This window comes from Adiantum capillus-veneris, chromosome 26 (assembly GCF_014529385.1).
Source record: "Adiantum capillus-veneris isolate H3 chromosome 26, ASM1452938v2, whole genome shotgun sequence".
Lineage (NCBI taxonomy): Eukaryota > Viridiplantae > Streptophyta > Polypodiopsida > Polypodiales > Pteridaceae > Adiantum > Adiantum capillus-veneris.
In genome coordinates this window covers 107,443,222-107,515,310 of record NC_140956.1, presented here as the reverse complement: position 1 = coordinate 107,515,310, position 72,089 = coordinate 107,443,222, and the positions used below count along the sequence as shown (strand labels likewise).

The following is a 72,089-nucleotide window of genomic DNA, read 5'->3' as shown; positions in this document are numbered from 1 at the left end:
TGTGTCCACTTTCAGATGTCCTACCCTCACTCTCTTCCCGAATGATACTGGGTATAGCTAACGGCATGTAGTTCTTGTGAGGTTAAACTTGTGTGGGAAACACTGTGTCCGACATCTGGATATGTTTGGGTTCAGGTTCTAATGTTCGTTGAGTTTCTTCCACCAAACCCCTCAGTTGTTGGACTCGTTCAATTTCCACTGTTGGGTTTGGATAGGTTCCAATCTTTCTCTTGCAATCCTCATTTTTTGTCTCTCGTGGCTTATCTTGGGGGTTCGCAACTGGGTGGTTTAACTTTGAATACTCTTTTGGTGTTCGTCGTCATTCCCTCTCGTGATCCTCCTCACTGGCTTTTTCCTTTGTAGTAACAGTTTTGGTCTCCGTGGTCTCTATCGAATCTGAGTCATCCTCAGGGTCATTCATATACACGGGATCCTCTCCTGTCCCTATGTTAGTCTTTGAACTAGGTTTTGAGCTAGAAGCATTAAGGGATTTCTTTCTTCGTGTTTTCTTCTTTCTCGCTCGGCCAATGGATGCAGCATCTCTCTCTTCGAGGATGTAATTTTGCTTTTGGAGCATCGACCGTGTGAGTGCATTCATTGGTGCTATGTTTATAGTTGGTGGTGTCCCATCAACAATCTCTATTAAGTTCAATGGTGTGATTTTCGGTGCGTTTGGATTGTTAGGACACTGTGCGATCAAATGATCTATGCCACAACGATTACAAATGAGTATTGGCATTGCCAATGCACTCCCTTGACTTGTTTGCATTAGTGCAGCATTCTTTTGCATTCTAATGGGGCACTCAGCTACTCGATGTGGTCCACCACATTCGTAGCACTGAAGAGGTGGTCTCCTGGCAAAACTATTAATGTTTTGGCCTCTTGCTGCTAGCGCAGTAGCTTGATATACCGGTTTGATTTGTCCCCAATGGTCTTCCATATAGTACATGGGACAGTCCTCAAGTATGTCGACTCCATAGGTGATACTAGAGTCTATGTCCTCTTCGCAATCTACATAAGTACTAGATGACTCGCAACCTATTTGGTTCATAGGTGTAACTCTTGGATGAGGGGGTTGCGGTCCTAGCACTAGAGGTGGCAACGGTGTGGTTTGGACCACATTTTGGGTTCTAGGGACCATGTGTTGTAATGGCAATTGTTGCTCCATGGGTGGGGTAGGCATCAATGCAGGAACTCGAGGTGAGTCTGCCCAAGCTATAGGCGGTCTATTTTCCATGATGCGTTTAAGCATTAGGCAATCCTTCGCTTGATGGCCATACCTACCACATGCGTTACAAGTCCCGTTAAACTTTACTCTGAAAGTAGGTCATTCACTCGTAGTATGTGGGCCCAAGCAAATTGAGCACCATTGTTGCTCCCTTCTTGGATACATATGAGTGTTTTGTGGAGCACGATTACCCCTAAGGCTTTCTTGGATGGCCTTGGTGAGATCTGCCAAAGTCATCTCAGATATCGTTTGCTCTTTCACGATTGGCTTTATCTTCATTGGCTCATGCCCTGACGCTTGCGAGCTACTAGACTTCGGCTCGGCGGACACTCTTTCTCCTGCAATCATTAAATTATCCTCCAATTGGATTGCGCTCATGGTGACTGCTTCCCAAGTAGTGATACCTCTAATGACCAGGCCATTATAGATACTTTCATGTCGTAGTCCCCTAATGAATCTATTGAGAAATTGGTTGTTGTTGAATCGCTCGTTTGGATTGCATCGAGAATTCAAATTCTGTAGGCGACTAATGAAGTCTCTCACGGATTCACCTTCTTCTCGTTGGGCTTTCTGGAGTTGAGAGGCTACACCCCAAAGTACTCCTTCTCGTATGTATTCTTTTAAGAACAGTCTCCTAAGAGTAGAGTAGATCGTTTTCTCTTCTACTCTTAAGGTTCTATACCAATATCCAACCTTTCCGCTTAGGGTCAAACTCAAAGCCTTACACTTATGTAGCTCATTGTGCTCTTCCAAGGAATCGCACACATATTCAAAGACTTCCATATGCTTTCTAGCATCTCCGTCTCCACTGAATTTCTGTGTGAGCTTAGCTACTTGAGCTGCCTTGCTCCTAGGCTCTCTATCAGGTGAACTACGCATGTTTTCCGCAATAGAGCGACCGATAGTTTGAGCAAATGTTGCCAAATCTCCTATTTGAGCAGGTATAATGGGTGTATGTGCTCCTGGAACCACATGTGAGATGGGAGTTGGCCTTGGCCTTGGCATATGCGCGGCTCTTGGGTCCCATATTTCGTATGGTGGTGTACCAGACGGTGGTCCAAAGTTTACAGGCGTAGCCCTAGGCATAGGGGGTGCCTGATATGGCATGTTATTATTAAATGGCATGGCTCCACTTGTATAAGAGCTTGGATAATGCCATTGTGGATTGTAAGCTCTTGGAATAATCGGAGGTGTAGGAGCTACATGAGGCTGAGGTACGACAAGTGCACACGATTGATACATACATGTAGGTATAGTTGGGGGCACTGTGCTACTAGGCATCGGCGCAGTGTTAACAAATGAACTCCATGGTGTACTTCTTGTCATGCTCACCACTGGGATATGCATGGTAGCCGTAGTGTCATTAAGAGAAAGATGAGCTAGATCTGGGAAGGTAAAGCTGCCACTTGTGGGCTCAGATTGTACTGAGGCTCCTGGTGAAACAACATATGGAGGATCAATGGGGCTCACTGAGGGAGTCTCCATTTGTGATAGGGTTGGTTGGTTGGCCTTTCCCGTATCCAAGAATCTCATTAGGCCTGTTGAAGGCATGTTGATCCCTTTGTTCTGTCTTTCTAACTCGACAATCCTATGGAGGACATCACAGACTTTCTGTTGTTTCTCATCTATGCTAGTAGCACCCGATGTGGATTGTAGAACATCTAACCAACCCACATGATAGGTGTGTCCTGTGTACTGATCAGTTAAAGCTTCTGCTTGTAGGTCATACTCCCAATTTTCGTTTAGGAATATCCCATCTAGGCCTGGCGTGCTGGAGGTTTCCCTCGAAGTGGAAGCATTATTGCTCCCCATCGCTTGCCCCTCCGTGACTGCTACCTTGGGAGCACTCGGTTGCTCGGCTGGCATGATTGTTGTCATAGGAGCCTTTGCTTTCAGGGCTCGACTTTGTTCTAGCCTTCATAGGTTCTCAATTTCCCTCTCCCTTGTTGCTTGCATATAGCGTTCGATCTCTTGTACTTCGGCAAGACTCCTACCATCGGGTAGTAAAACCTCAGAGGGAGATAGTCCTAAAGGATTAGGAGGTGCAGTGGATGGAACATTCACATGCACACTCTCAAGAAGCATAGGGTCTATTTTAGGCATGAATGAAGAATTTACTTCCCCACCCCCTTCATTTATTTCATTAACCGCATGTTCGGAGCGAGTAGCTCTACTAAGGGTCTCTTTTAAGCGGCTAAACACACTGGACCCGGGCCGTGGGCCCATGGCATGCATGTCTTGACTTGAACTATCAGGGTTTGGTGTAGGATACCCCTCCATGACTTCGTAGTTAGAGAAAGAATCACTAGACGTGATATGAGGATCTTGGGTCGCGCTACCTTGAGTCCCGGCCAAAGGACCAGAACCTAGGGTGGAGGAATAATGGGTGCCCGCGTAAATGGAAGCACTACCAATATGCTCGTGCTCTAACACTCGTCCAGAGTGTAGGTTCATATGACTTGGATCCCCTAGAAGTGTCAGTGAGTGCCCGTGAAGGCTGCTCACCTAGTATTTTTGGGTGTTTTGCAACCCAAGTCTTTTCTTAATTTTTTTTTATTTTTTGATTTTTTGGTCCTTTTTTTCTGACCCAGCTATAGAATAGAACGTATGATAGCTCAAAATGAGCGTCTCGATCAGAGGGACGTGCCGTGCTTTACAGCCCTCCGTTTGGTCACTTTATGTCCTCGGAATCCCTAAAACCGTCAATTTCTAGTAGGGAACTAGGCCCAAATTAAAAAGTCTAAGGGTGCAAGTGGGAAGAGAAGGGAGGAGAGTGGAGGACTTGCCCCACATGCTCTCATTCCCTCTTGAGGGGGTAGGGTTTATATATAAGAGTGAGTCTAGTGTATATCATAAGACTGAGGACTAAGGCTTGGGCCTGGGCTTGGGCTTGGGCTTGGGCTTGGGGAAATGATCCCAATCCCGATCAAAATTTTAGTGTAGCCCCCTAGTCACTCACGCTTAAATATTTTCGGGGCTTGGGCTTGGGGAAATGATCCCGATCCTGATCAAAATTTTAGTGTGGCCCCCCAGTCACTCACGCTTGAATATTTTCGGGTTTTTTTTTTTTAAGGCGACGACCACGCGCGGTTTAGGTGACCCTTTCTTGGCCACACACACTGTCAACACCTACCTAACCTCTCTGTCAACAGCTCACAGACAGCTCACTACCTTATCTACTTACTAACAGTGCTGCTAACCACTAACTAATCTACTAACTAATCTGTTAACCACTCTGCTAACTGCTTACTGACAGTGGGCTAACTGTCCACCTACTTCCTCTCTCACTACCTTACTGTGCAAAGACTGTGTGCAGGCAAACCTTAACAGAAAACTGTGTACAGACTGTGTGCAACAAAAAACACAACATTATGCAGAAATCACAGAACTTGCAGACAATACAGAAATTGACAACTTGCAGAAAAATAACTCATTCCTCTTCCTCTTCCTCTTCTTTCCTACTACAAACAACTCATAGGAGAAGCACAAAGTGCCTCTTGGGCTTAGTGCAGGGCGATTCCCCCGCAACGGCGCCAAAAATGTGCGCTCCTTGCCGCACTGTCGAAGCAAGGGACTTGCCTAACACTATGTGCGAGCCACAAACGGCTCCAAGCACACAACTAGCTTAACTAGTAAGCTCAAAAGAGGGCAATGGTGTGTCACTCACCGCTCTATGCTCCTGTCGTGGAGGATTCCTCGCCGCGAAGAAGAAGGAGATGCCGCTACGTCGCGCTCAACCGCTTTACCGCCGTCGTGCCGCCGCAATGCTCGATCGCACTCTCTCTCTCTCACACACACACACACATACACACACACACACAAGGAGGTGAAGAAGAAGAAGATGGAGATGGAGATGGAGCAAGAGCACTCTTCTATTGCACAAATGAGAGAATGAGTGAATTTTAGGTTTAGTTGGCTTTTATATGAGCTCACCCCATTCACACTTGGGCGCCCATGCTTAGCCAACTAATCCCTTGAATGTCCCAGTCAGAGTGCACCTCTCATTGGCGATCACTCTTACCCTTTTCGTATTGGTCCGACAAGCCCGATACCTGACTTTACCAAATACATAATACACGTCCGTCGTAGGTGATGGGGTGTCCGTGAGCCGTGAGGGTTAACAAGTGCTTTTGTTGATCTTTTGATGCATCACGTAGACAGACATTAGCTTGCCCATGGAGATTGGACGACCATGTAGACATGGTGTATCTCCAGACACAAGGAGCTTCCATGACATCGACCTCTTCATCGAGCCCATGCACATGTGTACTCCTTCCTATGCTATATGGTTTTGTACATTTATATTTGTTGATTGTGGCTTCTTCTTGGTTTGATTAAGTGCATTCAATTATGTTTTGTTATCTGCCATTAAAGATGTATAGACTTGTCCTTTCTTTAGTTAATTGACTTAGAGTTTAGTTTTATTGATGAGCCTTGAGGTTAGGAGGCAATGACTTTAGGTTAACTCATTTACTTGACTACTAGTCCTAGTTGGTAAAATTATTTGAGTGTTTGAAACCTTAGGAGTGTTTTAAGCATAGAGAGGCTTTCTCACCCAAACAACAAAGAAAACTAGTGAAAATACAAAGGAAATGGAAGAAAAACAAAAATGCCACAAGTGTAAAAGCTTAAGCTGAAAGAGAAATCCTGGCTTGATTTGGTACTTCACGCACATGTATTGCCTATGGTACTAGAGCCCTAGAGGTTCCCAGTGTGGGTGCTTTTCTTTGAGAAGCAAAAAGCCCCCCGGGTATACAAATAAGCACACACGTCAAATGATTTTGCAAAATGTGAAAAAATAACAAATGAAAAGCAAGAAAAATGAAATGAGAAAGACTTCCATTGAGCTTCAAGTTAAAAAAATTCAATCTTTTGTTTCGAGTTGGAAGAGTTAGTTAGCTAATCTATGACATACATAATTAGGGAATCTTGCATTGGGATAAATTTACTAACTTAGCTAGTACTAGAGTAAATGTTTTAACCCTTAGTCGTAGCTAACTAATTGATAGACTCATTCATAAGCCCAAAACTCTTAATTAATTAATTTTAGCAAGTGCAATTTATTTTTCCTTAATGGCAGTGTAACATTTCATAATTCTTTGCATTTACTCATTACTACATGTGCTTTGCCTTTTCCTTATGCCTTATCACAATATATTTGAGCTTGCTACCTCATCCACCTTTTTCTTTTTGCAGGCACATTCTTTCTCAAGATTCTACCACGACATGGCTTTGTCAGGGACGACAAAGCTTCGGAAGGGAGAGTGTTGACGGACGAGCGTCAACGACATGCATTATGCTTCCATTGGTGTGTACACATATGTGTATGCATATATTTTTTGTATTTACGGGCTCCACAGTGGGTTACAAGTTGTACATTGATGATTAGATGAGCATAGATACCTGCAGCATGTTATACATTTTTTGGCCGGCCGCCCATTTTTAAAAGCCCTTGTATATAAGTCAATTCACAAGATGTGAAAGGGCATTCTTAGAGAAGAGAGTGTGAGGGAGTGTGGAGAAGAAGAAGAGGAGTGGCTATGGAGCTTGGATCTTCCACATCATATGTAGTAGTCGTTGGGATTAATGGAAGCTAAGTTCTCTCTACTTTCTCTTGTCTTTCAAGCTTATGTGTGTTAATGGTGTATGATTAGTGTTAATCTTCTCTTCTCTCTCAAGTTTTCCCTCTTGTTTGAGCATTCTTGCTTCACATGTGTGCTAGATTAGAGTGTGTGTGCACGTGGGCTGCATACATTTCTCTCATTAGGCTTCTTTGTGTATGCTTAATGTGTGATTAGAGTGTGTGTGCTTGAGATTAGAGCAAAGGGATACACCATTGTCTGCATGATTAGAGAGTTATAGTGTAGATTGAGAGTGTGTGTGCATAGATCTTGCTTCATCGGCTTTCCCTCTTCTCCTTTCTTGCTTTACCCCACTTCCTAGAGTCCTCATTCCGTCACATTAGGTGTATCCATGCCTCCATGCACTAGCTGGGTTCCGATTCACCGGATTGACATTATGTCGATGGGTTGTGCGTTGTGCTATGACCACCAACACACCTGTGATAGTGATGGCCTTGTAGCTATTTATTCAAACACGCTAGTTTGTGCAAGTTTGAGTTTTGAGCATTTCATGGGGTAGGAAGTTCCTTGATCAAAGAATTCAAAGCAAGTGTAAAAAAGGGGCATGTCATGGCAATGGAACCTTTTGATTCTAAGGTTCCCATGTCAATAGAAGAGGTAGTGCTAATGTCATCTACTATATGTGCACCATGCTCGCTCCATGTCAATGGGGAGTCTATGGGACGCTTTTTAATAAAAATAGATGAACTACTACTTTTAGTTGGCATGAAGGCGGGCTATTAAAAGCAAGAAGCAAAAGATGCAATAGCGACAACAATCAAGAGAAGAAGTGAGAAGTGTCACGAGTCGCACATTCTCTGTGTCTAAAGAGCGACATAGTTTGATATCGACTATGACTCCCACCTCGATTCCCATGTCCCATGTCTTCTCTGGCTGGGCAACTTAAAAAAACAAGAAGGATTTAAGGTGGCTATGGCTATGGACATCATGGAGCTTAAAAACTTGCAAGCAAACATGAAGCGAGATGTTGCGATGGCAGAGGTTGTGGAGCTCAGGCTTGCCATGGATTCGATGGCGAAAAAGCTTGTAGATGTAAAGGGCCATAGTGAAAGCCTAAAATGAACAACGTAGGACCATGACAAAGAGGATGAATATAGAAGAGACCATAGCCACAAGGATAATGCTCGAGGGAATCACAAAGAGCATGTTGCTTGTTGGGATAAATACAATAATGAGGTTGCAAACAAGATGACGATGGAGGTGGTTGTAGACATGATTGATACGATGATGGAGATTGCGGTATACATGATCAATACAAGAGAAGGCATGAAATTTGAAGATACGATGACAAAAAAGGATGAATAAGTGATCGTAGCCATAGGGATAATGATCGGAGAAATCACAAAGAGCATGATGATTGTAGGGATAGATACAATGGATGTGCTAGCAGTGATGACATAAAAGAGATTGTATAGAGCTTTTTCGGATGATCATCATAGAGGAGGATGAAATGAGGAAAATGGTTCTTCTAGGTACCTGCCACACTTGTGGGTGCTTGTGGGATGTATCAATTTTCAATAGGATTATCATGACACCACTATCTCCCAAAACTCGAAGGTACTGAATTCCTCCCTATGCATTCTAATCCAAAGAAAAGGAGACCCTTCTATATTGGAGGAGAAGGAAATACGACCCTTCAACACTGGATGAGTAGCACATCGTAACCTTTCAACAGTGGAGGAGAAAACAAAGTATACGGGGGAAGGGCATATTCCCTACGATTTTATAATAACTAGTGTGAGGACGGTGCTACCTGTCCGCCATACTTATGTATGGTTTTAGTTTTTTGGACACAAGCATGCGAGCGCTTACTGCATTGATCATGATCTTCTTAAATCGCGGTTGTAAAATTTTATTGTTATAGACGTCTGTTGACTTATAATTTTCCATTCTTGCGTGATTTGGATGATTGAGAGCTTGTATACACGAGCTTTGGGATCAACTTTTAAAAAAGTACAAGTATAATCTTATCATTCCATTGGAGTATTTACTTGGTGAGCCAAAGGTTCTTTTACCTCTATTTGGTCGCACAAGCCACCACCTGGCAGGTTCTCATTAGCAGCTTTTCACGTAGCCAAAAGCTAAGTAAAACACCCGCTTAATAATAAAAACGTCGATAGCAACTTGGCATGTAGAACAGCGTTCGCAAACAGATCTCCACAAGCACCACAGGCAGCTCGCAGGTTCCCCACAAGCAGTTCGGACAGCCAGTTCTAGTTCGCAAGTTCCCTAGAAGCAGCAGGTTTGTATGAGAGGGTTGTGGAGTCCAGAATAGTTGTCCCTTGGGCTGCGCGGCATTCAACCGCTCCTAGTTGGAGATGGAGGAAAATTAAGAAGAGGAACATCGCACAAGCAGTAGCTGCAACGGCGCCTGCACGAGTAGAGGAGGAAGCCATGGCCACAAGACGATTAGGAGATAGTAGGTGCTGGGTGGACGCGTCTTCTGTTTCAGTAGCACTAGAACAGACCTCTGCCGTGGCTTGATCGCACGAAATATTGAACTTTGATAGTGCTCATCACGTCGGCAACCATCCGAAGTACCTTCGAGCTTGATGATATGCGAAATATAACTGGCAGCTCTTCCATGGCTTGATCGCACTAGAACAGACCTCTGCAATGGCTTAATGAAAGCTATTTAAAAGTAAAATCATTATGCACTGCTATATAAAAATTTCTCTGCACTATGCGCAATCGAAAGCAAGAGGCAGAATCAGTTCGAAATTCACTGTGCGCAATCGGAAGCCAGAGGCAGAAAGTTCACTGTGCACAATCGGAAGCCAGAGACAGAAACAATTCAAAATTCTCCAGGTTTGTCTTGTCTCTAGCTACTCTTTGAGAGAGAGAGAGAGAGAGAGAGAGAGAGAGAGAGAGAGAGAGAGAGAGAGAGATTCCATGCAGCAGGAAGAGGAAACCCGAGCATGGAATCTGTCAAAACAACCCACAAATGAAATGAATTAACCAGCTGGCATATCCAAAAACAACCCCAAACGAAGTAAAGCAACCAGCTGGCGTACTTATTGGTCTGGCTACATCAACTCGTTATCCTGTGAAGATCATAACTACCCATAATAGAGAGACCATAGCTCACTGCAGGCATTCATCACACTGCTAGGGAGGGCGAACTTGTGAAGAGCTGCTATCTTGCGTCTCCTAAAACTGCACGAAAAATACACAGCTCGTTGTCCCCTTCTTGGGTCACATGAAACAGCCCACGTAGGCACCAATGTAGACATCCACGAAGGGCGAATTGTACTCTGCATGTCTCCTTTCTTAGAAACAAAAACTTGTTTTTTCCTTCCTGAGCTAGACTCGTAGGTCCCCATATCACCATGTTTAATGACTCAAGGGGCCATGCCCATGCATTAAGTCCCCTACCATCACTACAAGAGGTTGTGTGCTCTTGTGACGCTGTTAGCGACGGAAATACACTGGGTTTTTATAACCCCCGGCGTCGCTAAAACCGTCTCTAATAGTGTCGCTATAACCGTCGCTATAGGCGTCGCTATATGCGTCGCTATATAGAGACGCTCATAGCGACGGTCATAGCGACGTTTACACAGAAGTCTATAGCGACGCCCATAGCGACGCTACATAGCCATAAATAGCGACGGTTATAGCGACGCCCGAGAGATTTTTTTTTGGTGACAGGGCATTGAATGCCCTGCCACCCATCAACCATATTGTACTTGATTCACTTTTTAAAAAAAGTGCAAGGGTAGATAATAGACCCAAAATAGTCACCCACAAGACGCATTGTTTGCAAAATTGACAAGCGTAAAATTGACAATTGTACACATCATAGGCAAAATGAATTGATTGGCAAATGTAATAATGACAATTGTACAACATCATAGGCATAAAGAATTGATTGGCAAAATGAACTGCGGTGACAAATGTAATAATATACATGGTTCAAAAAGACGTATAAAATCCGTCTCATGATACATAAGCTATGAGAAACCCTAAACTAATGCTATCTAGCTACGGCTAAACTGACGTCGTCTAGTCAGACGTCTCATCGCGTCCAAGCGGCGTATCTGTCGGATTCTGCAAAAAAAGACAATAAGACAGCTTTCAGTAAGTATAAACATATAACGACATTTATAAAACAATACAAAAAATAGAAAAGAGTAAACCCTAATACTAACCATGCCGCTGCGAGAACTGAGAATGTCCATCAGGGCGTTTAAGCCCTTCCTACCTGCGTACTCGCGCTCGTACGGTGTGGGATCACGTCCTGTCATCGACCACTGTCAAAACATACAAAGATTTCATTATGTTAGAATTAAAAAACTCATAAACCCTAAACTATCGAACATAAAGAGCAATGCGAAAACACTTACAAAATCGGCCTCAAATCATGCCCATCCACCGCTCCCCAAGTGGTGCGAGCTCCCTGCCTCTACTCGTGCTCTGGCTGCATCCTTTTGTTGCTTCCACTTGTCGGGATTCTCGCGCGCTGCTTTCTTCACATTCTTCCAATCTTCTTTGGCCAGCCAATCTGGCCTGTTCCACCCATGCTTGATTGCTTTTTGCACTTCGGAGCGCTTGTGTTTGCAGTATTCGCGCATTCGAATCTTCATCAGGTCTTCATTGAAGCGCTGATCCCGTGTTGGAACGGGAAACTCATCATGAAGTATGCTGATGACTCTGTTTTTTAAATCACTTGGTACTTCACTCCATTTGTTTAGTATGTAGTGTCTAAACAGCTGAGAGCAAAGACCACGCATGCGCGAGATCACCTTCTTGCCGTCATCATCCATGATGATGCCGCCGCTGAAGTCGACGGAGTAAGGCAAGCCCTCTGGCCGGTGACGCGTGAACCTGGGTGTCCCGGCTGGGGTCTCTAGCGGCGTGTCGATGGGGGTACGGATGTCAGGTGTCTCCACCGGCGTCTGGGCCCCGAAGCGAGGAGTGTCGAGTGGGGTGGCTCCTGGCGGAGTAGGTAGAGGTGTGTAGCTGCTAGGAACAGTCAGCCATGCAAAACCTGGCGTAGATGGCGATATTGTGGCTGGTGTGGGGGCGGGCAAAGAAGGGGAGGGTAAAGAGCCTCGTCGAACACGAGGCGGTGTGGAGGCATCGGTGGCGGAATCCCCACAACAACCGCCACCGCCACCACTAGAGCGCCGGTGTCTAGACGAGTGTGAAGCTCGTCTCGTTGACGCCGAAGCTTCGGAGCGCGCCGAATGCTCCGAAAGAGAGGGAGATGCGGATGGAGTAGGAACGCGCGATGATGCACTAGAGCGATGATGCTCCACGTACCACTGTCTCTGCTGCGGTGACAAAGAAGAAAGAAACTCCTCATCATCCATACCTGCATTAAACACACGAATATTTAAACTTAATATTGAATGAATATAGTAGACAATGACGCAAAGACCATTAAATACAATGACGTAATGACGCATATAAATACAATGACGCAATGAATTGAGTGCTAGAAGAGGCAAGTCGAAAACTCAGAATTTTCAATCAAAAGATGTGAGCGCGAGTAGAAAAGAGCGTTATACACCATGGAAGGTACTTAGAGAGCCAGGGCTTTTACAACACGGAGCAAAATTGTTCAAATACAATATTTGTGGCTTTAAGAGATCTCTCTCTCATCCTCGCATAACTCAGCATAACTTCCTATATCTATATAGAGCTCTCCGTTTAAACACATATCCTCTGTTTCATTTTGTAGCTCCTCTGCATGCACCCCATATAGAGTAGTAGCATCTTGATGCTCGTCTGGCACCACCGCAGCGGCTTCTGATTGAGCATCTTCTCTGATCTCCTCCATTGATGCCGTTGTGATTGGCACATGGTAGCCTTCATACGTCCTTGCACTACGAGGGGCTACCTCTATGACGTACCACCAGTTTGATGTAGACTTTGTAGGATGAAATATTACTTGCCAGAGCCACATAACTTACATGAGAGCTTTCAAGCACATAACTTGTAAAAGGGGGATGTTAACTATTTACATACTTACTTGTTCACAATGCTCGGGTAGTACGAAAGTGTCTCTTAGGTCAGTCCATTTCTTAGTAGAATCCATCCATAGCCAGGCCTAAGCGCAAATTTCGAGCTTCCCTGGCAAAATCCGACCATGTTCCATCTATATGTTTCCAGGCTGCGCAATCTGCAGGAATTCGTAGCACACCATCCGAAGATTTATTCTCCTCATGCCATGATGCTAGGGCGGCCATGGACTTACATTCGAAGAAATGCTTGATGCGAGGAAGCAGAGGAAAATGTCGCAAACCTTTTGTGGAATTTTTGTCCCGTGGAGATCTACTCGATATCTTTCGGAATCACATTTCGGACACTTCTCCATGTCTATGTATTCCCCTCTAAAAAGAATGCAGTCATTAGGACAAGCGTGGATAGAATTGTAATCCATCCCCAAGTTTCGCAAAATCTTTCTTGCTTCATCTCAGGAATCTGGCATCACATTGTCAGCTGGTAGTATGTGCTCTTTAAGCAATCTACACAACATAAAAATACGATACAGTCGTGTAAAAATCTATCAGATCATTATACATTTAGAGTTTTATTAAAGTAAACTAATTGTAATAGATCACCTGAAAAGCGCTGTGACGCTAGTGTCACTCCATCCAAACTTTGCCTGCATGTTGAGAAGAACCAGGAGTGCTTTCAATCTAGACATACGTGCTCCATTATACAATGGCATATCGGCTTCACTTTTCATATCATCATAGATAAGCCTTTCTGAATCCATGATCGTCTCGATCATTTCATCAATCTCGGGCTCAAACATTGCCTCGTTGGGAATGTGCTCTGCATGATCATCCCCCGAGCTGTCAGAGGCTACATCTTGTGGCCTCACATATGCTGCTTGACCAAAGCGCCTGCGAACACGTCTATTGGGTTGCAAGATTGCTGCTTGTTGGCCAGCGTCAGAGTCCGACGAGTTATAATTGGCAACAACTCGATCTATAATAGATGGATCGAACTCGCCAAATTCGCGAACGTGCTGCAAAGAAACACGTCTTGTCCGTCGCACAGCATGCTTGCATTGATTACAAGGACATAAGACCCTCGTTGAGAGATAGGTGTTTCGGTTGGACGGTCCCACATCCTTGTCACTACTCATAATGAGGATAAAAATCTTATAACCTGGACAACAAATTTAATATTCTATTGGCATTCTTCATCTTATCTCTCTCTCTCTCTCTCTCTCTCTCTCTCTCTCTCTCTCTCTCTCTCTTTACCTCACATTCTCTAGTCATGTCCAATCCCCGCACACCTCGGTCTAGAGGTGCACGGAGATCAGAACCATCGGGTTATAATCTCGTCTTTATTGGTCAATACCTATATTTGTGGGTACAAGAAATCTACAGACCCACGTCTACATGATACTGCATGTAGTGGACAAAACCCCTTTGCCTCTTCTCTAGCTGTAGCACTTCACAGCATCTTAACATCTTTTCACAGTAGATCTTTTCACTGTTCGTCTAACTCTAAACCCTAAACCGTAAGTAATTCTTGCGTGGACTCAATCTAACGTAAATAAGCGTAAATCTAAATAAACGTAAATCTAACTAAAAATAAACCTAAATCTAATTTAACGTAAGTCTACATCTAACCTAATCTTTAACGTCTTTTGGGATAGTTTCCTACGACGTTAAAACTCTCTTCTTCTTGTGTGTGTGTGTGTGTGTGTGTGGGTAAACCTAAATAAACCTAAATAAACCTAAGTCTAATCTAATATAACATAAATCTAAATCTAACGTAAATTATGTTATATTAAAAACAAAGAACTAAACTAATAGGGATTATAAGAACCTTAAAACTGATTTAACACATAATTTTTCACATAACTCGGCAAGAGTTGGCATTCTCATCACTAAAGATGTGAGAGTTAACTTCCGGCGGTGACTCTGCCTCATCTCCATCCACATCTGACCACAGCAATTGGCCCTTTAGACCGTTCTTGCTCTTGTTACTAACTTTGAAGTTGCTGTTGAACGACTAGAGGTTGTTGTCTAGATGGTCATTGTGTCGGGGATGTAGTGACTCTTGCCGCCCTGAAGATCCACCTTCTTCCCTATCTTCTGAAGACATTTCACCAGTACTTTTGGATCGACGGAGCCCACCATGAGTGAAGGCAGCAATACCCTATATTCCATTGAGGGCTTTCTTCACCCGCTTCATGCAGGCATCGCAGTCTATGAAGACCTAAATCTAATCTAATATAACGTAAATCTAAATCTAGCGTAAATAAACGTAAATCTATTTAAAAATAAACCTAAATCTAATCTAATTTAACTTAAATAAACCTAAATCTAATTTAATGTAAGTCTACATCTAACCTAATCTTTAACGTCTTTTAGGATAGTTTCCTACGACGTTATAACTCTCTTCTTCTTGTGTGTGTGCGCGTGTGTGCCAATAAAAAGAGATAAATGGTATAACCTTTCTATCACCCATGCCAAGTATGATAGATTGGTTATGCCATTTCCCTCTTGAATAATAGGTCTTGAGTTCAACTCCTCGTCGGCTAAATCTTTAGGTCTTTTAATTTTAATTAGTTTCCTACGGCGTTAATTAGTTTCTCTCTCTTTCTCTCTCAATGTGTGGTGCGTTTTTTTGTTTATGCATGTTTTCTCTCTCTTTTCCTCTCTCAATGTGTGCGTTTTTTGTTTATGCATGTTCTCTCTCTCTTTTCCTCTCTCAATGTGTGCGTTTTTTGTTTATGCATGCTCTCTCTCTCTTTTCCTCTCTCAATGTGTGTGTGCATTCTTTGTTTATGTATGTGTGTGTGCGTTTTTGTTTATGTTTGTACTCTCTCTCTCTCTCTCTCAAAAACACTATGTGTGTGTGTATGTGTGTGTGTGAGAGAGAGAGAGAGAGGGAGAGAGAAAGAGGGGAAGGGAACATGAGAGTGAGGAGAGGGAAGGAGCATACCTGGCTCTCCTTCCTCTCCTCGTGTGTGTGTGTGTGTGTGTGTGTGTGTGTGGAGAAGAAAGAGAGAGAGAGAGAGAGAGAGAGAGAGAGAGGGAGAGCGTTACCTGCTCCTTGCTTGAGGGCGCCGAAAAACTCAGATCTGAGATCTGAGTTTTTGGGCGCTCTCTGTTATTTTTTTGCCCAGTCGGCGTCGCTATGAGCGTCGCAAATTTACAAGTAAATTTGCGACGCTCATAGCGACGCTTATAGCGACTCCGGGAATTTTCTTTTTGAGCGTCGCTAATATGAATAGCCTCTTGTAGTGCATCCATCTCCTCAAAAGATGCCATTCCCATGATATTGGCTCCCTAGGGTTAGGAGACCTTAAGGCCCTAAAAAGTGATGTCAAATCACAGGGTCGGGTGGTAGTGAAGGGTCTCCCCCAAAAGAGCTCACCCCTCCCCCAAAAGAGCACATCGACGTCGATAAAGACCAAAGTGTCTCAACCTCCAAAAGAGCTATGCCTTGACAACTACCAACCTCATACACCTGCGTAGAATGGACCACAAACCCACTATAGCACACATCACAACAAGCGTACCGCTAATGAGTTGCCTCTCGACGATCGTATATCCAATGGTACCATTTGTCCCGACAACGACTAAGTGTTGAGTGCATCACCAATTCCACCCGCCACTCGCTCGAGAGCCTGGCTCTCAACTGGCCATTGCAATCAGGTGTATACAAAGAATCCCTCAGTGACAATCCAGCCAAAAGAGCATTGCAATCAGGCCCACATCGTACTATCATACAAGGAGAAAGCGCACCACAAACAGAAAGCTGGCTATACCATAAGATAGGATAAGAATTTGATGGCCGAGAAGAGGGAGATAGTGCAATTTTAGCAAGTAAAAATCTACAGAGAAGCACTCATAACTCATTATGTACCAGACCTTACATAAAACATGAAATTTGATATGTTTCTCTTTATGCTTAATCAATATGCTACATCTCATGTACTTATCATAATGCGTGTTTTGTGTCTAGAAGGGAGAACATATATTCACAACACTGAACGTTTCAATTGCAAAAGCGCAACTCCAGTTGCACTACAATGCAAGGCTCGTTATCCGAATCCAATTCTCCATGACTATACGTTTGCTTGGCGCAACACATAAACGCTACGGGGCAGGTGCCGGCTTCCGTTTCTTATAATTTTTGGAGAGACCACAGTGCCAGCTCTCCACCATACTTTTGTATGGCACTTCTGCATGACGTGCACTATATACTTTGCAATTTCAATCTGTGACATTTCATTGTATGACATAATGTTTAACTATTCACATTCGTTTCTTGTAGCTCGACTCAAATATCGGCTTGTAGAGTGGATAATTGAAAAGCACCAGTACAACATTGCAGGTCAGTAAAGAACATTTCATGTTGTAGTTGATCATTAATGCTTTATCTATTTTCTTGTTTTCTCACCAGTACATGCTCAATCTCGATCACCATATCTATGTATGAAATAGATACAAACTTCTCTTCTCATAGATACTTGATGTCAATCTAGATATGTTTTGTATGTTCTATAGTGAAGCCCACCAAGCAAGACTAGTTTCAATGGTGATTTATTTCATGAATGTGACTTGAATTGAACGCTTCCCTGCAAAGTAATCATGGCACACTAGTTGTCTTTTGGGCCTTTGGATTTAGTCGGAGGAACTAACGACCGTTCCAAAAAAGGATCTCAATGTGAAAGCCATCACAGTACTTGACTACAAAGCAGGCGTGAATGAAGGCGAGTTTGAGCTCTGTTGGGACAAAGTCGAACTGCGCTCTAGGCTTGAAATTGCAGGTTTGTTCTTGATCCAGATTGTACGGTTCGACGAGAAGTGGGCTCCTAAAATGGAGATTTTCGGTGTCTTTCTGTGATATTTTTGTAAAGCAAGGTTTCGAGAGCGCCTGGACTTAGGTTAGGTGGGTTCAAGTTTGTTAGTTTCTACCGTCTGACGGAGTGCCATAACCTTTCATGCAGGTGTTTGTACGATTATCCTGCCAAACATGGATGTGAAATTAGATGGTGGTGCAGATGAGACCGCTACTCTGGAAAAACCATTGTTGTCTTCACACGAGACAGAAATTGAAGACAAACAAGGGGGTCAAAAACGATCAGTTTTCGGTGATATTGGCCTTTTCCCGTCAAGTGTCAAATATCTTGTCTGGAATGAATTCTGTGAGCGATTCTCGTTTTATGGCATGAAGACTATTCTTGCTCTCTTTTTACTGGAGAGGGTGCGTTTAAGCGAAATCCAGGCCACAGAGGTTGTCCATCTTTTTATTGTTGCTTGCTATGCCACACCATTGTTGGGAGCTCTTCTCAGTGATTGTTACCTGGTAAGCCAATTTAACTATGTATGAAACACACTTTTTCTGATATTGAAATCGCAATCGCAAGCAAGTGATTAACTTGTGACTTGAAGTTTGTGCACTCATATTTGAAATGGATTTCCTGATAGGTGGTTTGTACGTTGTGTCAATTGCTGTGTTCCCACAGTTGAGGAATAGATGGTTGAGTGGACAAGTAAGCACAGAAGTCGTCTATGGAAAAACAAGGAGATTGCACATATATACATCTTTACATTCATATGTGCATATAGATATACACCTTGCGCATTCCCCCCCCCCCCCCCCCCCCCCCCCCCCCCCCCCCCCCCCCCCCCCTCCCCCACCCAACACACACACACACACACACACACACACTTGGTCATAGCATCTGACCATGATTGCTAGTTCTAGTTACACTAGCTCAACCTATTGGTAATACTACCCAAACTAGGTATATAACTGATACTTTACCCAACACACTACTGGCAGTTAACTAGTAGCCTATTCTTAGCATAAAGTTCTCCACCTTGAAGTTTGAAATTACTAAACTAAGAGTTGAATTCCTTGTTGCTGGCGTACTATGCTGTCTTGGTTTGCTTAGTGGAAGGAGTATCTTTAATTGCTCCTTCTGGCATAAATCGATACAAGGTTTTTTATTCAATGTTTGTTACCACACTTATAAATTACCTCACAAGGTGATTCCAATTGGGTCCTTGATACCAACTATTACTTACACTGCTATCTTGGTTTGTATGGTGTAGTGTGAACCAATTTTTTAACACAGGCTCAATGGGAGCAATCCCTAAAATTATTTAACCCTTAAAGGAAGCTAAAAACTAGGTCTTCTTCCCTTCTGGCATAAAGCGTATACACTTTGTCGCGACGGGACTCTTCCCCTTTCACTCATGGTGCTTCACGACTCGTCTCGATCTGAGAATCGAGCTTGATGGCAGGTGGCTTGGCACAGACTTCGTGACATCCACCGCTTGGTATAATCATCTAGCCCTCCTATAAAGAAGGTCCTGTGACTAGGAGCTTGAATGGTGTGGCAGTACCTGGCTTACCCTTTGGGTATCAACTGTTGATATGCTCCTTGTTGACATATACCCATGCTTTGCCCCTGTATCAAGGTGAGGGGCTCTTCTCCCTTCACTTAGACTTGGGTTTCTTTTTGTCTTTTGCTTTTTAGCATACAAGATAAGCAATTATGATTTGGGTTTTTTTTGCATTGGGTTTTATATTGTCCCTTGCAACATTACAAACAACTTGTTATTGTAGATTTAAATGTACTGGTTAAAAGAGGAAAGAGGGAATAAGTTGACATTGGAATTATACGTAGCTATACACTTTGGAGATTTTCCTACTGACTTTACTTTGAAAATCTGAGATGTTTTGCTTGCCTCATGAATAAAGATACCTAGCCTATGCTAAGTAAATCCGACAGTCCTACTCTTTGAAAGTGATATATGCCTATAATTAGACTGATGAAATGGATTCCTAGTATTAGTTGAACTCTGGCCCTGTTTTGTGAGAAAGGCCTTTTTCAAGGTAAGTTGTTAAATTGAAGCTTGGACACAATGTAGGAAGCATTTGATTTTTTTTGCTGGTCTTTTTGACTTGAAAATACTAAATAAACTGGTTTTTTTTGGGCTCCAGTCCTTCTCACTTTACTTGAGAATTTACTCTATGCATTCTTTGAAGTAGTAGCCTATCATGTGTTTTTCTTAAATATGCTACCTATGGTGGGTATGGTGTTGAAAGCCTGGTGGCAATGCTGGTTATGTTGCCATAGAAGATATATAAACATTTTGGCTTTTGTATCAATCTGGATTTGATACTGATCTGGTTTTGATACGTGAACATACACACACACACAAATGAAATGTTATATTAATGTCTTCAAAAGACTATAGTGACCTATGAACCCGAAGTTACAATGTGGTGGATCTGAGACAAAGTCTGAGTAACAAATTAAAAATAAAAATACTATGTAATCCCACGTTGCTAGATGTGAATTAAGCAACTAGCTGGGATTGTGTAGGATATGAGTGGGGTGTGAAGCGAATGGGGGGCTAATGCAACACAATGTGGGTGTATCCTCAGAAAGAGCTAAATCACAGGAGATCCAACATCGGTCGCTGGTGGGTCTCATCAATCTCCTCCATGTTCAGTAGTCTGACCGGGTGTCGTGCATGTTGGGCCAAAGTGATCCGAATCCTTTGATGCAGCCTTCGTCGATGCTCTGTAGTCCTCCGCAGTCGTGGGCGTTTGGATCTCCCCAGCTTGGTCGCTCGGTCGATCAACGAGAGAGAGAGAGAGAGAGAGAGAGAGAGAGAGAGAGAGAGAGAGAGAGAGAGAGAGAGAGAGAGAGAGAGATCCGTTCCTTGAATCTCTGAGCATAGGCCGAGGCCTCATTGCTCCTCCGTGATGGAGTACTTGCAAAAGCACAAACACGAAACAAGAACGCGAATTGCGAATTCACGATTAATACCTATTGCTTCGGGTACGCGAAAGCAATCTCCGTGTATTGGCGCCTCTTGATCACTTGCAGATTCTCCACTGGTAATTCTCCTTGCTACTAGCGCTGGGATCTCTGTGTAATTGAGAGAGCGAGTGGGATGCTTTTTATAGGCTCGTGCACCCGGCAAGAGTAGCCGGTGCCTAGCTGGTTGGAATAGGGCAACATGTAGCGCTAGAAGGAGGTGGAGGTTGCGGGCTGTTTTTGATGACGTTGGGGGGGAGAGAGATCGTACGATTGTAGCCAGCATTGGTTATTTTATTAGTTCATACTTTTTTTTAAAAAAGTGGGCTGCCCACTTATTTAGTGGGTGGTCGGTCACTTTTTTTAAAAAATGTGAACCTGGACAAACCTCCATAAAACTCATCGAGTTGAAAATTTATGCTATGCAATCACATTTCAGGCGTCCTCGGATGCAGTTTTTAGGCATAGATGCAATGCAACCACAGATTCCTCGCGGGAAAACGTTTGCTTTTCCCGGAAAACACTTAAAAATATTCTGCTTTTCAGAAAAAGCTTCTCAAAACTCATCTTTATTCTTGTGCTTACGTCTTTACGCGTATTCCTTTTTCCAATTTGGGTTTCTTGCCAGACCAACGGAATATTCCCTTTTCGATGCTTTCATCACCATCACGTGACGCGTCAGGAATATCCGTTTTCCCGGTGTCTCCTACCGAACTAACGGTACAACCCCTTCGTGATGCTTAATGTCACCCATCATATGACACATCAGAGTTGTCCGTTCCTGATGGCTTTTCATAATCCCCGTAGATCTACAGTTTCTAATCTTACGGTTCAACTGCGCACATTCAAATATTCTAATTTTAACAAAAAGAAATTATTAAAAAAAAAGGAAAAATAGTCCATTTAGCAACATCCCTCTGGCTTCTAAGTAGTTGTCCTCAAATATAGTGCTTGTACATATCTTTCCAGAATGTCGGGATAAGATGCTAAGTCTTGCTCGGTCATCCATTGAGCATTTAGAGTAGAATAATTCTTGAACTTTACCAAATACTTCCGTGTAATCTTCCCGGACTTGAGTAGCCGCTTCTGATGATGAACGATCTGCGCTGGTTGGAGTATTTCTTCCGTTTTCTCAACCTCAGGAGGTTCCTCAACAATAGGCCGACTTAGAGTCAGTCCCACATCGGAGTGAACTAACATGGAAAGCATTGTGGATCTTCCAATTAGATGGTAGACCTAATTGGAATGTCACGTCGTTCACTTGGTCAATTATCTTAAACGGCCCATAATAACGATTAGAAAGTTTTACCACTTTCCCTTTATGAGTTGCTTGTTTCTTTAGTTTTGCCTTCTCAAACTTGAGTAAGACTATTTGACCGACTGTTAAGTCCATATTCCTTCTGTGCTTGTCCACAGCTTTCTTATGTTTTTCCTGAGAGCTCAAAATTGCTCTCTTAACTTGTCCGTATGTCGTGTTCAAATCTCAAACAAACTCATTTGCTACAAAATCATATCCTTAGTGACAAGGATCGGTGGAAGCAAAGGCTTACCATAAAGAATCTCAAAAGGTGCCTTCCCCGTAGACGAGTGTACGGTATTGTTATATGCGTACTCAACAAGGGGCAAATACTTCTCCCGGTCAGACTGTCTTTTTGACACATAAGATTTCAGCATATCCAATACTGTGGAATTAGCGATCTCACTTTGCCAATCCGTTTGAGGATGATATGCAGAAGAAAAATTCAACTTCGTGCCAAGGTTATCAAACAAGGCACACAAAAAGTTTCCTGTCATGCGAGGATCTCTATCACTCACAATAGACTTGGGCATTCCATGATGCTTAAAGATCTGTGCTAGAAAAAGCCTAGCCATATGATCCGCTTTGATAATTTTCTTGACTGGAATAAAGTGAGCTGCTTGCTAAATCTGTCCACAATGGTCCAGGTGGCATCATTCCTAGTTTGAGTCTTTAGGAGATCCATAATAAAATCCATGGCAATACTCTCCCAAGGTTGATCAAGCACAAGGAGAGGTTGGAGTAACCCAGGCGTCTTATGCTGATCGTACTTTATCTTCTGGCAAACTAAGCATTCCCGGACATATCGATCAATGTTTGCTGTAAGGCTTGGCCAAAAGAAATACCTTTCTAATGCTCAAGTCCTACAAGAATGCCCCAATGACCCGCATAAGGTGAAGCATGTGCTTCTTCCATGATTTTCTTTCTCAATGGTTCCGCCACGCAAATTGCTTGGTGGTGATAGAGGTAACCATCGCGAATAGAAAAGTGATATTCATTCTCTCTGTTTTGTAACTTACTTCAAATGGAGGAGAAGTCTGGATCGTTTGGATACAACTCTGAAAGTGATTTCAATTCTTGATGATACACATAAGTCTAGACAATGCGTTTGCAGCCACTTTCTTACTCCCAATCAATCGGGTAATTCTTCAGGTGTTTCGCCAATCTCGGGTCCCTAGAGTGCTTAATCAATCTGTTCACACATATGTCAATCTGCAGTTGACGTTTGTACTCCGTTCTGGCAAACTTGTCCGTCGATTTTTTTTTTGGCCCAAATCTTCATTCTTTTCTTCAATTCCCGCACCGGATTTTCAACTTTTCTTTGCCTTCCCACTGAGAGGTGTCATCTTTGTTAGATTCTTCACGAGAACCCATGTGTAATCTGGGATTCTTTATGGATTTATGCCCTGTTAGACAGAGCGATGGAGACGGAAGCGCGCCCGATGCGCGATATATGAAGGGTGGGAGTCGCTAATAAGTCCGGGCTCGGGACACGAGGATTCTTTCCCAAAAATTGTGCATGTTGCAAAAAGGATCGGATCCTCCGTAGAAGAAGAATCCTTCTGTGCTCTGATACCATTGTAACAAACTTTGGACACCCCAAGTCAAGATTCTACCGCGACACAATAGAGATTCACTTCAAAACTTGGCATATCCCCTTTCTTTCTCTTTGTTTAAATGCAATCTTACTAGTGCACCATGCAGCTTGTCATTGATTTAAGCATTTGGATGTCAGGTAGTGCCATTGATGTAAAGAAGAATAAAAGAGTTAAGGATCATCCATACTAAAACTTTCAACCAAGAATGGTTTTCATTCTTAAACAACAGTGCTAGAACATGCGTATGTCGTCACTAAACAATGGTCGCCAGTTAAGTGCTTGCCCTAGAATCTCTTGATGCTATCAAATTTTTGGTTATCCTGCCCCAAATCTTATGGCAGAGAATAGTTCTCTTGCTAGAAACTTTAATATAATCTCTCATACACACACATATCTGTATATATCTTGTTTTGATGGTGAATAGACATTGTATACATTGTAGAAAACAATTCACAAAAGACGACACGGCCCGACTAGATCCATGCCAAGAGGTATTGGCCCCTAAGATTGGCGCCCCTTTCGGTATTTATTTTTATATTAATCTGTGTGCAAAGTACAAAGAGCCCGCGGGTGCTCACTCTTAGACTCTGCGTCCAGATGCTCTGAGAAGTGAGCCCCTAAGGCCACTTATAAAGGTTTACAAGGGGTGCGAAAAGCAAAGCTCCGAAAGCTTTAAACTCAAAAGCAATAGTTCCCGAAAGAAATTGTTTCAAAAATTTGTAGTAAAAGCAGTCAGTGTTATATACAAAATTTTCGTTCAGTTGTCAGCGCAAAAAGCGGGCCTATCCATATAGCCTGCCACGTCAGCCTGCTAGTGGATATTTCGGGTTTCTGTACAACTACCACGTCAGTATGTGTTTGCGTCCGGTGTCACGTGACACATCCAACCCTATGTGTCCGTGGACAAGCTACAGCATGACCAGGGTTCAGTTCAGTCAAGTCAGTCTAGAATAGGAAGTGATCTGCCACTTTTGTGAGTCTGTTCGCAGACCGTGCATTACTAGACACTTAGATTAGATACATATCCTCTGGTTGCACATAGCATGATCATCAGCAGTACCATCAGAATCCATCAGGAGAATTTTCCAGTGCATTAAATCTATTTTCCCTATTTTTGATATTTTTCACTTATTTATTAAGTGACTTTTGTTGGAAACTAGGTAGGGCAATTTTGTTAAGATAATATATGAGCAAACCCCTAGGCTAGCACTATCTAGCAGAAGAAGAAGGGGAGCATCAGGCACTCAATGCAACAGGCCTCTGGAGAACCTTCTCAAGCAAGACAAGAACCACCCCTCAACCTGGCGTTTTTCCTCAGCCCCAAACGAGCGTTTTCAGCCCTTGAAAACCTCAGCCTTTCAGTGTTTTCAGCCTTGGAGAACTCAGCCCTTCAGCGCTTGTAAAGCCAGCAAGGTCAGCGATTTAACACCTGCAATTTAGCGTTTTAAGCAGCCCCAGACCAGCGTTTTTGTAGCAGCAAAACAGCCAGCCACATAGCGTTTTTCAGCAATGATTCCCCCTCAGCATGCCAGCGTTTTGCATCAACATATTCAGCGTGCATGGACAACAATAACCAGCGTTTTTTGCACAGTAGTAAAACAACAATCTCAGCATTAGGGACAACGTTTTTGCAATAGCAGATCGACCCGTCAACTTCGACAATTGCAGAGTCTCGTCCTCGTCGTCCACCCGTCGACATCAACATAGCCAGCATTTAGATTTGCATCAACCACTGAACCAGATTGTGCAATCAATAGTAGACCACTCTCGCCTACGAGAGTGGGGCCCTTGGAGGAGGGTTTTACAACGTCTTTGGTGTTGTATTCTCTTCTCTCTATCTCTCAGTCTCATGCACTTCCATTCACAGTGTCTATCCACTTTGTTTGTGATCACTTGCACTCTCTCATAAAGAATGGAAGGCTCTCCCTTTTGTAAGTAAAAGGAACCTTGAGCACAGTTCGGAGTACTCGTGCTGAGCAAAGTTCAACATTCATTCCGCTGCACCTTACATTGGTATCAGAGCTTTGGCAGTGTTCTGTATTACTCAAGGAAAGAACCACAAGAACCACATTTTTTTTTGCTTGTTGCGGTCGCACGTAACCCAAGTCCTCTTGGGCGTGTCGATTCCTAGTCTTGTTTTTGAAGAGTGACAGGAAATTTAAGAAAGAAGGGCTTGTCCAACCTCCCTTGTTCTCTTTTCACTCATTGAGGGCAGATTGTGCACTTAGCGGCCGGTCAATCGACGTGAGGTGGGAAAAAGCAACCTTGGTGTGAGCGCAAGGCCGCCAAGGGGTGCACCCGCGGAAAAGAGCAGAACTCGGGTCAAGAGAAGATCCTTCTCTAACACAAATTGCAAGCGAAAGAAGAACCCAAGAACCTCAAGACCCGCAAGAACCTCAAGAACTCAAGAACCCCAAGAACCAAGACCCACACGAACCAAAGTTCATCGTGAACTTAAGAACCCAAGACCACAAGTATCCAAAAGAACCCACGACTTTAGTGGATGGTCATCACTCGAAGCGGAATGGATACTTCTCTTGGAGGTGATGAGCTTGAGAGAGGCGAAGAAGAATTTTCCCCACCAGGAGGTTTTTCCGACACTCCCCCTTTCCCATCTACGCCAAGGATTGCACTAACTCCTATGGAGGCTTTCGACAAGATGATATTGGACAGGAAGTTAGGGCGCGAAGCAAGAGAAGCAGAAAGAAAGGCAGAACACAAAGAAAGAATGGCAGCCATAGAGCGTAAATACACAGAAAGAATGGCAGCCATAGATCGTGAGCGCGAAGTACGAGAAGCAGAATTTGATCGTGAGAACAAAGCAAGACAGGCAATGAACGACCGACACATGAAAGAGATGTTGCGACTCTTTTCTCAAGTGCAGGCACAGATGCAAGAGAGTCAGAAACAATAGACTCTCTCTGTCTCTTCTTCTTCCAAGCATGACACACATGATTTGCATGATTATGATAAGCATGATGATTTGGATGGTAAGGACAAGCATGATGATTTGCATGATGATCAAGATGTGATTTCTCACAAGCATGATGATGTGCATGAAGATGATGTGATTGTTCACAAGGATGATGTGTTAGTTGCTACTTTCTCTAGTGAAGCTAACCTCATTGCATATTTGATCAATCACGAAGAACCGATCTTGGCTCTCGAGTCGAGGTCCAAAGAACCCCCACAGGAAGATTCGACCAATCAAGAAGAACTGATCTTGGCTCTCGAGCCTAGGTCCAAAGAACCCCCATAGGAAGTACTATGTGTTCGAATGATTAGTCAGCAGGCATTGTTCGAGTGTTTCATTCATGATCGTTTCCTGTATTTTAGTCAACGTCTTTATGTGATCCCTTTTCATAGGCATGCCATATTGTACGTTGAGCACGTTTCGCTCATGGATGAGCACGGATGTATGCGGATTATTCATGAAAAGCTGAAATTACGCGTTCAAGGAAGTCACCTCCCATGTCTCTTCCTTGGCATGACACATTCGTAGAAAGAGCACAAGAAAGTATGAGCACCAAGCATGGGCATTTCCGGTGTGAATTGCAATAGTTGATTGCTTTAGATAAGAAAGACAAGATTCGATCTCATTGTTTGCGTGTGTGTGGTGAACGGTTTAGCACTCCGTCTATTTGTTCATCTACATTGCATGCACAGTCTTTAGAGAAGAAATTTTTTCCAATCACTTTACATGGAATGGGTATGTTCATGTTTTTGTGTTGGAAGTGGTTTCATGAATTTTCAGCCTCGGAGATTCTTGAAGAAGGTAGACGCATGACTAGAAACGAAGTTGAAGCATTGAAGGAGACTCAAAAGACTTTGTGTCGCTTTCGGCACGACCCAAAGAAGCAAGCGTTGCAGACCTTTATGAAGTTCAAGTATCGCATGATCCACGCATCAAAGTGGGCCGGCGAAGAGTCCTTCCCAGGATTCCAGACGCTGTTGGCGATCTGCCTCGACGTGTCACGTGACACATCCAGCCCTATGTGTCCGTGGACAAGCTACAGCATGATCAGGGTTCAGTTGGTTCGGTCGGTCCAGTCAAGTCTAGATTTAGAAGTGATCTGGCACTTTTGTGAGTCTATTCATAGACCGTGCATGCCCAGTCACTTAGCATAGATGCATATCCTCTGGTTGCACACAGCATGATCATCAGTATTCCCTTCAGAATCCATCAGATTCAGTCAGGGGAATTTTTCAGTACATTTAGCCTATTTTCCCTATTTTTGGTATTTTTCACTTATTATTTTTAAGTGACTTTCCAACAAAAGAAGGTAGGGCAATTTTGCTAAGTTAATATATAAGCAAACCCAAGTTAGCACTTTCTGGCAGAAGAGGCAGTAGGAGCTTCCTGCTCAACAGGCACCTTCTCAGCAAGAACCCCCGCAGAACCCCGGGCGTTTGCAGATTCCCTCATCGCCATAGAGTCTTCCCCCTTGGCATTTTCAGCCCTATTGATCGCCATAGACACATCAGCCCAGCATTTTCAGTTTGCATCATCAACAACATACCTAGCGTTGCAGATTCTCTCATCGCCAGCACCTCCAATTGCTAGCGTTTTCAGATTTCAGCCTTAAAGTCCATCGGCGATTCCAGCCAGCCTAGCGTTTTTGCTAGCTCAGCAAGCAGATCAGCGTTTTTGGTTTTCAGCCCATTGCCACATCAGAACAGCAGCGTTTTCAGCCTATGGGACAGCAGCAGAATCAGCCCTAATTGGTTGCAGAAGAACCCCCATTTTCAGCTTAGAAAATGCAGCCAAAACAGTTATTTTCAGCCACTGAAACAGTCCCGAAATTCAGCAGGTAGAAGACCACAGATTTCAGCCCTAAAGTCGTCGTCGTCATTCCCGTCGTCGTCACCAACATAGTCCCAGGTTGCATGAGTCCATTGCATCATCATTGTACCACTTTGTGCAATCATAAGTAGACCACTCTCACCGACGAGAGTGGGGCCTTCGGAGGAGGGTTTTACAATGTCTCTGGTGTAACAAACTTGGACACTCCAAGTCAATAATCAACCGCGACAACACCAAATGAGCACTTCAAACAATTCTCAGATCACAATAGATTTGCACTGGCCCGGCGGAGTTCCGTGCCTAGAGATATTGGCCCCAAAGACTGGCGCCCCTTTCGGTATTTCTTTTTATATTAATCAGTTCAAAGTACAAGAGAGTGGGTTGGGATTCACTCTCAGACTCTGCGTCCAGATGCTCTGAGAAGTGAGGCCCTCACCACTAATTTAAAGGTTACAAGGGATGCCCAAAAGCAAAGCCCCAAAAGCTTCAAATCAAAAGCAACTGCTCTCTCTCTCTCTCTCTCTCTCTCTCTCTCTCACAGAGAGTCAAAACTTGAAAGCAAAAGCATTCTCTCTCTCTTTCTCATTGCGTAGAGAAAAAGCAAGATTTGCGTTGCGCATCATTTTTTATTTTTTATTTTTTTAAAAAATGAATAAAAAATGAGTCTCTGCGATTTTCAAAAATTAGGGTTTTTGGCAAAAATTAGGGTTTGCAGGATTTTTAGGGTTTCTGGCAGAAATTAGGATTTTGGCTATCCGTAGCCACGTCATCACTTTGTGACATACCCCCTCTTGAAAGCATTGTAATCGACCGCGATTACGCTTGCAAAACCGACAAAAGCCATAAACCGTCTTAGCAAACACTGATTGTTAGTACCTACATACTAGGAACACACATCTAGCACATGTACAAAATCGACAGTCACATCACACGACATCATAGGACATCACCAGACATCACAGGACAAAACATGACATTCAACATTCATTTTGATCTTAGAGCATGATTTATCGGCAATGTAGCTAGCAATCACATCTAGGCATAGTCACAAGGGACGCATTCCGGGACGGGGGAACGGGGGACGGGGCTGAAATGGATTTTTAGTGTAAAAAAGAGAGCGGGACGGCAAGTGGAGACGGAAAAGTGGGGACGGGAAGCCCGAAAAAGGGCGTCCCCTGTTACTATGCATCTAGGTCCAATCGGGACCTCATCGATGTCTGATTGACTAACCCCTATTGCAACCATGTCTATTCGAGATCAAGTAGACCAAAATGCTGCAGTCATTTCGGCTATCAGTTCCTGCACTCAAAAGAAGTCAAGAACAAATCAGTATCATTATCAGGAATTCCATTTCATAAAGTCATCCAGCAGAATACTGTCAGCTATCAGTATCCGTGAAGCTCAAAGAGACATCAGTGACTTTAGTATCAAAATCGAGGCATCTGTTGACAAGGGAGCGGAGTGACTCCCCTCTTGTGCATCCCACTGCACCAGATCTCCGGCCAAGCTGAATTCTCGGTTTCGTTTGGAGTAGACTATGCTAAACCAAAACATCGAGGTAAAGTTTCACAATCCGAGGAGTATCTGCTAGGTCTTCCTTCTCCTCCATCCACTTCGCATCAAATGCAGGAAAGTTCTTGAACTTAACCAAGAACCGCTTTCAGACTTTACCTTTCTTCGTATCGTTATGTGCCAAAATCTGTTCAGGAACAAGGATCTCCTCGTTTTCTTCCACTTAGGGTTGCTCATCAGGCTCCCCATCATCACGCACATCACCCTTAATAGGTTTCAAGAGACTCACATGTAATGCATTGTGAATCCTCCAAGTATCTGGCAGTTTCAATCGGAAGGAGACATCATTTACTTTTCAGTAATCTGGAAAGGTCCGTAATATCGCATACTAAGCTTTGGGAAAAAAGCCTCTCCTTTCCCTTTTTCTTTCGTAGGCGTGCCTTCTCAAAACGTAAGAGCACCCAATCATCCTCCTTCAATTTCAAGTTGCGACGATGACGATCCGCTGCCTTTTTCTGTCGTTCTTGAGACTCTTGCAAAGTCTCGCGAACCTTGGCAAAAGCCGTATCCAAATCTCGCGAATATTCATCCGCTTCAAATATCTAATCTTTCGTGCTCAGGAAGGATGGAACCTTCGCAGCACTTTCAACAATCTCACATGGCGTCTTCCCCGTCGAAGAGTGTATCGTGTTATTGTAGGCAAATTCCACCAAAGGTAAGTTCTTTTCCCATTGAGTCTTCTGATCCGAGATACAAGACTTCAATAAATCTAAAATCACTGAATTGGCAATCTCAAATTGCTCGTCAGTCTGCAAGTGGAACGATGACGAGAACTGCAACTGCGTGCCAATGTTCTCCCAAGTTGCCTTCTAAAACAAACTCATAAATCTGGGGTCTCTGTCGGAGACAATCGTCTCAGACGTGCTATGTAATCGGAAAATCATTGTGATCATTCTGTGTTCTCGGGAGATGAAAAATGAAATCCATTTCAATACTTTTCCAGGGGCGGGTGGGTATGGGTAAAGGCTTTAACAATCCCTGTGCCTTATGCCTGTCAAAATTTGACCTTTTGGTATACTAAGCAACTGCGCACAAACTCTTCCACATCCTTTTTGAGTCTCGGCCCAAAGAAGTATCTCTCTCTACCCCCTTCATGGTGGTAGCAATGCCGCGGTGACTCGTAAAAGGTGGACAGTGCCATTCAGTCAATAACCTTTTCCCTCAACGGTTGTGTAACGCACAACATAGTCTTTTTCATCAAGTAGCCTTCCCGAAGGGAGTATCCAGCTACTGTCTCCCCATCCCATATCCGTGTGAAAATATCTGCAAAATCTGTATCTGTGGCATACTGATCGACCATATCCTCGAAGCTCCTATGATGTATCGCGGAAATAGCCAAATCCAACGGCTTCCGAGACAAAGCATCTGCCACCACATTCTTCTGCCCCTGCACATGGACAATCTGGAAGTGAAACTGTGACAAGATGTTCGCCAACCGCATCTGCTTTTCCGAAAGCTGCTTCTGTGACAAGAAGTAGCGCAAACTCCGACAAGAATTGGGCATGAAGATGGCTGACTACAAAGAAAACTTCCTGCAGCTATCTGAAGATGGATTTGTGATTCGCCCGAGCTACATGGATACCCACCTGTCTCATGGTTTGAGATGTGCTATTGGTCAGATTCGTACATCCTCACACCAGCTGGAAATTGAATTTGGCAGATTTAGGGGAATCCCACCTGAGAGCAGAATTTGCAAGTTATGCGGAATGGGCCGGAGACAGAATTACACTACATATGCCATTGCACCGTATACTATGAGATACGTGGGCGTTTCTATTGCCTATTTAAAGGAGGCTTTGGACCTCTAGATAGAGTCATGCAATACCAAGATCAAAGATGCTTAGGCTTGTACCTACTGGAACTACATTAGCACAGGGATAATCTAATGAGAAGACAAAGAGCACTACAGCCTCAGAGGCAGATCACAGATTTCTTCGAATCGAGAGAAGCAGGAGTGGAAGGAGAAGCAAGAGGCCAGCAGCCAGCACAAAGGAGTACCCACATTCATACCAAAGGCACCCTCATTGACAGGGCGATTGAGCTTAGGAAATCGAGACGACCACAATCGAGATGCAGAAGCACACTTCACCGGAGGAGACTACAACAAAGGATTAGAAGCATTCTAGCCAGACACCAAGAATGCTCCTAAGAAGTTTATTTGATACTTTGTATTTAGTTTTTCACATTTATTTTCACACTTTAACACTTTTCACACTTAGTACTTTAGTACTAAGGTACCCAAACATTGTAACAGATTCACCACTTTTGTATCAGTTTGGTCTCATAGGTCATTCTGGCCTTTTGGAGACGTTAATATAACATTTCGTTTCATCTCTCTCTCTCTCTCTCTTTCTCTCTCTCTCTCTCTCTCTCTCTCTCTCTCTCTCTCTCGGCAAAAACAGGGCTGTATTCTGTGTACATAGGTAATGTGCAATGGAAGTGAATGATGGTGTATGGCTCAAGATGAGTGATCGGTGGGTGCTCAAGGTTCCTTTTATTGATGGGAAGGGAGAGCCTTCCTTGACTTAATGAGAATGTGCAATGACCAAAACAAGAGAGTGGAATGCAAATTGAGAGAGAGAGAGAGCAGAGAGAGAGAGAGAGAGAGAGAGAGAGAGAGAGAGAGAGAGAGAGAGAGAGAGAGAGAGAGAGAGAGAGAGAGAGAGAGAGAGAGAGAAATGAAATGAAATGAAATGATATATTAACGTCTTCAAAAGGCCAAAATGACCTATGAGACCATCAGATACAAAGTGGTGAATCTAATACAATGTCAGAAGTACAAGTACAAAAAATACTGACTGTAAAAATGAAAAAATTGAAAATGAAATGTGAAATGTGAAAATGTAGAATAGGCCCTCAATGACACTCTGGGTGTCGTACTAGAATGCCTCTGATCCTCTGCTGGAGTCTCCGTCAATGGAGTGTGCTCCTGTGTCTCGGTCGTGGTCGTCTCGATCTCCCGAGCTCAGTCGCCCTGTCAATGAGGGTGCCTCTGGTATTAATGTGGGTACCACCCTGTGCTGGTGGTTGGTCTCTTGGCTCCCTCGATCCAAAGAAGTCTGTGATCTGTCTCTGTGACTGTCGTACTCCATGTCTCCTCAGCAGACTATCTCTATGTCGATGTAGCTCAAGTAGATATAAGCCAAGGCATCTCTGATCCTGATACCTCATGACTCTATCTAGGGGTCCAAAACCCTCCCTGAATAAGCAATGGAAGCGCCCTCGTATCTCATAATACACAGTGCAGTGGCATATGTAGTGTAGCTCTGTCTCTGGCTCTCTATCGCATAGTTGGCATATCCTAGACTCCGGTGGTATCCCTCTGAATCTACCTGTCTCAATCTCCAGCTGGTGTGAGGATGTGAATCTGACCAATAGCACATCGCAGACCATGAGACAAATGAGTGTCCATGTAGCTCGAACGAATCACAAACCCATCTCTTGAAAGTTGGAGAAGATACTCTTTGTAGAAAGCCATCTTCGTGCCCAACTCCTGCATCGGCTCTACCCATGTCCTCCTGGTGTCCAACTGTATAAGATCCCGACGAATGAGTCTAGTGATCTCCGTCCGTGTGACTGGCACGGAGGGTGCATCCAGGGAGTACTGAAAAGGAGGCAATGTATCCATGCTCAAACCATGCCTCTGAAACCATGAGGTCATCTGCGCATACCAACATGATGCGTCTCCCTGCATTGCTAATTGTCTAGAGGACTCGAGTCAATCTAGTATATCTGCCTCTATGTGTATCCCATAGACTGTGCATAAAGGACACTGATCTGGTAAGAGCCTCAATCTCTATAGGAGGGGCGGCTACCTCCGCTCGAATAATTGCATGTGGTATGGAGGCCTTGGCTCTAATCATCCGGGATATCATAAATACCAAGGGACTCTCCATGCTCCTCCAACTCTCATGATTCACAGATGGTCCCCAAACCTGGACCCCATAAAGCATAGCTGAAGCAACCAAAGTATCAAAGAGCCATATCTTTGTTCGTGGTTCTTGAAACTGAACCTGCGAACACATCCTCTCTAGCCCTCCCAATGCCGCATAGGCTCTGGACAGTCTATTCTCTGCTGCTCTCCTCAGAGTAAACCTCGGTCCCGTGAATACCACCCCCAGATATGTATATTCATCTGTGTACTCCACAGTGTCCTGACCATATACGAGTGTAGGTGCCGATCTCTTGACCCACTGTGGTGTGGTGTTAAACACCGTAACCTTGGTTTTACCAAGGTTCACACACAATCCACTATCCTCTGCAAAGTTGTGCAATGCATCCAACTGTCTCTGTATGCCCTCTGGTGACTCTGATATCAACACAATATCATCAGCATATAATAATAAAGGGATCCATGTCCCTGCCAGCTGAGCGCCTCTGTCGCCCTCTCTGTCAATGTAGTCAGAGACCCCATCTACATACATACCAAAAAGTGTAGGGGACAAAGGACACCCCTGTTTCACTCCAATAGTGGAATGAACAATGTCAGAAATCCCCTCAAGAGTGCGTACTTGACCAGTCACTGAGCCGTATAAAGCCATGATCCCCCATATGATCTCTGTGGGTACTCCCAACTTCAGTAGCCTGCGCATCAATCTGGCCCTCGACACTGTGTCAAATGCTTTGCGGAAGTCCACAAAGCAACATTACATCCGTCTCCCATGTGCCCGACCCTCCTCAATAATGGCTCTGAGTGTAAGAATATGGTCCAAAGTGGAGAAACCCCTCCTGAATCCAGCCTGTCCTACTGCTCGTATGCCCTCATTTTCTGCCCATTTACTCAGCTGCTGTTCAAGAATGGATGCATACAACCGTGCCAATGTGTGCCCTATCATAATAGTACGGTAGTTCCCTGGCACCGTGGGGTCCCCTGCCTTGAAGAGAGGTACAATAGTAGATAATCTCCAAGACTCGGGTAGTCCCTCACACATGACACGGTTAAACAACCGCGCAAGAACCTCTGACAGTAAATCTCTAGCATGTATCAAGTGCTCTGCCACCAAACCATCATGATCATATGCTCTCCTAGTCCTCATCCTGTCAATGGCGTTCTTCACCATCTCAATGGTAAAGAAGGTACTAGTGGGTGGACATGGCTCTAGAGGGTCTGGTAGTAGTGGTTGCCCAGGTACTGTATATAATGATGCTGCATACTGACCCCAAATCTCGGGAGAGGTAATCACTGGAGGAGGTGAGTGCTCATGGAAGAGACGCCAAGCCTCACCTGAGTCTCGACTCAGAAAGAGCTGATACAAATCACGTTCCATCTAGGCTAAAATGGCCCCGTTTCTTCCGTCGCACTAAACGCCGGAGGGCAATCCGAGACTGTCTATATGTAATGACTCCAAGTATAAGCTCTCTCTGAATCTGAACTCTCGTCTCTCTGCACTCCTCATCATACCAACTATTCTGAGGCATGTTCCCAGAACGTCTTCTCTGATCTGGTTGAGTGTGTGGGTATGCCTCTATTGCTGCCCCATGCAAGATCTCCGTCAATAGAGTGGTGATCTCCTCCACGGCATATACAGGCTCGATTGTCCACATCCGCCTGTAAATCTCCTCCACATAAACTGAGTCCGTCTCTGGTGTAAAAGTATACCGTGTGTGTGCAATCCTCCGTGGTGTCTGAGAAGCACTATACTGGAAAGAGACTAAAAAAGTCAGGAGAGCATGGTCCACTGCTACTCCAACAGGTCTAGGTCCCACATTGAGATCCTGAATACTGGAGATGAAGCTCGGTGAAGTCATGACATAGTCCACTGTATTGGCCCCATGTCTATGTGGAAAGCATGTGAATCCCCCAGACGAAGGAAAAATCTCTAGACCATTAAGTATGGCCAAACCATGCGTAGTCGTCATCTCCATGAGATATCTCCCATACTCTGTGTGCTCTCTATCCTGTGAGTGTCTATCAAGCCCCATCTCCGATATATCCATCTCTCTAAGCATCTCCTCCGAGGTATCATAAAATACCATTTGGGAGTTGGCCGTCCTGGCATTAAAGTCTCCCAAGAGAATGATATCTCCATCTCTAGAGAACTCCCATATGTCATCATCAAGTATAGAGAAATGGGATTGCCCTCTAGGTGAGGTATAGACTGATGTGCTAGGGGGAAAGTAACATATAGCAATGTATAAGAATCTGCCCGTCTCAGCTCTCAGTCTCACCCACATGTATCTTGCTCGGTCATCTCTCCGGACAATCTGTAATAGCGGCTGCAACTCCTCCTTGAATAAGACTGCTACCCCTCCCGAACCTCGACTCCCATGCTGGGATCTAGTGTCTGGCCGACAAGCTGTCTCCCATGAATAACCAGTCACACTTGGCATCAACTGTCCAGATTTCTGATGTGTCTCTGAGTAAAAGACAATGTCTCTATCTCTGAAGCTATCCTCAAAGGCACCCACATCCAGCTTATATGATCCATTACAATTCCATGCAGCCATCCGGAGTGTGGTCCCATATGTCTCGCACCGTCATGTTGTGCGTCTTTCCAAAGCCACTACTTTCCCTCCTCTATAAAAGGCAATTTTTCCCTTCTCCCTTGCTGCCTTGATCTCTGGCATCAACTCTTGTATATGTGCTATTTGTGCTAAAGTAAGGTCATCCCCCATAAATATCCAAGTTTTCTTTAGTGCTGGTCTCTTCTTCGGGAATTCCTTCCTTGTTTCCAAAGTCGGGAAACGCAAAATAAGTGCTCTCTCTTTGACGTTTCCCTTCTCATCCACTCCCTTCTTTCCTACTCTCCAAGCACCTGTGTGCATAGGTTCCAGGATGCCCATGCGCTGCAAGAGTTCCTTCACTTCTTCTTCTACATTTTCGGTGTCTTTGATACCAGTAATACGCACATGAAGGGCTCTATTCCTCCTCTTTTGTTCCTCCTCAATCGTCATATTGATGATGGTAGAAGTCTGTGCGGCTTCTGGCATCCAGGCCTTCCCTTTCTTTGCACCTTCAATCCATTTTTCTGTTTCGTTCAACCTTCTCCTGTGTTTTAAAAAGGCGCTCCGCCCATGAGGAAGCCTCTTTCGAGTTTTGTTCTTCCCCTTCGCGCAGAGTATGCTCCTTAATTTCTTCAAGTTCCTTTAACATCGAGGGCTGACTTCCCCCCTCCATTTTGGGCATAATTTTGCAAGCTGCAAGTTCCCCTTTAAGCTCTTCAATCACTGCATCCTTTTCCTTCATGCACTTTTCCACATTGGTTTTCCAAGATTCAAAGCTCGCAATTGCCTCATCCAACTTTTTCTGCATAATACATTCCATTACATACACTTATGCCCGCATTAGAGCCTGCATCTCCCCTTTCACAGATAGATACACCTCATCATGCTTACCAAGCATCGCTTTATCCAATTCTTTCCTCATATCTGCATACATAGAATTCTTATAACTCTCTGCGTTTGCGTACATCTCCTTCCTGAAGTCATCTCTCATAAAGCTGAGCTCAAATTTAATCATCACTTGAACCCTCTCCATCATTAAATCATCTTGGACTCTGACGGTTTTCCCTGCCCGTAGAGAGCTTGGCGAGAGTATACTATCTCTGTTTCTTCGCTTGAAAGTCACTTTCATTTTTTGTGGGGTGGTGAAGCCACTTGCATCACCATCCTCGGCTGGTTGGCCCTCGCCCTAGCTGACTACTCGCCCTGGCTGGCTGCTCACCCTCGCCCTCGTCCTCGCCCTCGCCCTGGCTGGCTGACTACTCACCCTCACCCTAGCTGCTCGCCCTCGCCCTAGCTGGGAGGGGTGCAGCCGAGATGGTGCAGGCAGCAGGGTGCAGCCCAGGTGGCGCGGCCAACACACAGAGAGAGAGAGAGAGAGAGAGAGAGAGAGAGAGAGAGAGAGAGAGACGACACCAGATGGGGTCCCAAACCCCCCTCCAAGGGCCCCCCTCTATTGCTAGAGAGGTATTTGCTTTAATTGCACAAGTCTCGTACAATTCTTCTAGATGTTGTGGTACTTGACGATGATAATGTTGACGACGACGATGACGATGACGATAACAATGACGATGTCGACGACGACGACGTGTCAATGCTGAAATCTGAAAATGCTAGGTACTTCTGCAGTGGATCTGCTACTGTGGCGGTTCTACGGGGCTGATCTGCACAACAGCCGAGGCAAGCAAGGGCTGAGATGCAAAAACACTGGCTGATCTGGCTGAATCTGCAAAACGCTGGCTGATGTCTACTGAAACTGAAAATGCTAGGCTAATTTGGGTGTTGATGGGAAACCCGGCAAGGATCTACAACCAGATGGTGCGGGTACTTGTGAGGATTAGGGCTGCTGCTGTCCAAGGCTGAAAACGCTGTTGCTGGTCTGTAAAAACACTAAGACTTGCTAAAAACGCTAGGCTGAACTGTCACAAACTGAGGATGTGGCAGTGCCCGGATGTAAGGTGCAGCGGAATAAATGTTAAACTTTGCTCAAGATGAGTGCTCCGAACTGTGCTCAAGGTTCCTTTTGCTTACGGAAGGGAGAGCCTTCCGTTCTTTATGAGAGAGTGCAAGTGATCACGAACAAAGTGGATAGACACTGTGAATGGAAGTGCATGAGACTGAGAGATAGAGAGAGAAGAAAATACGACACCAGAGACGTTGTAAAACCCTCCTCCAAGGGCCCCACTCTCGTCGGCGAGAGTGGTCTACTATTGATTGCACAATCTGGTACAGTGGCTGATGCAAAATCTAAATGCTGGCTATGCCTGAAAAACTGAGTGCTCGGCGAATCTGCAATTGTCGAAGTTGACGGGTCGGTCTGCTATTGCAAAAACGTTGTCCCTAATGCTGAGATTGCTGTTTTACTGCTGTGCAAAAAACGCTGGTTATTGCTGTCCATGCACGCTGAATATGCTGATGCAAAACGCTGGCATGCTGAGAGGGAATCGTTGCTGAAAAACGCTATGTGGCTGGCTGTTTTGCTGCTACAAAAACGTTGGTCTGGGGCTGCTAAAAACGCTAAATTGCTGGTGTTAAATCGCTGATCTTGCTGGCTTTACAAGCGCTGAAGGGCTGAGTTCTCCAAGGCTGAAAACGCTGAGGTTTTCAAGGGCTGAAAACGCTCGTCTGGGGCTTGAGGAAAAACGCCAGGTTGAGGGGTGGTTCTTGTCTTGCTTGAGAAGGTTCTTCAGAGGCCTATTGCACTGAGTGCCTGATGTTCTCCTTCTTCTGCTAGATAGTGCTAGGCTAGGTTTGCTTATATATTATCTTAGCAAAATTGCCAACCTAGTTTCCAACAAAAGTCACTTAATAAATAAGTACAAAATGTCAAAAATAGGGAAAATAAGTTTAATGCACTGGAAAATTCTCCTGATGGATTCTGATGGTACTGCTGATGATCATGCTATGTGCAACTAGAGGATATGTATCTAATCTAAGTGTCCGGTTATGCACGGTCTACGAACAGACTCACAAAAGTGCCGGATCACTTCCTATTCTAGACTGACTTGACTGAACTAAACCCTGGTCATGTTGTAGCTTGTCCACGGACACGGTTGGATGCGTCACGTGACATCCCCTCCTTTTCAAAGTGAGGTACTGATACCTAACTGTATGGTGTCGTGTTAGGTGCAGCGGAATGATTGTTTGCGCTTTGCTCAAGATGAGTGCTCCGAACGGTGCTCAAGGGTTCCTTTTAGTTCTTATGGAAGGGAGAGCCTTCCGTTCTTAGTGGAAAATGCAATGATCACAACAAAGTGAATGGACACTGTGCGTGCAAGTGTATGAGACTGAGAGATAGAGAGAGAAGAGAGATACGATAACCAGATGTCACAATGTGATGACGTGGCTACGGATAGCAGAAACCCTAATTTCTGCCAGAAACCCTAAAAATCCTGCAAACCCTAATTTTTGCCAAAAACCCTAATTTCCGGAAATCGCGGAGGCTCGTTTTTTTATTAAAAAATATTTTTAAATTTTTTTTTTTTTAATGATGAGCAATGAGGAAGAGAGAGAGAATGCTTTTGCTTTCAAGTTTTGACTCTCTGTGTGAGAGAGAGAGCACTTGCTTTTGATTTGAAGCTTTTGCGGCTCTGCTTTTGGGCATCCCTTGTAACCTTTAAATTAGTGGTGAGGGCCTCACTTCTCAGAGCATCTGGACGCAGAGTCTGAGAGTGAATCCCAACCCACTCTCTTGTACTTTGAATTGATTAATATAAAAAGAAATACCGAAAGGGGCGCCAGACTTTGGGGCCAATATCTCTAGGCACGGAACTCCGCCGGGCCAGTGCAAATCTATTGTGATCTGTGAATTGTTTGAAGTGGTCATTTGGTGCTGTCGCGGTTGATTCTTGACTTGGAGTGTCCAAGTCTGTTACAGTCGTATCAGAGCACGGCCGATTTCTCTTCTACGGGAAATCCGATCCCCAATTTTTTTTTCCGCGGCACCTATGGCTTCACGCAAGGATCAGTTGACTCCCTCTGCATCTCGAGATGCGGGCTGGGATCACATCGAAGATTCAAACAGAGAGTATTGCCCGCCTCGGCCTACTCAGGCGGAGCAAAGAGAGATGAAGCGTCGTCAATTGATCGGCGATGCAACAAAGATGATGTTCAGTTTTACGAAGGATCTGAAATTTGCAAAATATATGAGCGAGACTTCTTTTCAAGAAGTGCATGAGCAGTGGCAAAAAACCACTACACCCACTCTCAAGAAACCTCCTGCTCACAAGAAATATTCAGAGAAGGAACTAGAAGAGGTGGTTGATGCACGGATTGCTTAGCTTTTTGACGCGCAAAAGAAAGCCAAAAAGCACGGCAAAAAGCAGAAGAAAAGCATTGACTTCACGGGATATTTGGGTTGTCAGTCGACTTTTGACAAGGCAAAGAAACAGAAGAAGCGTGTTCGATTTGAAGGAGTACCCAGTTCTTCTTCTTCTTCTTCTTCTTCTTCTGACAGTTCTTCTAGCTCTTCAGATTCGAGCGAAGAAGACAGAAAAGGTAAAAAGCGAAGCAAGAAACAAAGCTTCGAAAAGGGCAAGAAAAAGGCAAAGAAGGCTACATCTCGCCCAGAGACTGACAATTCTATTGAGGACTCGTCTACAGACAACTCAAATTCCGATGACGGAAACTTTTATGCGAACAAGAAGAATTTTTTACAAAGCTAACCAGTATGACTTTCTCCAAGATAAAAGCAAGAAAGTCCGAGAGTTTAAGGAAGGTGGCCACTCGATCAAGTTTGATGCTTTTTCAGGACACTCAGATGCTTCGAAGGCTTTGTCTTTTATACAGCAGTTTGACATTGCTTTCGCGGGAGGACACTATTCAGAGCACTCAAAGATTTGGAGAGCTACCTCTTATCTTAAGGGGAATGCTCGCACTTGGTGGTCCACGCTTCTTTTAAACAAGATTGCCCCAGTTAAATGGCTGAAATTTAAAAAGCTTTTTCTTTCTTCTTGGTTGACGGAAGAATATGAACGAGATGCACGAGCTGCTTAGAACCATCTTCGGATGACCAAGAAAGATACAATCAATGCTTATTGTGAAAGATTCTGGAGCTCTTTCTACCCGTCTCTTCGTTCAAGACGATCTCGTTCAGAGAACAGATTGAGCGGTTTACCTTGGGTCTACCTATAGAGATCCGAGATCACTGCTTTGAACAGAAGTCAGCTTCTATTCAGGAGTTGATGAGTCATGCGAAGCGGGGCTTTGCCATATCTGGCAGTCTGACCTACCCCACAGATGAGGCCATGACACAACGAGCCGAACAGACTTCTGAGAATGAAAGGAGAAAGAAAAAGAGCAACCCAGAGAAAAAGGATGCACGACCCAAGCTTACTCCTGAGGAGAGAGCTCGCTTCTTCAGAGAGGGGAAGTGCTTTGGATGCGGGGAACAAGGACATATCTCTGCGAAGTGCCCTAAAAAGGCACAGAAAGGACAGAATGATAAAGACGACGACAGGCTTGAGAGTTCGAGAGTAGCTGAGGAACGTGGCAGAAAAGGCAGATAATTGGTACCACATGGCGTGGGACCTGCACCGAATCTAATGAATGAAAGTACAAACTTTGCCGCTTTTGGGGCAAAGTGAAGGATCATGAAGCTCTTTTGAAGGAGCCAAGGCCAACTTCTTTTCACTTGGAATTGGCGGCTCGATTTGAAATTACGCTCGACAGACTGACACCACAGGCGGAGGTAGTTCTACTGGCACCCGGATGGGATGTTGCCGTTTACACCGAGCATTGGCAAACTTCATTTGCAATGACAGGGTGTTTAGGGCACACGAGTGACGTTCTACTCAGGATCCCTTGGTACCACAAGAGCTACGCCGTGGTTGACTACCAGACCGAGAAAGCGACTTTGATAAATGAAGGGCTTAGAGGTTGTACGTGATTAACTTCAGTTTCTTACTCATTCTTTTGGGAGAGAACTGAACGATGGATAAAGGTTGAATATGTTTTGACCTGATCAAAAGAATGCCAAGATTTTTCTCCACACTCATGCCGATTGCTTTTCAGAGGGCCTGAAGATCAAACCATTGATCTGATACATGGAAGCACGCCACCGAACTGGCCACCTTACCGTGTGAGCCGAGTACAGAATGAAAAGATTATGAACTCAGTGAAAGACCTCTTGGAAAAGGGTCTTGTCCAGCATAGTACTTCACCGTATTGCTCTCCGCTGTTGTTGGATTTGAAGAAAGACGAATCTTGGAGAATGTGTATGGATTTTAGCGCTCTCAACGAAATCACCATCAAGAACAGATTTCCGATTCCTAGGATCGATGATATACTCGACAGGTTACAGGGATCCTCGTGCTTTAGCAGGATTGACTTGAAGAGTGGATATCATCAGATCCGAATCGCGCCGGGAGACGTCTACAAGACAGCCTTTCGGACGACTTTTGGGTTATTTGAGTTTTTGGTGATGCCTTTTGGCTTCACCAATGCTCCTGCGACATTTAACCGGATGATGGATAGGATTTTTCAAGAGTACAGGCTATTGGTTGGCACTTTCTTTGATGATATCATTGTTTTCTCCAAGAATGAGGCAGAACACAGAGATCATCTGCTTCAGAGATACACTTTGTCTCAGCAACAGGAGTGCAAATGGATCCGGCCAAGATAGACACTACCCGTGATTGGCCCGATTTGAAGAATGTCCATGAAGTTGAAAGCTTCTTGGGACTGTGTTCGTACTACAGACGGTTCATTCGAAAGTTTGCAGAGGTTGCTTTCCCTTTGCATATTCTTGATACAGAAAGGAGTCCCTTTCTCGTGGGGATCCACAGAGGTGACTGCCTTTCAGACATTGAAAGAGAAATTGACTACAGGACCAAATTTGACTTTGCCAGACTTGCAAAAGTCATTTGAAATATTTTGTGATGCTTATGGTCGAAGTCTGGGTGCGGTCTTTGTTGCTAAATTGGCTTTATCTGACATAAAAATAATTCTAAATGAATTATTGGATTTATACGTGAGAGGGTTTTCTCACTTGGAACATTAGGAAAAATAATTCTAAATGAATTATTGGAATTTTAAGTGAGAGGGTTTTTCTCACTGGAGACATCCGAGTACAGAGTATTCCTAGTGCGTCAGTCAACGTAATGACGGGAGCACTAAGAACGGGAATATCTGTAAGGCCACCAGGAGCGGGTACTTCTGTTGCGTCACGTCGGATGGGTGACGGGGAGCATCGGAAAGAAGTATTCGACCGTCCGGGAACGGACATCTCTGATGCGTCATAGGATGGGTGACATAGAGCATCGCGAAGGAGATTGTACCGTAAGTTCGGTAGGAAAGGACTAGGTGATGGGTATTCCTGATGCGTCACAAGGTGGGTGACGGGTGCATCGGAAAGGGAATATCCATAGTCGGGAGGAAATTCCGAATTGTGTTAGAATTGTGCACAAGGAAAAAGCAAGCACTTGAATGAAGATGGGTTCAGAGGAAACTTTGAGGAAAAACAGATGCTTTTTCAGAAAGCGGGATTGCCTTTCAGGAAAGCAGATGCTTTCTCACGAGGAAGTCTATGTCTGCATTGCAAGTGTGCATGTGATTGCAGGGACGCCTGGGAAGTGCTGTGAAAGCATTGGTTTTAACTTATAAGGTTTTATTGAGTTTTTGGACAGTTTCAGACCATTTTTAAAGGTGACCGACCGCCCACTTAATAAGTGGGCAGCCATCTGATAAATAAGGCGACAGATCAGCCAGTGTTTTCTCTCTCTCTTTTTCTGACAGAGCAGCGAAAAAAAAATGAAAATTCTGAAAAAAAAAACCGGCTGCGATCTCTATGCGAGCAGCTATTCGTGCCTGTGGCTAGGAGCTATAAAAGCATCACATGCCCTTTACTCAGGAGGAGGACCAATCTTTGCAAGGAGGAGATGCTACTGCAAATTTCAGCCGTAAAGAAGACGTTGCAGGTGATGCCCATGGCTGCCCCAAGTGTACCAGATGTTGCCAAGACCCAGTGCGCGAGTTCCCTCGCGAAGAAGTGCCTACGGAGCGTGTTTCCATCGCGACAAGCTGCTGTTTTTCTCTGTTTTCAGCCCCTAAACGTCGTAGACGGGGCTGATTTATGAGAAGGAACCGGAGAACACACCTCTTTTGTGTGTAGGATTGGAAGAGAGGATTTTCTATGGAGAGATCTCTTCTGGGGAATTGCTTTTCGAGAACGGAGTTGCGTTTCGAGCGTCCAGACTTAGAAGGTAACGATTTTCATGTTATGAACTCTGAGTATTTGTTTGCAGGTGTACTTCCTCTTAGTGAGGGAGTAGGATCAGAGGAAGGTATGAGCCTCTGCAGGAGAAAAGCGCTCTGAGGAACTAGAGCCAGATCAGCCCAAGGGTTTCGTACCCGAGTTTGGGAAGTAGATCCACGGATCGGAGAGAGGTAGTCTCTCAAGTTGTGATCCGGAAGTTGGGATTCCCAAGTAAGGACTTCGTGTCCGGGAAAGCAGAGTTGTTCTGCGGGAAGAGGACTCAAGAAAGAGAGTTGGAAAAGAGTTGCAGGGATGCCATGCCCTGAGTCTGGAAGGTGAGATCCAGAGGCGAGAACCTTGATTCTCGAGGAATTGGAATAAGGAACGGAAGTTCCTTGGAATAGGGTTTTGCCGTAGGAATCGGAAGCTGAGGCTTCCGGGAACCATCAAGTTTTATTCTAGAACAAACGTGGTAATACGTTCGGTTCAAGTGCTTGTATAGACTTCTCCTCAGTAATAAAGATACTTAGGGGGGGGGGGACCAGCCCATCTGCTGGTCCCTAGTACTGTGTCAATCTTCTCACTCTCTATCTCTCTCTCTATTTATTTCTCTCTATATCCTCTGGCTTGAGTAATAAGTGATAAATCCTATTTATCCGAATGTATTTTATATTGTTATACGCTCCCGTTTGTGACAGTGGTATCAGAGCATGGTCTCCTCTCTTTCTCTGTAAAGGAGGAGGACTCTGGGAAGATACGGGAAGAAGCCATGACAAGCCAAGAGAGAAGTAAGCAGGCGGAAACCTAAGTCCTGCAAGAAAAGCTCGCAGAGTTGGGAAAAAAATTTCTCTCTGCAAGAAGTTGACACAAGACTTGGGATTCTCTGAGAAGGCGACAAGAGCATGATGCTCAAGAACCTAGAGAATCCAAGGAGCGGAATGCTCGAGATCCTTCAGAATCCAGAAAATATCCATGAACGTCAATCTAGAACTATAGCCATGAAATCCCGTCCTTTCAGGAAGGATATGAAGAAGGTCTCTAGACCTAGGAACACTCCAGTGACCAATCAAGTTTGATACTTTTGACGGAAGGGAAGATGTCCTGAAAGCTACTACTTTCATTCGACAGTTTGAAGTTGCCTTTACAAACGGCAATTTCTGAGAAGCGTCGAAGGTGAGGCATGTGACCAAACACCTCAAGGGGATTGCAAGTACTTGGTGGTATACCGAAGCTCTGCAAGGAACTTACAACAAGACTTGGATTCGATTCAAGGCTGAATTTTCGGACAAAATTTTTTTCCTCTACACTTTGAGGAAGGCTTCTAAGAAGATTGGGATCGGTTTGCCCAATAGGAACACGAGCGAGTCAAAGCAAGCAGTGGTTCACTCTTGCCAAGGTAGCTCCATTCTTGATTCTCTCTAAGGAAGGAAAGATGAACAAATTTAACGAGACTTTTGCCCAAATTTTGTAAACCCATCTGCAAAATACTTTGCAACAGATGGTAGAGTCAGCAATAAAAGCTGAAAGTGTATACCTTAGTGTACATAGAATCCAATCCCCGTAGTGGGACGGGAACCATTGAACACAGAAAGTTTGGAGTAAGGGAATTCAATCTAACTCCTGGGTTCTTGAATAGAAGACCCTCGAACTTTAAGTGAGAGGGCAGGTTTTCAATCAAAGTTACATCTTTGCGGAAATCATAAAGTGCATTGTGCTTGTTTGCTCTTTTGCACGAGATATGGTTATGTCTAACCGAGACTACTCACTCTCGAGTGTTTATGAGAGCAGTATCAAATTGAAACATTGTTTTCTGAGATGAATTGGTTTGCTTAACTAGCCGGAAGGTCGACTATTGATCTGGTATCCGGTAATTCTCGAACGGATTACCTGCTACTGCGGGTAGGAAATTATGAAGGAACCATTCTGAGCTTTCCAACAAAGAAAAGCTTTCATTAAGCTTGAGTACCTTATGAACCAACACCCCTACCCGGTAAGGGAAGATATGGTAGTGCTTTTCACACAAGTGAATGAACTCCCTTTACGAGGGAAGGAACAAGCGACGACTACGGCCTGTGCTAGAGGAATCCAAGGATTAAAATCCTAGATTATTTATGAGCGGGTTTTGCTCTAAGATCGAGCCAAGGGATCGTCAAGTTGAGCGTCTTCGCTCTAAGGAGCTTACGAAGGGAAGGTAATTTCCCATGTTCACCGAAGCTCTAACACAGCTTAAGAATTATGTACACTTTTGAGTACATGGGATAACACACGAAGATGCAGACCTATGCCAAGGAACTGGATGAGAGTTTGTTATACTCTCTTGAGCGCCTTTTTGCGCGCAAGGATATTCCGACACGAGAATCTCTATTTGAGATGTGTTCGGCAGAAGGAATTTGAGTTTCTCTACGGAGAAGAGGTTTTCTGATGGTCGTTGATCATTGAGTACGCTATGTGCTTTTACCATTACAGTAGCAACTTTTGGTTGCGGTATATGTTTCTCCATGAGCAGGTCAAGTAGCATTTACAAGCTGCTTGAATAAATTCGAACTATTATGTTCGTAAGAATATAGTTCGCCAACCGTTTCGAAATGGTTAGAATTACATATGGGAAAACATCCCTGAGAATCAAAGAGGGTTCGCTCTATTTTGAACCGGGTTTGAACGTACGTCCAGAAAATGCTATGGCTAGAATCCTATCTGCTTGAGATTTTGCAAGTTGTCATTGATACTTGCAAGGTGAATCATTTTTTATGATTTTGCAAGAAAGAGACGCTAATGGGCGTCGGGAAAACACTGCTAGTGGTAATAACTCGCAGGAGAATAAGATTGGAAGGAAGTGCCGCCTTGCACAAGGAATCTTCGGATTGGAACCGTCCGCCTACGTTGAGCGACGGCCCGGAACAAGAACCTTCTCTAAGGTGATCGTAAATTGTGAAAGAAAGACATCGAGCTTAATGCTCTATGACTTGGGCATTCCCTATGTGGGAGGACACAAGAGGTTTAATATCCTCAGGACTAATAGCGCAAGGTTATGTGCAAGGACAAAGACCTAGATTGATTTCTAAGAGGATTATTCTTCTCGGGATTGAGAACGTGGAATTGAGTTAACAGATTCTCGAAAGACGCGAATCACGAGTTCTTACATGGCTCGTAAGTTTGATGATTGGTGAAGGATATCCTCGAGGTACTAGAGGAAGGACATGAACCGGTAAGGTAAGTATTGAATTATGATTTTTTTTTTTGCTTTACTTTACTTTTAAGTTCTCTACTGAGAAAGGACCAGCTCAACTCACCATTGAGCAAGATTTGGATTTTTTTCTGGTTTCTCCGTGGCAGTTCAGTTGGACCTCTACAGTTGAGGACAATTGTTTATAAGTGAGAGGAATGTTGCTAAATTGGCTTTATCTGACATAAAAATAATTCTAAATGAATTATTGGATTTATAAGTGAGAGGGTTTTCTCGCTTGGAACATTAGGAAAAATAATTCTAAATGAATTATTGGAATTTTAAGTGAAGGGTTTTTCTCACCGGAGACATCCGAGTACAGAGTATTCCTAGTGTGTCAATCAAAGTAATGACGGGAGCACTAAGAACGGGAATATCTGTAAGGCCACCAGGAACGGGTACTTCTGATGCGTCACATCGGATGGGTGACAGGGAGCATCGGGAAGAAGTATTCGACCATCCGGGAACGGACATCTCTGATGCGTCATAGGATGGGTGACATAAAGCATCGCGAAGGAGATTGTACCGTAAGTTTGGTAGGAAAGGACTAGGTGATGGGTATTCTTGATGCGTCACAAGGTGGGTGACGGGTGCATCGGAAAGGAAATATCCGTAGTCGGGAGGAAATTCCGAACTGTGTTAGAATTGTGCACAAGGAAAAAGCAAGCACTTGAATGAAGATGGGTTCAGAGGAAACTTTGAGAAAAAACAGATGCTTTTTCAGAAAGCGGGATAACCTTTCAGGAAAGCAGATGCTTTCTCACGAGGAAGTCTATGTCTGCATTGCAAGTGTGCATGTGATTGCATCCAGGGACGCCTGGGAAGTGCTGTGAAAGCATTGTTTTTAACTTATAAGGTTTTATTGAGTTTTTGGACAGATTCAGACCATTTTTAAAGGTGACCGACCGCCCACTTAATAAGTGGGCAGCCGTTTGATAAATAAGGCGACAGATCAGCCAGCGTTTTCTCTCTCTCTCTTTCTGACAGAGCAGCGAAAAAAAAATAAAAATTTTGAAAAAAAAAAACGGCCGCGATCTCTACGCGAGCAGCTATTCGTGCCTGTGGCTAGGAGCTATAAAAGCATCACATGCCCTTTACTCAGGAGGAGGACCAATCTTTGCAAGGAGGAGATGCTGCTGCAAATTTCAGCCGTAAAGAAGACGTTGCAGGTGATGCCCATGGCTGTCCCAAGTGTACCAGATGTCGCCAAGACCCAGTGCGCGAGTTCCCTCGCGAAGAGAAGGAACCGTAGAACACACCTCTTTTGTGTGTAGGATTGGAAGAGAGGATTTTCTATGGAGAGATCTCTTCCGGGGAATTGCTTTTCGAGAACGGAGTTGCGTTTCGAGCGTCCAGACTTAGAAGGTAACGATTTTCATGTTATGAACTCTGAGTATTTGTTTGCAGGTGTACTTCCTCTTAGTGAGGGAGTAGGAGCAGAGGAAGGTATGAGCCTCTGCAGGAGAAAAGCGCTCTGAGGAACTAGAGCTAGATCAGCCCAAGGGTTTCGTACCCGAGTTTGGGAAGTAGATCCACGGATCGGAGAGAGGTAGTCTCTCAAGTTGTGATCCGGAAGTTGGGATTCCCAAGTAAGGACTTCGTGTCTGGGAAAGCAGAGTTGTTCTGCGGGAAGAGGACTCAAGAAAGAGAGTTGGAAAAGAGTTGCAGGGATGCCATGCCCTGAGTCTGGAAGGTGAGATCCAGAGGCGAGAACCTTGATTCTCGAGGAATTGGAATAAGGAACGGAAGTTCCTTGGAATAGGGTTTTGCCGTAGGAATCGGAAGCTTTCGGGAACCATCAAGTCTTATTCTAGAACGAACGTGGTAATACGTTCGGTTCAAGTGCTTGTATAGACTTGTTGCAATTGGACTATTTTCTAATTTTTAATGATTAATTTCTTTCTCTAGGATATTTTATTGTGTACACTAAGAACTGTTAAAAGATTGTAGCTACAGGAACTGCCATCAAGAACGGACAACTCTGATGTGTCATTTGATGGGTGACGGTAAAACATCGCGAAGGAGTTTTCGTAAGTTCGGTGGAAAAGGCTGGGTTACGAGTGCCCCTGATGCGTCACATGATGGGTGACGGGTGCATCAGTAAGGGGGTATTCCGTAGGCCAAGAAGGAAATCCAGACTGAGTAAGAAAATACGCGTAAGAACGCAAGCACAAGAATAAAGATGGGTTCAATGAAGCTTTTTACGAAAAGCAGGAACATTCGCGGGAGAGCAGATGCTTTCCCGCGAGGAGTCTGTGTCTGCATTGCATCTGTGCCCGTGTTCTGCACCCGGGGACGCCTGGAATGTGTTCATATAGCATTATTTTCACTAACTAAGTGAGTTTTTAAAGTTTGAACAGGTTCACACTTTATTTTATAAAGTGGTCGGTCACCTTTAAGTGACCAGCCCTCTTATAATAAAATAAAGCAAGGCTCTAAAAAAAAACCCAGCGCTAATAAGCTACGCAGGCCAGATTCAGCGATCTCTCTCTCCTCTCTCTAGGGCGCCAAGGTTCTGCTTTTTCGGCTCCTATTCCCGCCGGGTGCAACGGCCTATAAAAAGGCAGCAAGCGTTCCAGTTTGAGACACGCGCCTGAAGCAGCAGAAGGAGCTAGCGCTGGGATTCTGGAGCAAGTGTTGGCGACGGAAATTGCAAGTGTTCGTGTGACGACTGAGTACGGAGGTCATTTTTCCGAGCAAGGAGCGACAGGTATAAGGTGTTGATACGCATTGAGAATTATTGCTCTGTGTGGTTTGTTTTGCAGGAATCTCCCGTCTTACGGGAAAGCCCCTCACGGGAAGTACGGCTTCACGCCTAAGTCCCTTACGGGAAAGTACGGCTTCGTGCCTAAGTCCCTTACGGGAAGGAACGGCCTTGTGCCCAAGCCCTCTACGGGAAAGCACGACCTTCGTGTCTAAGATTACAAAACGGAGGGGTTTGCTCGGGTTCTCGTGCTTGTATAAGAATTCTCCCTGAATAAAGAATACTCTTGACGGGGGGGGGGGGGGGGGGGGGGGGAGGGGGGGACCAGCCCATCTTCTGGTCCCCAATACTGTGTCGATCTTCTCCCTTCTCTCACTTTTGCAAAGTATTTTATTTTTCAGATTTCTAAGTGCTCGTGTACGCTCCCGTTTTGTGACAGTGGTATCAGAGCTCGGTCTCCTCTCTTTCTCTGCAAAGAAGGACGATTCCGTGAAGAACGGGAAGAACCATGTCGAGCCAAGGGAGAAGCGTTGAAGAGGAGCTTCAACAAGTGCAAGTTCAGCTTGCGGATTTGCAACAAATCTTACTATGCCAGATGTCCAAAAGCTCCTGGGCGGAATGAAGAAAACGAATAGAACGGATGCAGCCGGGCATCCAGCCCACACTGTTGGTGTGAGACCAAAGGAGGAAAGAGAAGAAGAACGTGCTGAGGTGCACAAAGGATCTTCGGATCAGAATGAACGGCGTACCCCAAGGAAAGGCCAGGAAAAAGCCCTCTCTTTGCTAGACGAGAGCAAGGACATCTCTATCTCATCTCCATCTTACTCTCGTGATTATACTTCTACTTCTCGATCGTCTCGTCAGAAGGAAGCCGCTACTACTACTAGCCTACATCAACCCAAAGATAAGCCTCGATTCGAGAAGCATGGTCGCAAGTCTCAACATCGCATGAGAGTCTTCAAATCGGGCAACAAGACATCAAGTTCGAAACCTACAACGGGCGGAGAGATATCTCCAAAGCACTGTCCTTCATCAGACAGTTTGAAGTCGCCTTTACCAATGGGCACTTCACAGAAAGATCCAAATTGCGCCATGTGGGGATGCACCTCAAGGAAACGGCAAGTAATTGGTGGTTAGCCAAGATTCTGGAAGGTTCTCAAGCCAGAACTTGGGAGAGATTCAAATCTGAATTTTATGAACAGTTTCTTCTGCCTGACTTTGAGCAGGACATATGGAAGGAATGGGACTGGCTCGCCCAGAAGGAACATGAGAGAGTCACTACCTATGTGGACAAGTATTGGTCGGTTCTTCTGAAGGTCACTCCCTTCATGAAGATTGGCGACGAGGAAAAGAAACGGAAGTTCGAAGCGGGTCTCCAACCGCAGCTTCGAAAGAGTATGAAAATGTATCCGCATGACACTCTTCAGAGGATGATGGAGTCAGCAATCATTGCTGAGGATTTGCACTCAACTGGGACACCCAGAAAAATGGAGCATAGCACTTACCGTGCAAGACAAAGAGGGGTCTACGATGACCAAGGGGGCCAAGGAAGAAAACGCCCTCCCTCTAGGGACTATGATCATTCTAAGAAGCCAGAGGGCAACGGCAAGCGAACTAAGTATCTTTCTCCTACTCAACTTCAAACTTTCAGAGAGGAAGGAAGATGCTTCTATTGTGGCGAGAAAGGACATATGAAACCGGATTGCCCGCTAAAGCAACAACAACAAGAACAAGCCTCTACGAGGCAAGAGAAAGCAAGGAAGGAACCCGCACCACCAAGCTCGAACTCAATTCCAGATGTTCAAGGAAACACAGAAACGGAGAAAGGGAAGCGTCAACTTCTGAAGGGCTGGGGGTCTTTGAACAACCAGCGAGTACTGATTCTTTATGATCCAGGATCCACGGATAACTTCATCTCCCTGGATACTGCGGAACGTTTGTGCCTCACACTGGCTCAGCTTGGCACACCGGTTACATCCGGATCGGCATTCGAGGGGTTGACAACCAATGCAACTCCCGTGCAAGGACAGCTCAATCTTCGGATTGGTGAGTACAAGGACCGCGAATCATTTTTGATGGCACCCATCGAAGGATGTGATATCATCTTGGGTATGCCATGGCACTTCCACATGACACTTGTCCCCGATTATGTGGAAAAGACACTCACTTTTGATCATGGGGGTAAGAAAATAAAGATTCATGCTGATGTAGGAGATTGGCAGTTACCAATTGTAAGCCATATCTCCATTAAGAAAGAAATGAAGAAGTGTGTTTCTGCTTACTTGATTTTTGCACGTGAGAAGGATAAAACTAGTGGGGACTCTCTCTCGAGTCTGGAAATTAAGCGTCTTCAATTTATTGAAAAGTACAAAGATTGTTTCACGGAATGAACTCCCTCCGGTACGCCCGGAAGATCACCGCATAGATCTCATACCGGGTAGCTCGCCTCCCAATCAACCCCCTTATCGGGTGAGTCTTGCTCAGCAAGAGAAAATTCTGAAGCAAGTCAACGAGCTTCTAGAGAAAGGGTTAGTACGACCAAGTGCTTCACCCTACTGCTCTCCAGTTCTACTGGTGCAGAAGAAAGATGGCACGTTTCGAATGTGCATAGACTATAGGTCTTTAAACAAGATCACGGTCAAGAATCGCTTTCCGATCCCTCGGATTGATGATATACTTGATAAGTTGCAGGGTGCAAGTGTCTTTAGTCGCATAGACTTAAAGAGTGGGTATCATCAGATACGGATCGCCCCTGAGGATGTCCATAAGATTGCTTTCCGCACAACCTTTGGACTATATGAATTTTTTGGTAATGCCTTTCGGCTTGACCAATGCTCCTGCGACGTTCAATCGCATGATGGACCGCATTTTCAACCCGTATCGAGCTTTTACGGGAGTATTCTTTGACGACATACTCATCTTCTCTAAGTCAGAAGAGGAACATCGGAAGCACTTGGACTTAGCGTTTCAAGAATTGTGAAAGCATGAGTTGCATGTGAATGCAAAGAAGAGCGAGTTCTTTCTCTCAGAGATACACTATCTCGGCCATACAGTCTCTCACAATCAAGTGAGTATGGATCCTGCCAAGATCCGAGTGATAGAAGATTGGCCTATTCCCACTATGGTACATGATGTACGTAGTTTCTTGGGATTATGTTCGTATTATCGAAGGTTTGTCAGAGGATTTGCTCATGTGGCAGGACCACTTCATGATTTGACAAAGAAGAAGATTCCTTTCAGATGGGGATTGAGACAACAAGGAGCTTTTGATCGGCTCAAGTACTTGTTAAGCCATGGACCTATTTTGATAGTGCCTGACTTAAGGAAACCATTTGAGGTTCACTGCGATGCTTCAGGCGATTGCATCGGAGCAGTGTTAAACCAAGAAGGCCATGCAATGGCCTACGAAAGCAAACGGCTTAAGGATGCAGAGCTGGATGCATCAATCTACGAAAAGGAACTCACGGCTGTGATTCACGCCTTATCCAATTGGAAGCACTATCTTCTAGGAGCGGATTTTGTGATCAAGACTGATCACCAGAGTTTGCGGTATTTTCTTACGCAAAGGAAACTATCTGAGAAGCTGATGAGATGGGCAAACTTTTTGTCTATGTTTCACTTCCAGATCCTTCACACGGCTGGGAGTAAGAATGTGGTCGCGGACGCATTGTCTAGGCGGCCAAGGGTGAACGCTATCACTTCGGTGTATCACCAAGAATTAGAAGCACTACCGGATTTGTATCCGAATGATGCAGACTTCGACACCGTTTGGGGAAAGCTACATCGTGGAGAGAATGAGTTTCCCTATTCCATTCAGGACGGTTATCTCTACCACCATCAGGCCATATGTGTGGCGGAACCATTAAGAAAGAAGATCATGGATGAAGCACATGCTTTGCCTTATGCGGGTCATCGGGTTATTCGCCCTACGACCTTAGCAATGGAAAGATATTTCTTTTGGCCTAGCCTTAAAGCAGACATTGATAAGTATGTCAGGGAATGCTTGGTTTGCCAAAAAGTGAAGTATGATCGGCATAAGATGCCTGGGTTGCTACAACCATTGCCTGTGCCTAATGAACCTTGGGAAAGTATTGCCATGGATTTCATCATGGACCTCACTAGAACTCAGACTAGAAATGACGCGATCTGGACCATTGTGGACAGGTTTAGCAAGCAAGCACACTTTATACCAGTCAAGAAAACGATCAAAGCAGATCATATGGGTCTTCCTGGCACAGATCTTTAAGCATCATGGAATGCCTAAGTCTATTGTGAGTGATCGAGATCCTCGCATGACAGGAAATTTTTGGCGTGCCTTGATGGATAATCTTAGTACGAAGTTGAATTTTTCATCTGCCTACCATCCTCAAACGGACGGGCAAAGTGAGATAGCCAATTCCACACTATTGGATATGTTAAAAGCTTATGTGTCAGACCGGCAATCTGACTGGGAGAAATATTTGCCTCTTGTCGAGTATGCGTATAACAATACCATGCACTCATCGACGGGGAAAGCACCTTTTGAGATTCTCTATGGTAAGCCCTTGCTTCCACCAATCCTTTTAACTAAGGATAAGATTTTTGCAGCAGATGAATTTGTCCGGGATTTGAACACAGCCTACGGGCAAGTTAGGAGAGCTATTCTACGCTCTCAAGAAAAGCATAAAAAAGCTGCAGACAAGCACAAGAGGAATCTAGACTTAACAGTCGGACAGTTAGTCTTACTCAAGTTTGAGAAGGCAAGACTTAAGAAACAAGCGTCTCATAAGGGGAAGGTGGTAAAACTTTCTACTCGTTATTATGGGCCGTTTAAGATCACTGAGCAAGTGAATGATGTCACCTTCCGATTAGAGCTACCGCCTAATTGGAGGATCCATAATGCTTTCCATGTCAGTTTACTCCGGCCATATGTGGGACTGCCTCCGAGTCAGCCCAGTGCTGAGGAACCTCCTGAGGTTGAGGAAACAGAAGAAATACTCCAACCGGAGCAGATAGTAAGTCATCAGGAGCGGCCCCTCAAGTCCGGAAAAATAACACAGAAGTATTTGGTTAAGTTTAAGAACTATTCGAATTTAGATGCTCAGTGGATGAGGCAGGAGGAATTAGCAACATATCCCGAGATACTAGAGGTATATGTTCAAACACTACAGTTGAGGTCAACTGTTTAGAAGCCAGAGGGATGTTGCTAATTGGACTATTTTCTAATTTTTAATGATTAATTTCTTTCTCTAGGATATTTTATTGTGTACACTAAGAACTGTTAAAAGATTGTAGCTACAGGAACTGCCATCAAGAACGGACAACTCTGATGTGTCATTTGATGGGTGACGGTAAAACATTGCGAAGGAGTTTCCGTAAGTTCGGTGGAAAAGGCCGCGGGTTACGAGTGGCCCTGATGCGTCACATGATGGGTGACGGGTGCATCAGTAAGGGGGCATTCCGTAGGCCAAGGAGGAAATCCGGACTGAGTAAGAAAATACGCGTAAGAACGCAAGCACAAGAATAAAGATGGGTTCAATGAAGCTTTTTACGAAAAGCAGGAACATTCGCGGGAGGGCAGATGCTTTCCCGCGAGGAGTCTGTGTCTGCATTGCATCTGTGCCCGTGTTCTGCACCCGGGGACGCTTGGAATGTGTTCGTGTAGCATTATTTTCACTAACTAAGTGAGTTTTAAAGTTTGAACAGGTTCACACTTTATTTTATAAAGTGGCCGGTCACTTTTAAGTGACCAGCCCTCTTATAATAAAATAAAGCAAGGCTCTCAAAAAAAAACCAGCGCTAATAAGCTACGCAGGCCAGATTCAGCGATCTGTCTCTCTCCTCTCTCTAAAAGCGCCAGATTCAACGATCTCTCTCTCTCCTCTCTCTAGGGGCGCCAGGGTTCTGCTTTTTCGGCTCCTATTCCCGCCGGGTGCAAGGGCCTATAAAAAGGCAGCAAGCGTTCCAGTTTGAGACACACGCCAGAAGCAGCAGAAGGAGCTAGCGTTGGGATTCTGGAGCAAGTGCTGGCGACGGAAATTGCAAGTGTTCGTGTGACGATTGAGTACGGAGGTCGTTTTTCCGAGCAAGGAGCGACAGGTATAAGGTGTTGATACGCATTGAGAATTATTGCTTTGTGTGGTTTGTTTTGCAGGAATCTCCCGTCTTACGGGAAAGCCCCTCGTGGGAAGTACGGCTTCACGCCTAAGTCCCTTACAGGAAAGTACGGCTTCGCACCTAAGTCCCTTACGAGAAGGAACGGCCTTGTGCCCAAGCCCTTTACGGGAAAGCATGACCTTCGGGTCTAAGATTACAAAACGAAGGGGTTTCCTCGGGTTCTCGTGCTTGTATAAGAATTCTCCCTGAATAAAGAATACTCTTGACGGGGGGGGGGGGGGGGGGGGGGGGGGGGGGGGGGGGGGGGCAGCCCATCTTCTGGTCCCCAATACTGTGTCGATCTTCTCCCTTCTCTCACTTTTGCAAAGTATTTTATTTTTCAGATTTCTAAGTGCTCGTGTACGCTCCCGTTTTGTGACAAGACTTCTCCTCAGTAATAAAGATACTATTACGGGGGGGGACCAGCCCATCTGCTGGTCCCTAGTACTGTGTCGATATCGGAGGGGCAGCTAGTTCCGCTCGGGTAATCGCGTGTGGTACGGAGGCCTTGGCTCTAATCATTCGGGAAATCTCTCCATTGACTTCCAATTATCCTGATCCACAGTTGGTCCCCAAATCTGGACCCCATAAAGCATAGCCGAAGCCACCACAGTATCAAAGAGCCAAAGTTTTGTTCGTGGTTCTTGAAACTGCACTTGTGAACACATCCTCTCCAACCCTCCCAAGGCCGCAGAGGCTCTGGACAATCTAGCATCTGCTGCTTTCTTAAGAGTAAACTTCGGTCCTGCAAATACCACACCAAGGTATGTGTATGCATCTGTGTACTCTACTGTATCCTGGCCATATTCAAATGTAGGTGCCGATCTCCTAACCCACTGCGGTGTGGTGTTAAACACCATAACTTTGGTTTTACCCAAGTTTACCGACAGTCCACTGTCCTCCGCGAATTTATGTAATGCATCTAGCTGCCTCTGTATTCCGTGTGGTGATTCTGCTATCAATACAATATCATCTGCATACAACAACAAAGGGATCCACGACCCTGCAAGTTGAGCACCTCTGTCACCCTCTCTATCAATGTTATTTGATACCTCATCTATGTACATACCAAATAAAGTAGGGGACAGTGGGAATCCCTGCTTTACTCCAACGGTGGAATGAACAATGTCGGAATCCCCTTCTGGAGTACGTACATAACCAGTTACTGACTCGTATAAGGCCATGATCCCCCAAATAATCTCTTTGGGGACCCCTAACTCTTGCATCCTGTGCATCAATCTGGCCCTTGGTACTGTATCAAAAGCTTTCCGAGAGAGAGAGAGAGAGAGAGAGAGAGAGAGAGAGAGAGAGAGAGAGAGAGAGGTGCGCTCAATGATCTAATATGTCAAGTCTCATGCTTGCTTGTGTTCAGGGAAAATACTCCACAATCTTGTATCTTTCTCTTGTTTATAGTGTTGGAAACTGGGTGATGGCAATTGCAGCTGCTCCATCTGTGAGTGAGGCCTCCATGTTTCCGTTATGGTGTACGATGCTTGCATTGGGTTTGATTGCATTTGGTACTGGAGGAATAAAACCTTGTGTGTCAGCCTTTGGTGGGGATCAGATTGAATGGTCACTGCCAGATGGAGAGCCAAAAAATAGGCTACGCAGAAAATTCTTTTCATTATATTATTTTGCAATCAATGCAGGGTCTTTTATCTCTACAATACTGACCCCTCTTTTAAGGGAAGACATGTCATATGCGACAGCATTTGCTGTGCCAGCGTTGCTGATGATTATGGCTGTCTTCATATTCTGGGTGGGGCGCCAGTCATATGTGGACAGGCCTCCAGAAGGCAACATTTTTCCTGTTGTCGGTAGAGTAACCGCAGATGCATTTCGACTCCAAAAGGTAAAAGAAGCTGCAGATGTGGAGACAGATAAGGGCATTTGCATTGAGCCTAAGCATTGGCTTGATTCTGCAAAACTCAAACATGATGAAATTGTTGTGGAGGATGTTAAAACTTTGCTGCAAGTGCTGGTTGTTCTTCTTCCTGCTCCTCTGTTTTGGGCACTTTTTGATCAACAGTCATCAAAATGGGTCTTCCAAGCCCGGGAAATGAATGGGCATGTGTCTTGGCTTGGAGGTCTTGTCATTCAACCAGATCAAATGCAAGTAAGGAAATTATGTTCTCAGAAATCAAAAGATCTTTCTTTAAATTGTTGCTTGTTATAGTTTTTCTTTTGATGCTTAGAAGTTGGATACAGGAAGCTTAATTTGCTCCAATCTTGCAGGCTGTGAACCCAGTATTGATTCTTGTGATGATTCCTTTGTTTGATCAAGTGGTCTATCCACTCTTGGAAAAACTTGGCCTTTCGTTGAGGCCTATCCAAAGGATGCTGGCTGGGATGCTTTTGTGTGCATTAGCATTCCTTATGTCGGGCTTTCTTCAGCTTGCGATTGACTCCAGTGCAAGCACGACCAGTGATGTGGCGAGTCCTACTTCTCTTTTTCTTCATATTGGTGCAGAAAGGCAGCAAGTTTCTGTGCTTTGGCAGATACCTCAGTATGTTCTAATGACATCCGGAGAAATTCTGTTCAGCATTACTGGCCTTGAATTTGCATACTCGCAGGCACCAAATTCTATGAAGTCAGTTGTTCAATCTTTCTGGCTCTTAACAGTTGCTGCAGGTATGCCTGGTCACCCCGATCTTTTATTTTGAACACTTTCCCCTGTTTGAAGGTTGTGCTTTGTAGAGTTGCTTGTAGTGAATACTCACTGATATCAATCCTTGAGAGTAGGACCAATGGGTTCCTTGAATATTATTGAGACCTCGGCCTTATGGCTTCTAAGTTCTCATGTTATGATGGTATTACATTTTCTGTTGCAAACCATCATATCAAGAATCTGCCAATAAGAAGTGATAGGCCTTTTGATTAGACTGCTATGATGCAAAGACAACTGCAGAAGATGTTGAAATGAGTGGGGGAGGGAGTTTCGTCTTTGAAAGGTCATACCACATTTTTGAACTCACAATATTTGTTTCACTTTTAACATGTTTATTTGTGAAGAAAAGGATTTCTGCATATGATTTGAAACTGTATCCAAGATAGATAGTCATGTTTCTGATTGAATAATCTCATCCATTGCGCTTCATGGCCAGATTACGTGAAATATGTGGTCTTTTTTCCCTTTTGCTTATCGTCAGTCAGCAGAGGATGTCGATAAAATCCCGTGAAGCAAGGAATCTGTAAACAAAAGACGACGAATTTTTTGGTTGCAATAATTGTTGTTGTATTGGATATCCTTGTGATGCTTAAGTGTTTCAATTTGAAAAATCTTCCCCGAAGCATACAGTGAATAACCATCCATCAACCTAAAGTAGCAGCATCTTACTCGAGGATCGATGTTCTTTCTGAAATTCAGTAAAGGTAGTTCACATATTGTGTAGAGGCTGATATTCATGGTCTTAGATGCTCCTTGTCAGTCAACATGCCATGCTATAAAATTTCAACTTTTTAATTTCAGAAGGGTGTCGTTTATTGTGCTTTCAATCTTTATGCAAAACCATTTATCAATTATACCCATATTTTGTCCTGATATACTTGCACAGCATTCATCTTGATCCATTAGTATTTGCTCTGTTTTCAAACTTCAACCTAATTGTGAGTGACTGTGTAAGATAAGCTCACCCTGTCTAGTCTACTGTCTTTCAGTTAGCCTTGGTTGCGAATGCCCTTTTGTGGGGCTATAAAGAAGACTTTATCAGCTTGATTTCTACAGTGGCGTCTTTCATCACTTGAGCTGCTTTGTGGAGTTCAGGGGCTGGTGCAGGATCCTACTTTGTCCTGCAATTTCATTGTACTTGCAATAGGAGCTGATTATCTCCCAGTATGCTCGCAGGTTTACAATAAAGGCCATCCTCTCGCATGGTAATGGAAGGAAATAAGTAGCCATATCACTAAACTATGGATATGGAAAGCAAGTCCCTGTAGACATACCCTGATCAAGTTCATGAGCTTTTGTGTATTGCCAGATGATTGGTTTGTTGGCGTTAAAACCAATATTGCAATCATCGATTACTTGCCATCTGCAGTACCCCTGGCCCGCTGTGCACCCCGCTTTTGGCTTATTCCTTAGTTAGTTAGTAGCCAAGCACCCATAGCCTGCTTTGCGCCTAGCTTGCTTCCTGAATGTCTGCTTTTTCCCCACACCTTTGGTTTAGTAATTTAATGAAACCCAACATCCCCACACAAAAAAAAGAGAGAGAGAAAGAAGAGGCTACAGCCTGAGAAAGTATAGGCTCACTCAAAGTTTACAGACTTTTGCGTATCTCTTAAGGGGTTGGAAGCAGGTTTTCTCACCTCTGTTTAGGCTTAGTGGTCTCTGGTCATTTTGTAACTCTTAAATTACCACCAGACCTTTCCAGGATTAACCTTTCAGCTATACCAGGGATGCTGGTGGTTCAGCTATTGGCGTGAGAGATTTCCATGGAAACAATTCGCTTTCTTCATGATTTGGTGACCACTTCTGAGTCTTGCTGCTTGATATGCAAGGTTGTGGGTTACAGGTTACTGGGTAGGGGACTAACGGACTACGTTCGATCATCCTTTGGTGCAAGTTTACCTGCAGGATCCTAATTGACTCCCTTCTGGGAAAAGCTTGCTTTCTGGTTCAGTTTGAGACATTCTGCCCGGTAGATGAGGCTCTTGCACGGAGTCCTTTGGGACACTTGGCATTTTTCTATCTTTATAGTTGGAGACAGGGCATGAACCTTTTGCCTGCTAGACAAGGGTCTCACAGGGATAGTTTGATTGCTAGGACTACTCTGTGCTTTATCTTCTAGAGATTCGTAGGAGTCTCGTGGTTTTGGGTTAGGGTAAGGCACTGTCCAATGCTGGCCAAACCCCCGTTCTTAACGTTAAACCTCTCTCGTGAAGGATTCTCCCTGTTTCATCTCTCACTTAACGATTCATGAAGGGAACTTATTGGAGGGTATTTCATTGGGCTTCTGTGCTATTGTTTTGTTTTGGCAAGTGCAGGGCATATAGAAGCTGGTTTTGTGAAAGTGTAGCAGAAGGCGTGGTGACAAGGGAACACGAGGGAGAGAGAGAGGAGATGAGGAGAGAGAAAACGCTGGAGAAAGAAGATGGAGAGAGAGAGTGTAGACAAGCCCTGCGGGGCAAACTTTGCTATAGCACAAGAAAGTACAAGGCTCTGCAGTCACAATATATGCCAAAATGGTTGCGCCATCCTCTCTATATAGGTGAGCACATAAGCTCTTGACCTAGTCCATAAAAAACCCCACGGCCCTAAAAGCTGGGAAACTTGGAAATAGTGCCCACCAAAAAGGCCAGAAGTGGCTGGGCCAGACCAATTCTGGAAATGCGCCCCCCCCCCCCCCCCCCCCCCCCCCCCACCCCCAATCTGTATAGAATCTAGAAAAGCCTAACAAGGCCAGGCACAGCCACAAAGAAGCCCTCACTCACAAGATCGAGACGGGAAAACCTAGGAGATGATCTCCAAAACTCTCCACCTGTCGTTTAGTGCTTTAGGAGAATTGACAAACCGACACATTGACCAGGAGAGACTAGAAACTCCTGAGGAATAGAGAGGTACTTCTACAAAGAAAAGGATAGAGCAGGAAGAAGAGAGGCAAAAGATGAGGGTGCAAGTGATAAATGTAGACAAGAAGTCATCCTGGCAAACCATGTATTGAGCTTGATGTATCAACACTCCCCTCCAAGCTTAATGCCATCTCTCCCACTTAAGGCATTGCTCAAAATTGCCTCAACTTCTATGCTTTTAAGACCTTTGTGAAGATGTCTGCAATTTGCTCACCCGTCCTCTCTCTATACAAAATATTCACCCACAATTATTAATTGCAATCTCTTACTTTCTCCAAGACCAAGCAAGACTCAAGAGGTGGTTTGTCCAAGCACAGTTTTTGTCCACAAAAAAAGGAGCTCACTTTGGATTTATCTCATCCATTGAACACGCACCTTCCAATGGTCGAACAAAATCCAGCCCAGGATGGACGAGGCAGATGGAGGCTTGTTGGACGACCTAGGTTTATGTACGTAGGGATGCCACAACTGAAATTCCTCTTCCTCCATACATTCCCTGTATTTTTGCAGCAGTACTTCCACCTTCCTTAGAGGCTGATGGCTTTCTACCTGATTGTATTCCTTCTTGTAATGGCGACCAGGATGAGGTGCCTCTTGCTGTGTGGATGAGACGAGAAGGAGAAGGTTCTATCTCTTGATGCATCAAAAACACGATAATTTGCACATATAGAAGGATCTGAGAGGTTGAAACCCAAAAAAAGTCTTGGTGATTTGTTGCATTGTTTTTGGGATTACACCTCTGTTGGATGTGGCTTTTTGTAAATATCTATATGGGGGTCTGTTCCCTCAGGATGTTCGATTAATAGAATAAATATTTGAGAGAGAGTAATAATGGCTTGTTGAGGCCGAAGTTGGTGGATAGGACAAATTGTCATTATTTTCCTCTTCAGGATGCCGTAAGTGTTGTAAAGTAAAGACTGCTTCAAATAGAAATTGCTCTCCATGAGGATGAACTACGTAGCCCAAAGTTGAAAAATTAGATGCTGCACTAATACGGTTTTCGTCGTGTTGCAGGTAACCTTGTCACAGTGTTGATTGTAGCTGTGATAGGTGGCAAGCTGACAAAGGCTAACGAGTTCTTCTTCTTCTCTGGTGGCTGTGCATTTGCGATGCTTTTAATGGTTTGGCTTGGGTCGGGCTTCAAGTACAAAAGCACATTGACCACCGTGCAGGTAGGCAAAGATCAAGCTGAGGATGCCTAACCATATTGTGGAAGAGCTGATGAGAACCTGATTGTATATGCTGTATATTGAGGTCGTGGGACGGTAATAGTGTCTGAGGTAATGCTTCCTATCAAGTTGACAAAACGCCAACTTTGTTGAGGAAACAAAAGATGCTTCAATATTCTAATTATTTTGTCCTAGGGAGCGAAATTAAGCAAGGAGAAGCCTAAATGGCAAAGACATGCCTCTCTCTTGCTCTATGCTTCCCGTTCACAATTTGCTTTCAGAAAGTTATGTATTAAGTGGGTCATATTAAGTCATGTATTAAGTTACGTGTACACAGCTTCTAGGCACTAAATGTTCACTACTCTTCTCATCCCTAACACAACACGATTAGAATCGAATCAAAAACATTAGAATCGAAGGAAGCAGATATTTGATTAGCTTAGTTTCTTGCTATGTGTAGAATTGGGCTTCTGTTTCACCTAGCTAACATGATTTGCAAACAAGCCTTCATCCTTATTTTATTTCTCTGTGTCATCAATACTTGTGATACTGTAAGTATTGAAGGTAATTGACACGTGAAAGTCTTGAAGAGCTTGTAATTTTTGAAAGCCTGGATATTCTAGCATGTCATCGATCTTCCTAAAGTCCAGTTTGAAGGTCTTAGCTTGAATGGGCCATCTGTGGCAGAACTCTCTCTCTCTCTCTCTCTCTCTCTCGCCTCATAAGAACTGTGAGTGTTGTTTGTCTTTAACTAGGTTATTTAATGAGCTAAAGAGAAGTATTTCGTGGGCATGCAAACACTCTGTAGATTTGTTGACATGATTATTAAACCTACATTGCATGACATTAGCATGATAGTGAGTTGTGTGGTGTGTGTGTGTCCATTGCAAAGAAAATGCCCATGGCCTAGCATGTAAGAGGGTGGGATTCTCCATTCCTCGATCTATATAGTGTTTGAGTAAGCTTAGTTCATTACCTTGGTTGAGTATTCTAGGAGGGTGTTTGAGCTGTGGAAGAGGTGGGGAATCTCCCTCACCCCCATTGTTCCGGGACACGGAACAGGCTCAGCCTCCCATCTGTCATGCATTTGTCCTGTTCACTGCTAGAATGCTAATGCAATGGACGGTTGAGATTGCTTGATGGCCTGTTCCGTGTCCCGGAACAGTGGGGGTGAGGGAGATTCCCATCTGTCATGCATTTGTCCTGTTCACTGTTAGAATGCTAATGCAATGGATGGTTGAGATTGCTTGATGTGCTGGAATACAAAGGGCCAAGGCATGACAAGGTGGGGAATCTCCCTCACCCCCATTGTTCTGGGCTAGAATAGGCGAGGAGTAGGCCGAGCCTGTTCCATATCCCGGAACAGTGGGGGTGAGAGAGATTCCCATTCGTCATGCATTTGTCGTGTTCACTTTTAGAATGCTAATGCAATGGGCGGTTGAGATTGGTTGATGTGTTGGAATACACAGGCCCAAGGTGTGACGGATGTAGAAATTACTTATATCACACCCTCCTATGATCTCCCCTTGCAGCGTATGTTCAATTGAACTTATGTGAGCAAAGCCACTAATTTTCTTGCAAACATCAAGAGTCACAAAGCATGGACACATATATATTGAGTATAAAATTATGCAAATGGTACACATGTAAAGGATAATGTAGGAAATTCTCTTAATTACACAACATATTGGTAAACACATTTTCATTTACTACTCCATGCCAAATGCATGCTAAATAAGTAGGTGACTAACTCATCATTCAATAATTCAAGGGGAGGATCTATTAGTAAGTCTTAGTTGTACAATGATCTTAAATCTTGAGAACCTAGAATGGTTCACATACACACTACTAAGGAAGAGATAAGTAGACACAATCATACTTATGTAAGAAGAAACAAAGATCTACAAAACCTAATAAAATGAGATTATCACAAAAGTGAAATTGATGTTTTGATTATGGTATGGCATTTTGCCATTTGCAATAGGAGAGATCTTTTGGATGATAAGGCAACTAGAGTTAGAGTTTAGGGCTTCGCATTTGTGGGGGCTTATACTAGTATCGCTAACTTAAGCAAGGTACCCTATTTCATCCATCATACCCTTCCCTACCTTCCCATTTCCTTCTAAGAAAATTCCTTTAACCATACCTTTCATGACTATGCGTAACCTTGTATCATCTTTCTACATAACCAAAGCCATAACCATTCAATTCCTTTATTCATCGAACTTGAAGGCAACATAGATATGTTGTTTTTAGTCTATGAAATTTAACTTATTCAAGATGTTGAAGGAGAGCAACATATGGAAAAGAGATGTTAAGCTCATAGTTGATAGAAGGATAAGCTCACAAGACAATAACAATGGTAATGAGTACAATGATAATAAAACTCAAGAATAGTGGTGTGAAAGAGAGAATGAGAAGAAAGGCCCGAGTTGTTTCAAAGAGAGTTCAAACACATCATTATCATGTGGTATAAAAGAGATAGTATTCATGTATATAGAAGGGCCATGCCCTATGGACTATGATTAACCCACCCAGGGGAGTAAGCCAAAAGCTCCTCGAGGAAAAAGATTTGAGAAAAGGTCACCAAGGTAGTCTTGTGTTGGCACATATGAAAAGCTGATCTCTCTCTCTCTCTCTCTCTCTCTCTCTCCCCCCCCCCCCCCCCCCCCCCCCCCCCCCTCCCCCATGATAGTATGAGAATGCACCTCCATGTTCTTCAGGTGAGCATAGGACATTGAATTTTATTTAATCTCAATGCCCTATGGTTGGCAATGGAGATAGTTGAGGAGATTGCTATGGAACGCACAGTTCAACAAGGTTTCTCACTTGTTGCTCTAAAATATGGCATGTAGCTAGATTAAAAATTTGAAGTGGCCATGGTAGCCCAATCGAGATAAGCACGAGTTGCCAAGCTTTGAAGAAAACACTACTTGTGTTCACATGCATGTAACAACAATCGAGTTGGAATTTTGAAAAGTATGTTAAAGTGATAGTAATGATCCTCACTTGCGACTAAAATATCCAAGTACCTAGTTCCCCATAAGTAGCAAGTGACATGTTCCATACTTGCCATTGCTTAGCCTCTAGGCTATGCATGAATCTACTTCTTTGTAAGATTACAATATTGAATGTTTTGCATCATGACACCTCCGTAAATAAAACATCCAATATATAATGGAGTGTGAAAACAAAGTGATCATTAGCATCATGAAGACTCAACACCACAAATAGAAATTCAAGGCATTCTCATGGGCCTGCTTGAAAATGTCCAAAACCACATCCTAACGTGCTGGTTTGACATCTCGACTTTTTGGTTTGGAGCACTCACTTTGTCCAACCCTTCTCTGCCACGCAAAGAGGTGATGAGGTTTTGGTAAAATTTTTCCTATCAAGCACTACCTTGCACCCTCCTCTGTAGAGCATACGGCTTCCACTCAAGAAAATACTAATTCTCTTGATTCACCACACAACACACTTTAGAAAAATTTGTATCATGAATAACATTTCCTCCTCTTTTATGGTCCAATTTCAAAACTCTTGCAACCACTCATACATCTTTGGTAGCTACAATTCCAACTGAAGGTCTTGCATAGAGTTTTGTTATAAGGGCACCATGTAAGGGAGGGAATTCAAAAATTGTTGATAAGTGACCACCACATCTTCTTGCTGTATCTTGGGCATGGTAGATACCTCCTCCTTGCTAGTAGGGGGCAACACCTAGTTAGTTAAAGCTATGATGCAAACATAAACCAAAAAGGTGAGAAATGGAAAAAAACATCTAAAAAATATGATATTGGGCATGGATATGCAATGAGAATGGGTCAACACCAAGGCCTTGCATTATGTTCCAAGACTGCCATAACTCAAAACAATGATCGAAGTGCCCCACAACTAACACACCCAACCAAATTAAGAAGGGGTAATGCTACCAATCCAATGAGCAAAACCCATAAGTATCACATACTAACCATCTTCTTGAATTTATAAAACTACATTTTGGCCAAAAAAAATAAAAATTCACATACATGTCTACATGCTTTCTTGAGTGGGGGCAATAAAAAAACCATATCAATCTTTTCAAACAAAGATAATTGCTAGAATCCATACAATCAAAACATACATGCCAAAGTTGTATGGGGTGTCTGTGAGTGAGTGTTAATTTGTGCGGGTAGCAAGCTAAGGGAGAAAAAGAGAGAGAACGATATTGAGAAAGAGAGAAAGAGGGAGAGAAAATGAGAGGGTGACTGTGTGTGTGTGTGTTTGTAGAGAGAGAGAGAGAGAGAGAGAGAGAGAGAGAGAGAGAGAGAGAGAGAGAGAGAGAGCGAGAGAGAGAGAGGGGCCTACCCACAGTGGCGGGCCTCCCACAAGCAATGTGCAAGGAAAGGGGGAGTGCACTATAAATTTTTCTCAAGGTTTTTTGAGACCGTTTATCATGTTTTGTAGTGAGAGAGTCCAAAATGGGATGGCAAAAGAGCAGAGACGAGGGGGGGAAGGATTGTTTTTGTAGTCTAAACATTACCACACTTATTACCGTAAATTTTTCCACTGTTGTTACCGCTGCTAATACCTGCACTATTACCACGCAACACCTTTGCACTTAAAAAAAATCAAATTTGAGTACTCCTTTTTATTTTGTAGAAAAAACCTATAGAGCTTTGATCATGAAATTGGTGGATTAAATACGATTAACATAAGTTAGTATGCTTAACACTTTGGAGCTAAAATATTCAAATTTGAATACTTCCTTCAATTTAAAAAAAGAAAAAATTGTAGAGCATGATATTTTTAATAAAAAATGGACAAAGAAAATGGTAAACATTTGATTATTAAATTAATCACATACATATGATTAGCATTGTTGAAAATAGGGTTGCATAGAAACACATAGAGCTTGGAGAAGATGAAGAAGCTCAAGGCACACAACAGAGAGTATATTACTAATGGAAAGATAAGTTAGCCCTAGAATGATGGGTGTGTATACAATGCACGGGGGAAAAACCTCCTAATGAGAGAAAAAATTTCCTGATCGTTGTGTGTTCAAACACATCACTACCACATATATATGGTAACAAATCCCCCCTAGGAGAACAAGAGGCGGCACATAGTGTATAGGGAAGTGCCATGCTCTAAGTGCGTGATCAATCCACGAAGGGAGGCAAGCCCAAAGCTTTGCAAAAAGATTCAAACTTCTCGCAAGGAAATGCCTTTGTGAACATATCTACAAGGCTGTCTAGTGCCAACAAATAGGCGAAGCTGATCTCTCCTATTGAGAGTCTCTCTCTGACATAGTGATAATGCACCTCAATGTGCTTTGTGCAAGCATGAAAAATTGGGTTCCTTGAAACTGCCAATGCGCTTTGATTGTTAGCGTAGATGATGTTGGCAGTGTCCTGTCCAACACCCAAATCATCCATAAGACATTTGAGCCATACACACAACAACGAGCCATACACACTCAACCGTTGTTGTGGAGACTACCTTGTGCTCAACCTCACAACTAGAAGTAGCCACAGTAGGTTGCTTCTTGCTCAACCATGATATGCATGAACTACCAAGCATGAAACAGAAACCCACTTGTGGACACTCGCATGACAACCATCCCAATCTAACTCCGAAAAAGCATGTAAATCTGGTGGCAATGGTCCTCCCTTGAGATAAAATAACCCAAAATGTAAAGTGCCACTCAAGTAGCAAAAGATCATCTTGACAGCTTGCCAATGCTTAGACCTTCGGCTATGCATAAATTTGTTGACATGTGAGACTATAAACTAAATATCGGGCCTAATATTGCATACATTAATAAGGTATCCAATAAAGAGTGACATTGGGAGGATCGCCAACATCATGAAGACTCGATTTCACACCTGCTTCCATGAGAGTAGCAATATATTTGCAGTCCGCAAGTCCAAACCTACATAATAATGTTTCTATGTAGCTTGCTTGACGGTAATACCACGTGGCATCACACTGTTTAATTTGTATGCCCAAGTAATAATGCAACAATCCAAAATATTTTATCTTGAAAGTAGCATTCAAATCAGCCTTGAATTTTAGCAATGTGTGTCTCATTCGGACAAGTGATCAGTAAATCATCCACATATAGAATGATGACAAGAAATACATCACCCTCATGATTTACATACAAAGAGCTTTTGTTGGATTGTTACAAAAGCCTCATTTAACCAAATGAGTGTCAACTTTCTCATACCAAGCACGAGAAGACTGCTTCAACCCATACAAATATTTTTAAAATTTGCACACTTTATCTTCTTGTCCTTTTTTGACAAAACCGTGAGGCTACATTACATTGACTTCCTCAAATATATCACCATTCAAGAAACCAATAACAATGTCTGATTGATGTACATCCCATCCAAAATGAGCTACCAATTCACATAGAAAAAAAATAGTAGTCATACAACAAGTGAGAGCAAAAGTCTCTTCAGAATCTATGCATTTTTATTGTACATAACCTTTTGCAACAAGTCAAACATTGTAGCGATCAATCTCACCATTTGGCTTCTGTTTCAACTTGTAAACTCACTTTGTACCAATGGCCTTTTTGCCAGGAGGAAAATCCCATAAAGTCCATGTGTCATTTTCTATAAGTACATCATATTCTGATTGCATGGCAACCATCAAGTTTTCTATATTCTATGCTTTATCAAAAGAGCGAGGTTCCTCCACATCACACAAACTAGAAATAGCCAAAGCATAACAATCTAACACATGAGATGCATGTCAAGAACTTGAATGAGTACGACGAGACAAACGTGCATTCAATTTATTGTCATGCAAAGTATGCACCAGCCATTTTGACATACCTCTAGCCTCCTCATTCTCAGTCCTTTCCACATCAAGGACATCATGTATGTCTGCATCAGTAATAGGCTGATCTGTAGCATTTTTTGAAACCCCCATAGGTTGTACGTTTGTCTCATTGGAATTTACATTCAAGTTTCCACTATTAAAAAGAGGCAACAAATTGTCATAAATGTTCAGTGAGCTCACATTATTGTCTCTAGTATACGATAACATTAGGAAAAATATGAACCCTCTAGGGGCCCTTTGGGATTAAGGTTAATTAGAGGCCAACCAATAGGAAGAGGGTGGTGGACACACTCTATACCCTCAAAAAAGTAGGGGGACAAGGTAGCCTTACACCTCTTAATGGCCTCTTACCTAGTGAGAAGGTAAGGGAGGTGGCTGGGGGGGGGGGGGGACCACTTTGACCTTTTTTCCCCCACTTTTAGGCCCGGATTTAAAAATACACTAAAAATTTCAAATTTCAAGTTTTCCCTCCTTAAAAGGTCCCCTAACCTATTTCATGGTTAAAAAAGTATTTTTGACCTCCAAAAGTAAAAAACGTGCACTAAAAAATTTCAAAAAATTAAAATTTTCCAAAAAAATTCAAAACATCATTTTCCACCCTCCAAAGTCTTTCCAAACCTATTCTATAGCTAAAAAGTGATTTTCTCTCTCTACAAACCCTTTTCCAAGCTGTCCATGGCTGCAACAACCACATGTACCCCCTATAGTCCAACATTATCTCTCTACTAGCTTTCTCCCATCTCCATTGTAGCACCAAGCAAGCTTCTCCCCCATCTCTTCCCCTTGCCCACCACATAGTTCCACACCAAGCTAGCTCTTCTCCCTTCTCTCACCTCCATTACAACATGAAACAAGATTCTCCTCCTACTTTCATTCACTCGCACTACATGGACACCTCTACTCCCGAAGGTGGAAAAAGCATCAACTCACATGACTTGTATACCACAAGAACAGGAGGTGTGAATAGTGCATGGGCATTGCAAGGATTCATCTCCAACATAAAGATAGAATGGTGAGAAAACTACCCTTGTAGCTTACATTCAGAGCTTAAGATCATCTCCATCTTTAAGTTTATCATGATGGAGGGAATTAATCTCTTTATGGCTTTCAATGTTTAGGCTTCACACCTCATAACATTGGGTGGTGCTATTTTGTTGATGGCTTTGGTGCGCCATCTATAGTTTTGTAGCATGTGATTGAGTCTCACAATGTAAGTAAGTTGTGTTATCTATGGAGAGTCATCAAAGATTTTTCTTATAATTTATTCTTTGTATAGTTGTCATTAGATTATTAGAATGATATCATTTTGTACTTTATAACTTTGTGCTCACATAATCTGTTGTTTACTTACAGAGTCAACTTGTTTTGGGAGGACATGAGCAAGCAACCATGTGCAGAAATGGAAATCACCCTATTTTTGTTCCGTGAGGAACCTTTCACTACAGTGTTAAAAGATTTTGATAAGAATAGTAGGATTTTTGTAGAATCTTGAACCAATAGGTACTCTCTAGGAGCTCATAGAAAAGCCATCCCTATAGTACTACTATCTTCCCTAGTGTCATAGACACACAAATACTCGTGTATATGAATCTCTAGATGAGAAAGACAAATACTTGTAAGAGAAGCCTAACAACAACAACATTGTCTCCATTTGTAATTATTTTTATGAGGCTGGATTCCTCTATAAATGCAATATAAATATTTCTTTTTGTTAAATGATGTCGCCTGTAAGATGTTTGAAGTTTCAAGTCTTAATCATTCCACCATGAAGAAATTCATGCAATATTTTGATTTCAGTTTAATTACTAATGGTTATTGTTATTAAGTGGATCATAACCTTTGTGAAGATGTCCTCATTTGGGGATGTTGAATATATATCAATAACAACATTTCAAAAGTTGAGAAAGCTAAATTCTTGCT

At 43.8% G+C, this 72,089-nt stretch overlaps 1 protein-coding gene across 1 annotated transcript; it reads left to right on the top strand.

Annotated features, from left to right (window-relative positions):
* The first annotated feature begins 17,459 nt into the window (after positions 1–17,459).
* LOC147423961 (uncharacterized) lies at positions 17,460–63,667 on the top strand. The gene is made up of 5 exons (XM_086501702.1): positions 17,460–17,617; positions 17,798–18,156; positions 57,970–58,713; positions 58,833–59,229; positions 63,181–63,667. The coding sequence occupies exons 2-5, from the start codon at positions 17,824–17,826 to the stop codon at positions 63,366–63,368; spliced, it is 1,662 nt and encodes a 553-aa protein (XP_086357828.1). The 5' UTR covers positions 17,460–17,617; positions 17,798–17,823; the 3' UTR covers positions 63,369–63,667.
* The last annotated feature ends 8,422 nt before the right edge of the window (positions 63,668–72,089 follow it).

Bases quoted from the DNA above. Each gene is read 5' to 3' on its own strand.
- LOC147423961 (XM_086501702.1), top strand. From the start codon at position 17,824: ATGGATGTGAAATTAGATGGTGGTGCAGATGAGACCGCTACTCTGGAA. The intron at 18,157-57,969 runs GTAAGCCAATTT...GCTTGTGTTCAG, and splicing joins TTCTCAGTGATTGTTACCTG to GGAAAATACTCCACAATCTT. The intron at 59,230-63,180 runs GTATGCCTGGTC...GTCGTGTTGCAG, and splicing joins GCTCTTAACAGTTGCTGCAG to GTAACCTTGTCACAGTGTTG.